Raw genomic sequence first — 71,821 nt, forward strand, 5'->3', positions numbered from 1 at the left:
CCTCTGTTTATCAAAAGGACACGCAGATAAAACTTAACTTATTTTGAAATAAAGACACCCTCCAAGTTTAATAAAGTTATCAGCACACATCAACAGTAATGAATTAACATTTTTATCTTTTGACTTTAATATAAATCTATTTAAATGTTAAAATGACCTTTTTAACCTCTATGCCTACCAACCCTTCCTTCTCCCACCTCTTTCGTCTTCCCTGTATAAGCCTGCACCGTCTCTCCTTATTGGTTGAGCAGGCAAGCATTTCTTATTATCTCCTGTACCCGCCGAGTAAGCATCCCAATTGGATAAACTACCTACCTATATTAACAAGCTATTCCATCCATTTCAAAGTCATGGCTGCTGATCTGTACACTTGCCCCCTGCACCTTATGATCATACTGAATGAAGGATGTCGGAATAGTTTCTTTCACCGTCGCCAACGGCCACCACTTTCGCACAGTGTGCAATTTTCTTTCTGGCAACGATTTCAAGTGCAAGCATAACGAACCCATAAACATCAGATTTCTGATCGGCAACCTCTATAACGACTCCACGAAGAGACAGTTCCCTTCGTCCTTCACCGTCCTCATCACTGCCGGACTCTTTGCATCGCCGTTCCTCAGCCGCGCGTGTAGCCCAGTCGCCGTCGGGATCCGGATCATCCAACAAGACGGCGCCGATTGCGCAGTCTTTTCCGGAGCACCTCCATCTGTAGTCCCTCCTCTCCGGCTGTCCAAGCTGCCGGCAACATCGGAACGTTGTCCCAGAATCCACCACCAACCCACCTTTACCTCCTCTATCAACCATTTTCATGCTCTCCGGCGTCAGAATCCGCCACTTCCCAAACCGTATAATATGTAAAACACCCAAATAAATTAAACCACCCAAAATTTATATCGCTAATGGTTGTTGAATAAACAAATTATGGACAATTTTTTCTTGAACTCTAGGTTCAGAATACAATAATTTGTTGGTCAAAGCCGTGAATAATTATTACTTAAAATATATATTTTTAATTGTATGTTTGGATATATGTGGAGTGCTGTATTTTATTTATCGGGGCAGAGTTGATGCATTTTGAATTTTTGGAGAACCGGCGCCTGCAACGACATGGGTATTAGGTTTGGAGGCAAGAGATGAAGGTGAAGGAGAGAACAGGGTGGGAGAGAGAACAGGGCAATTGCATCTTTTATTATATCTGATATTTTGTAATAAATTTGATTTTGATATCAATGGGTAATTTCGTCTTTTTAGAAGATTGAAGGCCTTGTTTGGATAGAATTTCTTACCTGGGGTGTCTTTATTCCAAAATAGGCTCAGTTTCATTTGTGTGTCCTTTTAGCAAATCTGAAGGAGTGTTGTTGTACTTTACCCTATGATTTATTTAAACAAAATTAAAATTAGAGGAGTGCTGTTGTCCAAAATATTATTATTACTCCTTTCATTCCAAATTAGTTGTTGTACAATAGATAGATAGATAAAATTATTACTATCGGAATAGGGGTGTTGTTGTACTTTATCTTATGATTTATCAGGAAATCTGAAGGGGTGTTGTTGTACTACTACTATCTATATCTATCTATTATTATTACTCATTCCATTCCAAATTAGTTGTCCAATTCGAAAATTTTCACTCAGTACTACTTTTTATTTTTGATTATTATTTTTAGTCATATTCTTTTTATATACTTATATTCCATATAAGATATCTACTTGAGTAACTTTAAGTCACAAAAATTGAGTCAAAGTTTTTAAAGTGGACAACTAATATGGGACGGTATTATTATTAAAAATACAAATGGGTCTAGGTGTTTCAAATTATTTATAAATAAAATAATAAAATAATTTATCAAATAATACAATATATTCTTCAAGATTAAAACAACTAAAACAAGTTACTAATTAAAATAAAATAAGTAATCGTTTAGTAAAATAATTTACTAAATAATAAAACAAGCCACTAATTCATATCTATACTATTATTAAAAAGAATTTCTAAAAAATTACAAAAGTTTCTATCTAATTTTGAATTTCTATATATAATTATTTATTTTTTTGAGCTAAGAAGCTCATGGTAAGTACTTTCTCAATATATAATTTTCGCAGGTATGTAATTAGCCTCTTTTATTTATTTATTTATTTTTTTTTAATTTTTTTTTTGCGCATGAATTGGTGTCCTTTGTCTTTTGAAAATAAAAAATAGAAAAGTAATAATGGCCTTTGTATTCATGAACAAATGTCCGTTTGGCTCGTACAACACCTTTTTCTTCATCTTTTGATTTTTACAAAACTTTTTCCAGTTAAAAGATCTTTTTTCAGATATATCCATACTTGTAATGTTGTTTCTTTAATTTTGTGCCTCGCAAGTACCTACTTCTTTAAGCTATAATGTTGTTTCTTTTATTTTGTGCCTTCTTGTTTCTAAGCTATAATGTTGTTTCTTTTAATTTATAGATGTGACTCTTCATATATATATATATATATATATACTTATTTATTTATTTATCATTACACCTTCATAGTTCATACACTGTTTTTAATCCCATGACTATAATAATACAAATCATAATTTTTATTCATATTTTTTTTTTTTTTTAAGTTTTGATTTAATAAGTTTGTTAAATTATCAATAAATTATTTTTATTGTGTATGCTTGTGACATGGACATCAAAGGACCAAGGAAACGAAATTATCAAAAGTATAAAGTACTATTACAATAATGTTCTTGATTTATTTTATTTTTAACAATGAACCACTATAATAATCTATTTCAAGAATCAAACGGAATTTATGTAACAATTTGTTTGAATTTAAAATTATTCTTTACGTAGTTTCTAATTTCATTTTACTATAATTTCATTTATTTTGTTTGAATTTAGGCATGTTTTAATTTAATTATTTTACTATAACAGATTTATTTATTTATTTTACCACTAGGTCACATCCTTTGGTTACAGTAATAAACATATTTTAATACTATATTTTTATTCTAATTTTATTTCTAAAATTTTAATTGAATTACTTATGTGCACGTGCATTTTTATTAGTATTATATATTATTAAAAATACAAAGTGTTTCAAATCATTAACTTATAAATAAAATACCAACTAGAGTAAAATATCAATTACTAATTTAGTTGGGTTCTAATAAAATAATAAAAATTTCATTGGAAAAAGAAAATGAAATCTAATTGGAGAAGGAAATATATTGGTATTAATTACAATATTAATATTAAAATTTTTAATTATAATAATACAATATTACTATGGGAGTAAAACTACAACAGCGGAAAATAAAATTCCTTAATTATAACATCAATATTAACCGAGTAGAACTGTAGAAGTTGTAGAACCCCTCATTTTACTTCACCCTATGATTTTCACTACAAAAAATAACTATGAAAATAAACGCATAAAATTTTGATTGAAAAAGAAAATCTATTTGGAGAAGGAAATATAGAGGTATTAACTATTAAAGATAATATATCTATCTATTTATCTGTACTATTATTAAAAGTTCAAGGATTTTCCAATTATTGACATATAAACAAAACAATAAAAATACAATACCAACTAAAATAAAATACCAATTACTGCTTTAATTGATTTCCAATTTAGATGAAATCATTGGCTTATAAATAAAATAATAAAAATTTGATTGAAAAAAGAAAATGAAATTTAATTGTAGAAGGAAATATATAGGTATTAAAAAAATGGGAATCCTATGGAGGCATCTACCTCCAATAATAACTGTTGATAAATAATATATTATTGTTTCTCCCACGCATTTCACATGTTAGGCAGTTTTATGTTTATAAGTTACTTAAAAAAATAAAGTGAAAGAAATAAAGATGACACAGGGTTTTCTTAATTTGGTGGAGTACAACATGACTTAGAGTCATATTTTGGCATGCATGCAGATTTTTTATAGTTCAATTCACCCATATTAAACAAGGATCCTAACCACTAAGACTTTGTTTTCCAAATTGTTTAGTCTAATTTTTCAAGAATGTATATATATTTAATACCTCAACAATGTATATTTAATACCAAACTTGATGAATGAATAAAGTTGTTCATAAAATAAATACCTCCTTTACAAAAGTGTGAGCATATAATATATACTATGCTTGTTATGTAGATAAAGTTCATTAAAATAATTCGTTGATGATAACTAAGCATGATGCATGGGCAATGCAGTACTAAAGCCTAAAATTCACATTTCTTCAATTTGCTTCATCCTAATTTCATGTGTACAGAGATTTTTATCCGAAGTATACATTAATTACTCAATTTCTAAACCGTATTAAAACATTCTCTGATCGGAGAGACTCATCATCACAGTGGCGAAGACAGAGATGTGGAAGTCGATGATTGGTAACCACGAAGAGATGCTTAATTCCATAATAAGTGCTGGAGGTACGAATTCTTCCACAAGTGCTCAATCTCGAGCTCAAAAGCCGCAAATGAGGATCCAAAAGGTTCCTCAGATATTGCGAGAGTCCAAAGATTCCGGTGGTAATTTTTATGCCCCGAGAGTTGTCTCAATTGGTCCATGCCACTTTGGTGAGCAGGAGGACGACAAGAAGGTCCAGCATCAAATGTACAATGTGAAGCTTAAAATGGCTAGTGCACTTGTCTCAAACGACAAGCACAAGCTTGATGAGTTGCACAAAGAGCTTTTGAAGAAGGTCAAACAAGTGAAGGACTGCTACGATGTTGAGATTATTAATTCAACAAACGGATATTTCAGCAATGAGGCGGCGTTCACTTGGATGATGCTTCTTGATGGCTGCTTTATATTGTATTACATCAAAAACTTCCAAGACGAAGCAGAGATGGCCCGGATGGGAATGAAAACTTACCACGTTGCATTCGTGCAACAGGACTTGTTCTTGCTCGAAAACCAGCTGCCTTTCCTTGTCCTTGAGGAGTTGATGATCAGCTCATCAACTATCTTAACCAAAACTGAATGGATGGGAAAGGTGACAGGGTTCATTGCCCACAATATTATGGTGCCACAAAACACGAGGCATATCTGCAATATTGGATGGATGGAAAAGGTGAGAAGTTTCATTGCACGCTGTAAAAAAACCAAGCATAGTAGCAATACTAAAGAATCACCGCCCGCGCATCTTCTTGAGCTTCTGCACAAAACAATAGTAGGCAACGAAAGTGGTCATGAGCAATGTACAGACAATTGGTACACCTTCCGCAATGTGAAGGAGCTGAAGGAAGTGGGCATCCACCTGAGGCCTGCAAAGACTTCCTTCTTGACGGACATTCATTATGAACATCAGGGCCTTTCTGGGCGCCTGAACCTTCCTCCAATAACTGTTGATGATGCAACAAATGCCAAGTTCATGAACTTAATAGCCTATGAAATGTGCCCAGATGCCTCGGATGAGATATGGGTGACTTCTTATGTATGCTTTCTCGATTCTCTCATTGATCATGCTGACGATGTTAAGGAGCTGCGATCAGCAGGAATACTCCACAACCACCTCGGCAGCGACGATGAAGTGGCTAAACTCTTCAACGAGATGGGCACAGACTTGGTGCCGCAGCCTTGTGCTTATAGCTTTGTCAAGCATGCCATTCAAAATCACTACAACAGCAAAAGGTTGAATTATATAGCTCAATTCAAGCACCAGCATTTGAAGAACCCATGGACTATGATTGCGCTCATTGGCGGGATTCTAGCTCTTTTCTTTTCTGGGGTTCAAACCTATTTCCAAGTTTGGTCTCGTCAAAGTGATTGTGACAAGCTTTGCAAACATATTAAAATACTGGAGCACATCTGAGAGACTTCTCCTCCAACTGAAAATCATTTCATTAATCTCTGGAAAATTTGCTTCAAACAAGGAGGTAGCTGAGTAGTTAATTCATCTATGTAATAATTGGGGTCAAGTACTTCTTCTCTCAGGTATATCTCATGCTACAGCATGCAGATTCATGTTGTCATTTCATTTTAGTTTACTTATATTGTTGTGTCTAAAATAACCAAGATTGAATTGTGTTGTATTTTAATTATTTTTAGTATGTGTGTCCTTTAATAGTTATGCGAGTGTTTGTGTAAAGTCCTGTTTGTCCGTGAATGCATACTTCTTGCCTAAGTGACTTGATGGAATTTACTTAAGAAATGTGAGAACGAATCCGTTAAGTCCTAGATAACATAATCCTTCTATATAGGTGTTACTTTTAAGCTTTGCACGCACTCCCGCTCTCGTGGTCTGTGCACACTCTTAGGTGTCACTTTTACGCTTTGCACGCACTCCTGCTCTCATGCTCTGTGCACACTCTAACTTCCGATCCCAACATGTGTGACTTAAATTTTTCTGCTTTTGCGCTCCCCTCTGTGTGATTTAGGATAGGTCCGTATGGTGCTTTTTTTTTTTTGCCCCCTTTCTTAGGTATGATGCAACATTATTGAAACAGAGGGCAATCGGAAATTATTACAATTTTTGAAATGTACATATCAAGATGTTGGCCAACTGTATGAGTTACTTTTATCAGTTGCGATTTCTTGCTTTCCAAAATCTTCTTCAATTTTGATTTTTCGGTTTATTCACCAATCCTTGAGCAGCCCCATCTGTTTCTTATGCGTTTTTGTTTGAGAGAGAGAGAGAGAGAGAGAGAACTGGCACATGTTTTAATTAACAATTATCATCTGAAACGCAACAGTTTAACCGAAAAAAAAAAAAGACTGTAGTGGCAGAGTGGTGACATGCTTGGGGGCATGTGGTTTGTTTGATGCTATTTAGGTAGCCGCGGAGAAGGTGAGTATGTGGCAATGAGTGTAGTCGTACTGTTGGTGGTGGCGATGGGGGCGGTGAGGGCAGCAACATATTGAAGATAACGCAGCAGTGAAATGAGACACACAGAACAACTGCCTTTCAAAGGTACAATTTGTTGCTTTCAACGACAAGAATGTCTGCATTCTCCAAAGAGGAAATTTGTACCATATAGTTAAAAGTTAGTAAAACTTTATCAGACTAATTAATTAACAAGAATGAAGGAGCAGATGAGTAGTCACAAAAGCTAGTAAAATTTTGGAACCATTTGATGAAATTAATGAAATATGATTCTTCATATATTTGAATGATTACATTTAATCTCAGATGCTTTTCACAAAAGGAGTGAAAGAAAGGGAAAGGTATGGATAGTTCCTAGTTTTTCCATCTCTCTGAATTTTTAAGCAGGGTTTGGGGGGAGGGGAAAATTCTGCTGATGTAGCTGAAGAAAGTGATATAAAAAGAATCATTGTATATGAGAAAGTAGTATTCCCTGCGATTGAAATACGGGAGTGGCTTCAATTCATAGTAGATGAGAGGGAGGAAAAAAGGGAGTTGCTCTAGAGCTCAGAGTGAAAGATGCAAGTGGTTCCTCAGAAGCTATTAGATACAAAGGATTTCAAGTAACACCAAGGACCCAGATGCCACAGTTGATCTTTAGCTAGGCATAACCTCAAACTTTTAACAGCACTATGGTCTCTTGTCCAGTAAATATTGAATTGAAGATCTCCACAATCTTTTTGCAGAGGGGATCAGAGGATTTAGAAGGCGTTACAGTAAAAGTACTCAATACGTATCATTCCAGATAATCCTTCCAGAATATGATGTTCCTGGCTGAGTGTTTCATCTTCATTTTGTTGACAGTCTATAATTAGGAAGTTGCATATCAGCTAAGCTATGGCATAACAGCTACACGATGGCATGAACAATAAGGCTCCATCTAGATTATAGGATGTAAAATGAATAGATTTAAGCTCAACTATTTAATGACTATAAGTTAAATTTGTACTTGATATTTACATTTAGGTTTCAACAAGATGAATAAACTGATTTAAAGAGCCTCATATGTGTGGATTTCCAAATATCAAGGTGAAGGTGTAATTTGAAAGAAAAATAAAATAAAAGTTGACGACAAAAAATCTAAGTATCAAATGATCCTAAACAATTATATCTCCCACGCCTCTAATCTAACATGTCATCGGACCTCCAAATGCAACTTCGACAGCCAATCCTTTTTTCTTTTTCCTTTTTAAAAACTCAAGTTCCTTCATTTCAAATCCATCAATACATCCAAATGTACCATAAAGTGTATATGCATTATCACACATATCGCTAAAACAAATAAAAGTTCCCATCACACTTTAACTCTTATCTCGCATCAGGTTGTACTACATTTCCATAAGGAATAAATGCAATCTAAGGAAATAGGCTATAGTAGTGATTCCATTGACTTTTCAGGGTAACAGAAACTGAGAAAACTACACATCCATTAAAATTTTTTGCTACCATCTCACAGATAATTAAGCACTTCAGTGCCTAAGGAATGAATTCATGCTCAACTAGTAATCTGAACATCAGTTTGATATTTATGTAAAAAGTACATGCAAAGAGGAAGAGACGTAATCACTTATAGAGTACGAGTAGAAATCCCGGATATCCTATTCCCTGTCCCGTACTAAGTTGTTGATCATGTTCACCAAAGGAAGAGTGCCCTTTGCCATAATCTCTATTCTAGAAGTATTAGAGGCGTGAGAGAAAAGAGAAAGCCCAAAAAGTATAAGCTTGGGAAGGAATAGCCAAGATGAGAAGAAGCCATGCCAATAACGAGGTTCTAGATCAAAAAAAGCATCAAAAAACCTTCTTGTGCCTTGTAAATCAAGATTCATCAGAATATCCATACCAAAACAAAAGAATTCCCTTTGCCGTCTTCTTTCTATGGGCCACAAATCTTTCTAAACTTCTGCAGATAATTCATTTCTAATTAATGAATGATGTTCCTGGTTGGGTGTTTCAATCAACATTTTGTTGACTGTCTATGGTTAGAAAATTGCATATCAGCTAAGCTATGGCATAAACACTAAAATTGCATAATAGCTATGCTACGGCACAAAAACTGAGGCTCCATCCGGATTGAAGGATGTAAAATAAATAGATTTAAACTTAAATTATTTAATGACTACAAGTTAAATTTAGACTTGATATTTAGATTTAGGTTTCAACAAGATGAATAAACTGATTTAAGAGCCTCATATGTGTGGATTTCCAACTATCAGGGTGAAGGTGTAACATGAAAGTCTAAAATTCAAGTATACAATGATCCTACAAGAATATATCTCCCACACCTCTAATCTAACATGTCATTGGACCTTCAAATGCACTCAATAGCCGAGCCCTTTTTTTAAAACTCAAATTCCATCATTTCAAATCCATCATCCATCTAAATGTAGCATAAAGTGTAGATGCATCATCACATATGGCTAAAACTAATATATAGTTCCCGTCACACTTAACTCTATCTTGTATCAGGTTGCACTTCATTCCCATAAGGACTAAATGCAAGCTAAGCAAATAGGTTATACAATAAATTATATAACAACTAATTAGTAGTGATTCCATTGACTTTTCATGGTACCAGAAACAGAGAAAACTACACATCTAGATTCAGGTGCAATGTCATGTACTATATACAGTAAATAGAGGTCCAGTCATCTAAGCCCGTTACTCCATTAAAATACTTGGCTACCATATCAATGATGATTAAGCACTTCATTTACCTAAGGAATGAATGCATGCTCAACAATTAATCTAAACATAGTTTGACATTTATGTAAAAAGTAAATACAAAGAGGAAAATTCATAATTACTTACAGAGTACAATGAGTAGAAATCCCAGATATCCTATTCCCTATCCTGTACTAAGTTGTTGATCATGTTCACCAAAGGAAGAGTGCCCTTTGCCATAATCTCTATTCTGGAAGTATTAGAGGCGTGAGAGAAAAGAGAAAGCCCAAAAAGTATAAGCTCAGGAAGAAATAGCCGAGATGATAAGAAGCCATGCCAATAATGAGGTTCTAGATCAAAAAATGCATCAAAAAACCTTATTGTGCCTTGTAAATCAAGCTTAAGCAGGATATCCATACCAAAACAAAAGAATTCCCTTTGCCGTCTTCTTTCAATGGGCCACAAATCTTTCCAAACTTCTGCAGATAATTCATTTCCCAAAAAGCTTCCGTCAGAACCAAGGTACCGAACTATTGCATTGGCAACAATTGGAGCTGCAGCTAAAGTCCTTGCCACCATATACCCAGTTGAAGGGTGCACCATCCCGGCTGTACCGCCAATTCCTACAACTCGTTGGGGGAGCACTGGAAGGGGGCCTCCCATTGGAATCACACAATGTTCATCCTCTTCAATGCTTTTCACTTTTATCCCTAAGTGATTTAATCGGGCCACCATTCTTTCCTGAATATCCTTCATAGGTACTCCAGGCCGAGCTACAAGGGAAGTTTCTTCAAGAAATATCCTTTCAGAAGAAAAGGGCATTGCATAAAGAAATGTGGGGATCCTGCTGTTTCTCTCTTTTAGTACCCTATTGTTGTTAAGATGGGAATCTCTCCAATCCATGAAAACCATCTTATCTACATCAAATGGATGTTCCTCTACTTCGGCCAAAATTCCATAAGCCACTTGGTATCCCGGGTTGTAGGGCTTATCATACTGAACAAGACATCTAGTAAAGCCGGTTGCATCAAGAACTACGGAAGCCTGAATAGTGACACCATCATTGCAAATCAATAGAGATTTGGACTCCTCGTGAATAACTTTTGATACTTTAGCTTGATGAAACTTAACACCATTTAATATGCATTTTTGCATCATTTTCGATTTCAGTTGCTTCCTGTTTACCCTCCCATAAGGTCTATCAAGATTTTTAGTTGACTGCTCATCAACGAAGACAGTAGCACCAGACCAGGTGGTGTCAAGACAATCTAGCAAATCCAAGGCCTCAAACTCATCGACCCAAACACCATAATTGTTGGGCCATATCAACTTGGGAGATGGGTCAATCGAGCAAACTGAAAGCCCTGCCTCTGAAACTTGTTGTGCAACTGCAAGTCCCGCGGGACCACCACCCACAACCGCCAAGTCCACCACAAGGCCCTTCGAGGGGTCATACATGGGAAGCTCAAAATCAAGATTTTCCTTCTTGGTTTCAGGAACAAGCTCAAGAAGGGCACCACTACTGGCCTTAACACAACCATTCCTAGACAATCTCGGATGAGATCTCTTGTGAACAAAGGTAAGCTCTCGGTTTTGGGGCTTTGAAGAGCTCAAATTACCCAATTTTTCTGCAAACCCATGAAGGGGGTGCAGAAACTCAAGCTTATTGTGGGTCTTGAGCATGGTATACATGAAATCTCAAATATGAATTTCAATTATTTGAAGGAAACTCCGACTGGGTCCCTAGAATTTTTAAAAATACAACCCGGATCTCAAGAATTTATTAACGTATAGCAGCAAAAGAAACCTTTTTTCAGCAATCACACAGAATCTAAACTGGGTCTTTAGAAGAAATCAACGTTCCACCACAAAGTTGCAAGGGCTATAGCAGCTTTAAGGAAACACTACAAAAACTGAAATGGAACAACGAATTTAACAATAGTAAGTGAAGTAACTATTGAATTAAAAGAAGATAAGACAGTTGAAGAAAAATCAGTAGTAAGTGAAGTAACTATTGAATTAAAAGAAAATAGACAGTTGAAGACTTACCATGAAGAAGATACATAGAGAATTGAAGATTCGGAAAGAACCATCTTTTGGGCTTCAGAAAGCAGAAGCTAACGAGGTGTTGACAAATCTGGTAAACAAAGGTAAAGCGTGTGTGGACAACTGCTCTCAGCGACAAACCCGAGTGCGTTTGTGGGTGTCTCTGAATGATACGGAGTATATCCCGAAATAATGAGAAAATAAAAATAAAAATAAAAAAATTATTATATACGTAGTACTCCGTTTCTGTTAAAAAATATAAGTGTCTCCTCACTCTTTCCTTTTTTTACATATTCCAAGAATAACATTTCCTTTTCAAAAAGTATCGGCGAACAAAATTTTAATTTCCGTAAATTATACTTAGTAAAAATCTGATTATAATTGTAGCCCGTTGTTCAATGGAACAAGGTAAGATTGAAGTAGAAATGGCTCTGCAAAAGAATTCAAGTAAAAAAAAATAATAATAAGTCACAAAATGCAGTAAATGGGGAAAATATAAAGTAAAAAGCATAACAAAAAATGTACCAGAAGAATTTATAATTTTTTAAAGAGTGTTTAAGTCACTTAATGTATCTAAATGAATGTGCCAATTTGACTTTGTTTGATTTGGCCATGTAGGGTCGATTTTGAGTCCTAATGAGTTCAAAAAGTTGAGTTTGAATTTGACTAGTTATTATTAATATTTTAAACTTGATTTGTTTAGTAACAGAAGTCCAATTGATTTGATTTGTATTGAAAATTATTCTGATTTTTTATAAAGTTATAAGAGCTTGCGTTAATTAATATTCATAAATTTATATTAGTCCTATATAAATTTATATTCACCAACAAACTATTTCAAATCAAATTGAGTCTTACTCTTGATGGCTTAAATTACATAAAGAATTACCATTATTATTATTATTATTATTATTATTTACTTTTCAAAATCCCTAAAAAGAAACTCAGAAAATGATTTCATCATAGATTTTGCCTAAACAAGATATTTGGGATTATTTTTAGTATTGTCAAGAATATTAGCTTTTCCATGTATGTATAAAGTACGCAAGCTTAAACGAGAAATCCTATCTCACCCAAAACCTATGATCATGCCCTAACGTTGCCACTCGAAGGGAGAGAGAAGCAAGAGAGAGACACGATGGCGAGTTCATCGTCGGACGATTTCTCGGTGTTGGTATTGGCGTCCGATCTGGGCATAGACGCTCGTCCCTTCTTGTCCCCATCAGAGCGAGAAACAGAGGCCCCTGAAGAGAACTGGCATGACTGTCCTTCGGATTTTATCTCCGACGAAGACTTCTCCGATCTCGACGTTTTGCAATTCTTTCGCCTCGAACGTGGCTCCGACAAATCCGGCAATCGCATCTTCCGCATCGTCGGAAAATACTTCCCTGGTAAAATCCCTCTCTGTCGTGTCTGTGTGTACTGTATAGGTTCATGTTTTGGATTTAGTAATTTTTTTTTATTTGATAAAAATGATGAATTTGCAAGTTCCCTTTTGGGTTTTGGCCTTTGGCTTTTGGCTTTCGGGTCTGAATTTGGGGGTTTTGTGTTATTTGCATCATCTGGGTGTTTCTTCGTGTTTTTGGAAAATTATGTAGAAAAATGGGTTTATTTCGTTAAGAGTTGTTTCTGAATGATTGTCTAGTTTTCATAAGGCTTGTTAGTAATTGTTTGGAAGATTTGATGAGGTGAAATCTAAGTCCAGTAGGTGTCAAAAGGAAAGAGGGCTATTTTTTATGGCTTTAAGTCGTTAAGAACTTCAACAGATTTGTTTAATCATGTGGTCAAAATTGGCACCATTTCTTGTAGGAACTTCTCAACATTGTACAATCTGTACTACTCAAGAATTAGTGTCATTTCTTGCAGAATATCCTGATGGATATTTTCAAGACATTATTTTGCTCTCCCTAGCTTAGCATTTTGATGAAACATCAACATTTTTGCATCTCCTTCAAACAAAAAAGGGATGAGAATCGGATCGGATCGAGACAAGATAATGAGTTTTAGTGAAAACCTTTCTGCGCATGTAGCAATAAGTAGGTCCTTTACGAATTTTTCACTTTTTGTTATCCCAGTTACCCCTGGGGCAAATTCAGCAGTGTTTGAGACACTGCATGTTATGAAAAGATGGAATATTTTTTATTTTGTATAGTTTAAATTGACTTTAGTGTAGTAGCAATGAGGTTTGGATTATATACTTTTCTTTGAGTTTCTAATTTCTATATTTTTTACTTGGGTTCCTTGTCTAGCTTGATTAGTTTTACAATAAGTTCCTTCTTTTGGGTTGGTTGCTGCCTCATGATGAACTTTTGTAATCCATGATACCCAGCTGTGGTTATAAGTGGGGAACGGTTGAAGAAGTATATCTTTCACAAAATATTCACTGAGATGCCAGAAGGGCCGTTCTGCATTATTTACATGCATAGTACTGTGCAGAAGGAGGATAACTCTCCTGGTGTGACCATCATGAGGTGGATCTATGAAGAGCTTCCCCCTGCTCATAAGGAGAGGCTTCAGATCGTGTACTTCATTCATCCTGGGCTCCGCTCAAGACTTGTCTTTGCCACTCTTGGCCGATTCTTTTTAAGCGGAGGGTGAGTTGTTTTATGACATATTGTGCATATATTACAAGTCTTGAATGTGGTAATGCTACTGCATAAAGTAGTTAGAAATTAGCTTCCTTTTTTAATAACTTCTGAATTTCCCTTGAAATTTTCCTTTGTTTTTTGTTTGGCAGGATTAAGTTGAGGCAACTAGTATCAAATTTTCTATTTGCATGATATCAGGTTGCGAGGGTTCCTGGGATGAGGCCTTATCATAGGCTTCTCCCTACCCTTCAAAAATATCCCTGCAAATAAAAGGATTATCCCATGGAAATACTTTGTTTTGTGGCTTATAAAAAATAAAGGAAATACTTTGTTTTATGGTTTTTGCAGCAGGCACTGCATTTTTGACAGTCACTCTTAGGGTTCGTAAAAAATACTAGCAGTCACAATGTAATATGCATCGACTTGTGATTAACTGTTTGAGGAATTGCAAAAGAAGTAACACAAGGATATGTGTCCCATGAGCCATTTGTTGTAATCATTCTAGAATATGTCAGATGCCATTCTTCCTTGAAGTCAATTTCAAACACACGTTAAGACCATGGACATGTATTCTTGTGTAAAATTTAAGGACTTAAAGTTATCCACATCTATAGTAAATTTTGTTGAATTATTCCCCAAATGCAGAAAGATTGATAAATCCAAAGAACTGTTGTGGCTACTTTACTAGTTTGCATCCCTTTCTCTACCCTTCTCCCTATCCCTCAACACTGCCCTTATTCCTTCTTTACCCTTGTTCACTCTACTTAAGTCAGTGTTGAATTTCCGCCAGTGTCACTTTATGTTATTCCTATTTAGATTTGTTTGAACTACTTTTTGTGAGCAACCATTTTGAGCAAGTCATAACTAGTTAAAAATTTCACAATTACATAAAGGGTGCCACCACTAACACTTCATTTTTTCCTTATCATTGTAGCTTATATTGGAAAATCAAGTACGTTAGCCGCCTGCAATACCTGTGGGAAGATATAAAGAAAGGAGAGGTTGATATCCCCGAATTTGTGCAAAATCATGATGATGTTCTAGAGCATAGACCATTGACAGATTATGGGATTGAACCAGATCCTCTCCACCTTACTGAGATTCCTTCCTCAGCCTACTCATATGGGAGGTATGAAGAGAGATGGACAAGTAGACAGTTTCTGTCTTAATGTTGCTGTTACAATAGACATGGGCCTTGTACAGAGAATTGGTGATATTGTGTACTATATTTGAAAACTTAAATCCTTCTTGCTTTGAACCTAAAACTCGAGTGTAGGTTACAATGTATTCATTGTAGTGAATGCCCATGATTAATAACCTTTTTATCTCCTGGGAAGTGTGTTCTGTACTTTTTTCATTGTCATTTATATTCTATGTCTATAATTTGTAGAGCTAAAACATTGACTTGAATTGTTGATTGCTTAAATAAGGTTTCAAGTTAACATCCTGCGTTGTCCTCCTATTTAGCATATTACATATATTGAGAAGAAAAGAAAAATATTCATATGTCTTTTTTATTAATATAGAGAAAGTCTAATATAGGATACCTACAACTCTAATACGAAGGGCTTTAGAAAACAAGGATATGTTGATATGATAAAGGACACACATAATGGAAGTGTTGGTAATAGTAATAGTAATAGTTAGAATGACCGGGGGAATAAAGTTGATTCAATTACTATAGGTTTACATCATACATGAAGTAAATATTAAGCCTACGGAAGTGGAAGTGTTTTTATAGTAGTGTTGTAGAATTTTGTTTTGGCTGTATTCTTGTGGAAGTGGCTAAAAGCTGTGGTAGTAACTGGTGGCATATTTTTTTTTTTTTAGTATTATTATCATTATTATTATTTATACAGAATTTATTTGTTGTGGTAAAAGTTCAAACCACCAAACTGATCCAACCCATTTGGATTGAGCGAGCTGGTTGAGTTGGATAAACGTACGAACCAAAAAAAAGGAACCAATTCAATCTGATCCTTGTGCACCTTTACCAATGATAATGGGAGATGATATTCAATCTCCACTATAATTTTAAGGTACTTCACTTTCTCTCTTTCTTAAATTAAAATTATAAAGTAACTCTCACTCCATACAAGGTTTATTTTTATAATTTTTAGTTTCATAATTGCCCTTTTCAAATAACTCTCTTGAATTAAAAACAGTCTCATAAACTATTGATTAGTTGCAATTAAGGATAAACTTATCGTAAAAGACTATTTTATCCTTTTTCATTGAAATTTTCATTTCTTATTATATTATATTTTTTATTATATTTTCTCTTATCTAAATATTAATTATACTATTTACATTAATTTTGTTATAAGCAACAATTTATCATAACAATGAAAAAATTAGTTAAATAGATTTATAACTATCATTCTATAAAATGACTTAACTTATTATTAAAATTTTATTATTTATAATAAAACTTATTATAACCAATATAACATTTTTTACCGTAAAAAAATATATTCTTTTTCATATAATATATTGATGAAAAATTAATAAATTATTTAAATAAAAAATACCTTGTTTTTCATGTAATTTGTTCATGAAAAATTAAATACTAATTTTTTTTTAAAAAAAAATAAATTATTCTAAAGATTTTTAGTTAAACAATTTACGAAGTATGGACACTTCTAGGAAGGAGTCGTACCCGTATTGTGTTAATGTCGAACACTCCTCGGACATGTGTCTGATACTTTTCCGATACTTTCGAACACTTCTTGGACATTTAGGTTTGAAATATTTCTAACACAATTTTAACCGGTAATTTTGAAAATATTATTAATACAGTATAAAGTGTTCAACTTTTTTCTTGAAGAAAAATTGACATATGATCAAAAACGAAGTATTAAATGATATTTGTTCATTTAAAATAAAAATATGATAAAAAAAATAAAAAATAAAAACACTATCATGACAAAGTAGTAAAATAACTATATATATGATATGAAAGTTATTAAAACTTTTAGTATAAAAATTAGAAATGAATTAAGTTTTATAATATTATTACTAATACATGTATATAAATAAAAATTCATATTTATATATAGCTATATCCAAGACATACTCGTGTCCTACTTTTTAAAAATTTGGCGTATCCGTGTTGTGTTGTATCTGTGCCCATGTCCATGCTACATAGTAAATAATTAATTAAAAAAATTAAACTTAAATTTATGTAAATTTAATGGAAAATATGTCATCAAATTAGTATGGAATTTTTTTCATAATTTTTTTCAATAAGAAAAATAAATTAAGTGTAATTCAATAAGAAAGGACATTATAATTTAATGAAATATAATATAAGCATTAGGGTATTTTGGAACAAAAGGTATCATGTACAAAAGGGTTATTTACAAATTCAAGTGAATTTTTTGAACTTTACCCTATTAATACTTTAATTGAGGATCTATTTCACATAATTTGTAGATAACCTATGGACTGGTATTATGGGGTTCCGGGGCATGACAAATAATTTACACCAAGTGATGAAGGGGGGAACACAAACATGGGCTGAATAAGGAAATTGAAGAGTAACAGCTACTGCTAGAAATGTTAAAAGCATGGAACTTTTGGCTACCATTTTTTTCTTTCGATGATGGTGGTGTGAACCTCTTAAAATGTTTTCTGATTTGTTATTGTTCACGTTTCGTCTTCCAATCCATATGTGCTGAACAATTATTGAAAATTTTTTGAGTAGCTGACCCCAAGGGAATTAATTATCAGTAAAAGGAATGCCCCTAATGTTGTTACTCTGAAGATGAAGGTAAAGTAGCGAGCATAAAGTTAAAAAATGGAAATGAAAAGAAAGACCACCAGCAAGGGTACGAGAGAGAGGCAAGATACTGAAATTATAGGCAACATCGACGAAACCAGAATGTTTTGTTTTGTGGCTAAAAAGTGAAAGAAAACAAAAAGGTGACATGAATTAATTTTGTAGGCGTTGGCTGACATGACAATGGCTGCTTCACTGAACTTGAGGAACTTTCTTCATTTCCAGATATCGCTTATTAGTGTGTCCTTCATGTCACTTGCATCTGTCAGTGTCTTGAATACAAAACACCACCGTTCAAATGTGCATCAATAATTTTTGTTGTATATATATAGTACGTAATTATCATTGCACTAAAGGGATGAAGATCATTGTCACCGAGCTTGCAATAACCATGCAGTTGGATCAGGAGGCTGGATTGTTAGCTTCTCCGCGCACATGGATTAGTTCTAATGAACAAATTAACAGATGGTAATCGGCTTTGTCAAATATTTTCACGCGGTAGTGAGATTTTGTCGCACATAGAATTTAGACGATTTTTTTTAAATGTTTATGAATCGTATGCAACAACAACCAACAATTTAAATTCAAGTGACATACAATTGCATGCATTCAATTTTTTTTTTTTAAGGCAGTTAAATCCAAACAAATATTAGTGGTCACTAGTGCAAAATTATTGAATTGAATGCAATTAAGCCTTATTACATAGCACTACAGTAATTAGTAACAAAAATGAATCAACCATTTATAAGATATTACACCATAAAATAATTAGAGAATTTTCGCGCTCACTTATCTCCAGTGGGTCACTGGTGTTGTGACAAGTCTGCCCATGGCACACACACTTCGAGCGTAAATGAGTTAAACCACAAGCACTTTGCAAATTGGCAACACCCAAGTAGTGTGATCCTCCAATACACGCTCGCTCTCCCTCTCTCTTTGAACAGTAGTCACTCACACTAATGTTAACACTACTGAATCTCAGGCGATCTCTCCGCCAAACCCTCCTCAATCACCACCATCACCAGACCCGAGTAGTGTGATCCAATACACGCTCGCTCTCCCCCCCTCTCTCTCTCTGAACAGTAGTCACTCACACTAAAATACACAAATGTTAAGAGCACTGAATCTCAGGCGATCTCTCCGCCAAACCCTCCTCAATCACCACCATCACCAAAACCCCACCAACCCGCATTCCCATCCCCTCCAAACCCGAACCTCCACCACCCAAAACCCTAACTTCAACCGCCGATTTTGCTCATCTTCTTCTTCATCACTGTCCTCCTCCTCATCATCTGAAGCCGAGCTCCGCAAATACATCGGCTACTCCGTCCTCCTCATCGGCTGCGGCATCGCCACGTACTACTCCTTTCCATTCCCCGAAAACGCCAAGCACAAGAAAGCCCAGCTCTTCCGGTATGCGCCGTTGCCGGATGACCTCCACACCGTGTCCAATTGGAGTGGCACTCACGTGGTCCAAGCTAGGGTTTTCTTGCAACCCGAAACACTGCAGGAATTGGAGGGCGTTGTGAAGGAGGCCAATGAGAAGAAACAGAAGATTCGGCCGGTGGGGTCGGGGCTGTCACCAAATGGTATCGGGTTGACGAGGTTTGGAATGGTGAATTTGGCGCTGATGGATAAGGTCTTGGAGGTTGATAAGGAAAAGAAGACTGTTCGGGTTCAGGCGGGGATTAGGGTTCAGCAGCTGGTTGATGAGATTAAGGATTATGGGATCACTTTGCAGAATTTCGCATCGATTAGGGAACAGCAGATTGGTGGCATTATTCAGGTTTATTTGTTTGAATTTTGCTTAACTTGGTTATATGTGAATTGATATAATTTTTCCACATTGACTTCTATTGCCTGGTGGGTTTTATTTATGTTTGTAGTTAAAATTAGTAGTTTCATATATTACTGATGATTCGTTTGTGTACCAAATGTTTAGCATATTTGCTGCTTCTACTACTACAAGGCTAACGCAAAGTGAATAGGTGTCTGTTTCAATTTGCTAAACTACTCCTATTGAACAAAGTCCACTCATGTATCACCCTATTTAGCTTTGGCATTTCTAATAAGCATTACTATTTCTAACTCTTGTGAAAGGTAGAAGATAGATTCATATGCCTTAAATTGTATTAGTATTTAAGATGTCATTCAGCGCGAGAGATTAGTATAATAGACAAGTATTTCGTAATTTTTTCTAGAAAAAATAGATTTAAGTGACCAATCCTAAACAAAATTACTCTAAAGTTGCCATAATTTTTTTTTTAAAAAAATAAAAATAAAAATAAAAATGAATAGTCACCAAATTTAAAACTTAATTGCATAGAAGTGACCATTGAGATTTATTTCCTAACATACCCTTATCACCTTCCCTTTCCACAAACCCCTCTGTCTCTAACCACCATCACCAACACCACCAAGATGAATGAAAGAAGTATGAAGTTGGAATATTTGACCTGTGAAGTAGTTGGTTAATGAATATTGTTGGACTGAGCCGTTACTCATTTGGCCAAGATGCAACTGGGTCTTTCCATTGGATAAGTTTCGTCAAGGTGGTTGTCTGGCACAAAATGGACCAACAAGAATTGTATTGACTTTTTTATTAACAGAATTTTACTCCTCTATAACTTAACCATTATTCCTGATTAGTTGTTCATAGAATGCCAATGCGTTCTCTAGTTAAAGTTTCTCATTTGTTCTGAGTTCTAGTGAAAGGATCTCCAAGGTGGGTTTGATTTTGTGTTGCTTCCTTATTTGTTCCACAGTTGCATTGTTTGGGTTGTAATGGTGAGGTGGTGGTGGTGGTGGTTAGAGAGAGAGAGAGGGGTTTGCGGATAAGGAAGGTGAGAAGGGTATTTTAGGGAATAAATTCCAATGGTCACTTCTCAGAAATTAAGTTTAAATTTGGTGACTATTCATCTTTTTCTTACTTTATGGTTACTTTAGAGCAATTTTGTTTAGGATTGATCATTTAAATTTAATTTTCCCTTTTTTCTATTTTTAGTTTGGTTGGAGATAGGCATTTTTTTATATTCTAGACAAGTATTTCTTAATTTTTTCTTTTGGGTGGCATATATTGTAAATTAGAAAAGATTTGCTTTAGCTAAATTGAACCCTTGGCTTCTCTGTTTCTTATCAGACAATAATCATTATAGCCAGTAAGCCTTACAATAAGTCAATCATGAAATGAATAACAATCTAATGTAGGGCTTATCATGACGAGAATAAATATGCTGCCATGATACCAACGGGCCAGTGTTCGAACCTCGGTGGAGGCATGTGTGTGTGAGTACCAATTAGGAAAAAAATATATATATATGCTGCTATGATTTACTAGAGGTAATGGATCTCAATAGAGCAGATTCTTCTCTTAATCCTCTCCAGGGATGTTGGAGCTATCAGTCTTGTTATGGTCTCTAGCCATTGTCATTCTCGAATACATTGACTCACGTTTGCTCACTTTAGGGCTCCAGAAGTATGTCCCCCTCCCTTCTGACTTTAAAAAGGGAAAAGGAAATAAAAAGACTGGGTTTAGTAAAATATGAACTTTGTTAACGTTTCGAGATTTATAATGCTATTTTATATGCCATAGTTTTAATGATGAAGTTTTGTTGGTTTGACCTAGAAGCTTAGTGGAGGCAGTGGTTTAGTGGTTAATGACGTGCAAAAAAGATGGCTACTAGAAGTTGGAACCTTCAGATGGAATTTAAATATTCTATCAGTGTTTGTACGTTTGGGCTTTCAAGCATAATGATGAAGATTTGAGTGATTGGCACTTCATGCAAATAAAGTTGGGCTGTACCCAATTGACCCCTTGAAGCACCTTAGGTTGATGGGACAAAACTAGCTAATATTCTCCAGTTTCTTATAATCCAATGAATATTTGTAGTTTCCATCATGCTTTTGTGTTTTCTGCAGGTTCACCTTGCATCAAGAACAATATATGTCAGAACTTTCCTAATCAGTTGACAAATAAGCACACTTCTTAACAACAAATAGAAAAAAGATGTTTCATTTATTTCCCACTGGTAATGCTTAGTTTTTATGCATGTTCACCATCATGGCAAATGAAGTATTATCTAAATTATTATTTCCCCCAAAAAAAAAAAAAAAAAAAAAAAAAAAAAATTCTTTGTTTTTTTACTGTTTTGTTCTTACGTAAGGTCAAATTTAAATGCGTTTTCTTTTGACTCAGTATTTTAGGTTGTGGGTTTCAAATTGTCTGTCAAGTTGGATGGGGCCTATTTTATTTTTTATTTTGTTATTATTAGTCACTCTTGCTTTCCAAGGTGATGTCTCTTGTAAAGGTTTTTTAAATTATATATATATATATATATATATATATATATATGCTTACCTTTTGAGGCCATATGTATTGATTTAATTTTGAGGTATGTTTTATTTCTTTTTAAGTGTTAAAACTCATAGCTTCTTGTTTGCACTAATGCATCTTTAGGTTGGTGCACATGGTACTGGTGCGAGGTTGCCTCCAATTGATGAGCAGGTCATCAGCATAAAACTGGTTACTCCTGCTAGGGGAACAATAGAGATTTCAAAAGAGAAAGATCCAGAGCTCTTTTATCTAGCTCGCTGTGGACTTGGGGGCCTTGGAGTGGTTGCAGAGGTCACTCTCCAATGTGTTGAGAGACAGGAGCTTGTAGAACACACAGTTGTATCAAATATCAAAGATATCAAGAAAAATCACAAGTACTGATTCTTTTCCTTTCCTTGAGAAACCAAATCATAAATTGTAATTGCTTTGTAAGTTTTACACATGGTATGCAGCTTGCAAGTACATTATCACGATATTGTAATCAAATACTCCGGCCAAAAGGACACAGGTAGTAGAAATGAGGACAATTTGATGATCTTTAGCAACCAATTTTACCCTGCTTCATTGGATAGGACATGTGGATTAGTGATGAGAAAATTTCAAAAGATGTGTCTGTTCTTGTTTTCTTCCTTTTATTTTTTCCCCCTCTTGCCATGAGTGTATGCATGTGTATTTTCTTTTGCGTGAGAATCTCAGAAAAAAATCAGGTCTAGTGGTGGTGCGTTTTCTTTCTTTTGTGCATCATGTGTGTACTTGTAGAATTTACATTAGGGATGAGGCTCAGATACAAGAACCTCCCATTGCTTTATCATTGCTGCCAAAACATTTGCGTTTTGGGCATATGTATGTTTGTAGGAGGGTGGGTGTGCACGGTTATATGTGTTTTTGTGTGAACTTTTATAATGCAAGATTCTTCGTCTCTTGGGACTTCGGAATTAAAAATCTTTCTTTATTTTCTTTCTTTCTTTATTTTTTTATTATTATTATTTTTTATTGCAGGAAATTGCTATCCGAGAACAAACATGTGAAGTACCTTTATATACCATATACTGATACTGTTGTGGTTGTGAGATGCAACCCTATTTCAAAATCGAAAGTTCCACCCAAGTTCAAACCAAAGTATAGTAAAGATGAAGCTATAAAGCATGTTCGGGACCTCTATCAGGAATCACTCAAGAAGTACCGGTAAAGCTGGTTGTCTGTTAATGTATCATTTTTCCATTTATATAATTTTTATCCATTAATATTACCTTGTTGAAATGTGGATGAAGGAGTGTTAGTTTTCGAGGCTATATAAAAAGACTGCAAAATCTATAGTCATCGTTCTTGTTTTCCGTGTTTCCTTTTGGTTTGATACTTATATTGAAAAATTAGCCCCCCAATAACCAAGGGTTGTAGCCTAATGGTATTTCCTCTACCTTTCAAAGTGGAAGGTAGGGTTCAAGTCCCATTAGAGGGACAAATGGGTGTGTGAGTTTCTTGCTCAGGAAAAAATAAAATAAAAATTAGCCCCAAAAGATCAGATTCAGAATGATTCTTCACCTATTCTGTCAGGGGGCTAGTTGAATGCTTAAGCATAGGTTTCTGTGCTCAGTGTGAATGGCAGGGGCAGAAAACCTGTAGGATTAAGAGGATCCATCTGTAAGCCTGAGCCTGACTTGAAATTGTTTGTTTGTAAACTAACAAACAAAAACAGCATAGGCTTTTAGTAGCGGCTTTTGAGCCTTGGATTCCCATTTTCTAGTGTCAATGGACGACTCGGATTCTTTTATGCTTCTTGATATAATGAAGAACTTAAAGGAAAAAATAATAATTTGGGCCGTGAACTGTGCATTTGCTAACTTTTTGAAGTTCTGTTCTCATAAAATTTCATCTCTGTTTTTGTTACTTCCAGTTTTCAATTATTGTTGTATGGTAATTAATATATATATATATATACACTATGCATTTGCTAACTTTTTGAAGTTCTGTTTTCAACAAAATTCATCTCTGTTTTTGTTACTATATATATTACCTAACCTTGGCAAGAAACTCACACACTTTGGCTCTATGGTGGTTGGAATCCTAACCTTCTACTTTGGAAAGTGGGGAAGTACTGTTACAGCCCTTAGTGGTGTATTTCTTCTCATAATTGACCATCAACATTTGTCAGCAAAATTCTTTTAGATGTTTTTTGCTGTTTGTTTCAGTTTGTTAACTGCTTTAATTAGTTACTTGCAGTGGCAAAGCAACTGCAACTGATTCTCCGGACAGCAATGAACCAGACATAAGCGAGCTTTCATTTACAGAGCTAAGAGATAAATTAATTGCCCTCGATCCTCTCAACAAAGACCATATCATAAAGGTCAATCAAGCTGAGGCTGAGTTCTGGAGGAAGTTGGAGGGATATAGAGTAGGCTGGAGTGATGAAATTTTGGGCTTTGATTGTGGTGGCCAACAGTGGGTTTCCGAGACCTGTTTTCCTGCTGGAACATTAGCAAAGCCAAGCATGAAAGACCTTGAATTTATAGAAGAGCTGTCAAAGCTCATAGAGAGGGAAGGGATACCTGCACCTGCTCCAATAGAGCAGAGATGGACAGCTTCCAGCAAGAGCCCCATGAGTCCAGCGTCAAGCTCAGCTGTGGATGATATATTCTCATGGGTAATTATGTCACAGCTCCTTTCAATTTTTATTCATTGTCATGGGTCTTTTATCACCATAAGCATCAATTTCAAGCGGATATGTGTAACAAGGGTCATTTGTCCCACATCGGAATCGGATGAGAAAGTGATTAGGTATAAATAGGTGGGTATGCAGCACTACCTAATAGTTCGAGCTTTTGGGTAAATGGACACACGCCCACCCGTTACAGAAGGTATCAGAGCCAGACCCAGTCCTTTATGGTCTTTCTAGTTTTGTTTTCTTCTGACTTGTCTCAACCAGGGACTAAAAATACTCCAAAACCTGAAGTTTAAAATGTCAAGATACATTTGACGATTTCTTTTGTGGAGTTTAACTGTTTAAGTATTGTTTTTGGAATTTGGACATTAGGATCCATTTATTACACAATATAGTTATATATCAAAATTCGAAAACAGTTTAACAGTTTATCTCAATCCATATTTTACTGGCGGACAATAATTTCCAAAACTTGCCAACCTTGGAGGCCACTTGTTGAGCCGAAAACTAGAACGTTTTCATTTCAACTGTGAAGTTATAGTTGTTACTGTTTAACTTATCACTGTTTTTCTGGATTGATCAAGTCTAAAGGAACCATTAGTTTGATGATGTGCTCCAGTTTTGGCAAGTAGATTGAGTTTGATTTTGCTTAGTGCTTGTGATATTTGCCAGTTTCTTAACTGGTTTCAATTCTGTGTATCAGGTTGGTATAATTATGTATCTTCCTACTATGGATGCCCGTCAGAGGAAACAAATAACGGAAGAGTTTTTCCACTTCCGCCGTTTGACCCAAATACAATTATGGGATCGGTATTCTGCCTATGAACATTGGGCTAAGATTGAGGTACTAACGAAATCTCACATATTCTCCCTTTACTTCAGTTTGTCAATTTTGAAATAAGAGAAGCATCTTTAAAGAAATTGATGAAAATGAAATGATGCGGAAAGCATGTTACACAGGTCCTGCATATGTGTAGAAAAATTCTGCAGTAGTGAACCTTTTTTTTGGGGAAAAAAAAAAAAAAAATTGCGTGGTGGTATTTTTGTTTTAAATTTTGTTCATTGTAAACTTCAATTTATGCATTTCTATTTTCTATAACCTAATGGCCTTCTCAATCTTCGTAATATATTGAATATTTTGCTCAAAATATGCATTTTGGAAGGTAAATTAGGAGGCCCTGGGATTCACTATTGAATCTTGGTTAAATCCATTTTTCTTTTCACATTCTGACCGAATTCAATGTAGAATTTCCAGTATATATGCAGAATTTTTTTGATTTCATAGTGGTTGATATTAATTCAGAACCTGAACATGAACTTCATCTCTTGTTAAGAAACACATCTGAAATGATATTTAACTTTGCTGCGACAGTCTGGTTAGATTAGTGGAAGGACTCTTTCCTTTCTGTCTTGAAGCCAGGTTCTTAACTTTGATTCTGGAATAATTCCACCAGTCCATTCTTTTGTGTAAAACTAGGTTTTGGATTATAAATTGGAAGAACGTCCTCCCTTTATATATGGTTCATATTTCATACACAGGTTCCGAAGGACAAGGAAGAACTTGCAGCTCTGCAATCAAGGCTAAGAAAGCGCTTCCCAGTGGATTCATACAATAAAGCACGAAAGGAATTGGATCCCAACCGAATTCTTTCTAATAGCAAGCTGGAGAAGCTGTTCCCAATATCAGATGATATTTGAAAAGCATCCCTCTTTTGGTTAGTTCTTTAGCATGTATTTTTGTAATGATCTTGTCCTGTTAATTTTGCTTTGAGAAATGTTCCTTTGGCAATAATAAATTCAACTGTACGTAGTGTATATTGATAGGAATGTTGGGATTCAATGATTGAATTCCGTCTTCCCAGGTAATTGCTGCCTTCAACTATGGAAACATTAATGTAGAAGTTGAAAGATAATAGAAAATCATGAGCCTCACTCACATTCAGGCCTTGTCAATCTCCTCCTCTTATATGTATTCATGTATTGTGAGTGGAGGATCAAAACTGAAATCTATGTAATGCTACCAAAAAGATGAATTAGATCACAGAAACATGGATGGTTTGACAACCTACGTAAGTTTTGGCTGAAGAAAATTGCAATTACTCAAAGAAACACTTGGAATTGTTATGAATTAGAAACTGCACCCATAATATTTATTTACTCTGTTACATCATAAAGAGGAATACTCCTAATAAAGAAAAGATATCGACATAATATTTATTTACTCTAGTACATCATAGATGAAATAAACATTAAAAATAGTCATACATAGTCAAAAGTATGTATGATCATGTAAATAACATTAATCAACTGATGCAGATGTCCGGCAATCCCATGTCATTGTTTTAGAAGCAAGCTTCGCAGAGCCAACAGCAGCATAGAGCAAAAAGGCTGCACGAAGAAGTTATGACATGAAGAAAAAACATGATTAAAATCCTCTTAAAAAAAATAAAAAGAAAAAGAAAAAAGAAAAAAAGAAACTGATTAGCACAGGATGTTTTGTTTCAATCTAAGATCACTGTTCTGATCTTATGAGAAAACCATTATTTTCTGAAGTTGCGTTTATGTGAAAGTTTTCTTATTAAGAAGATGTGTATGAGAAGACTTACCATCCCTCAATGAAGCCCCTGTCTCCTTTCTTCTTCGTTCCGTGGCAGCACTTCTTTCCAGTTTGAGGATTTTCTTGTGGATACCCTAAATTTTGTCAGGAATTTAGAAAGTTAATACATATATTCTAATGAAAAAGCATCTCCAAGTGTGTGTGTGAGTGAGAGAGAGAGAGAGAGAAACCTGGAGGTGGTTGGTTCTCTTGTTTCTCTGGCTTGGGCATTTTGGAACAGTTATGTATGAATTGTATCTATCGGAACTATATGAGAATGATACTGTAATTGGATCTCTGTAATTGTATATATACACACTACTACATATATATATATATATATATATATATATACACCTCCCATGCATACGGTGGTATTAAAGTCTATAACTCTAAAGGAAGCTTCATTTGTTGATAGGTCGGCACCAACGGATAAAGTCGGCCTTTTTCTAGGGGGTGCTATTGAACAGGTTCAAGTCGGGTTGGGTTAACTAACCCGGTAACTCTTTCAAAATCTGGCGGGTTTGTGATTGGCATTCCTCAAGATCCATACCCACTCGTTGACATATTCAGCTTGCTGTAAATAAGTTTGGCTTGACCCAAATGCATTCCTCATGACCCAAACCCGTTGGAAACTGGGCGGGTCAGGATCGGGTTAGCACCACCCCCTAGATTACTCCAGAAAGAAATGCTACTGTGATAAAAAGATAAAGAAGCATCTAAAGAGTGAGTGTCAAACAAGGGTTTGGCACGTCTTATGACTAGAAAACAAGCAAAAGCCCTATCAAAAGTGAAAATGATCTTTTTTTTAAAAAAAATAAAATAAAATAAAAATTTTACTAGTAAAGTTTCAATCTTTTAGGCTTCCAAGTTGGATTCTTTTCTTGAGGAGGAGGAGAGAATAAAAAGCATGGAGGAATTAGTGCAAAGATTGAGAGAATAGTCGGCTGGAAAGTTATTTATATTATCTTTCTACTTTGTTCCAAGAATATATGCTTTAGTTTTTCTTTTTATAAATGTGAAAGATACACACGGAACAAACACAATTTTGACTACTTTTTCAATTGATTCTTTACATGTTCATACTACGCACTAGGTTAACAATTAAAGTGCTTCGCATTATTGATAGTGACGTGGAAAATTCTTTCAAAATTATCTTCTAAATTTGCAAAGCTCTGCAAACTTGTTAATATAGATGTGAAAGATGATAGCTTACATCATGATAAACGTCATCTTAGAGTTGGATATGTCCAATTTATGAGGATATATCATTTTTCAAGTAAATATAAATATCGAATATCAAATCATTTTGATAACCAAATTACCTATTTAATCAAAAGAACAGCTCGAGGAAACAATGTTGGAAAATTAAGGAGGCACTACCAAATGTGCAGTAGTTTAGCTGGTATAAATTCACATTTTCATAGAGAATACTTAAGGTTCGAGTTCGGGGTGAACTCCAAAATTACTTAATTTGGTGTTAGAATACCAGCCTCTTGAATGTATCCCAACCATGGGATGCATTGGGCCCACCATTCACCAATTGGGTAGGCCCTGCACCCCGGCCCAAAATTTTGATTGGAATGGTGGGCTATATAGCATTTTTCTAGTAAAAAAATAAAAAACTAAAAAAATAGGTAGTCTGTCAGACGTGCCGTGTTGACCATCAGATTTCACAGCGAACCAGAACCATGGATGTCAAATGACCACAGAGCAATACCCAGGAAGTCACAGGACTTCAACATGGCCACTAATTACGCTCTAGTCACACAGCTTCCGTTCATCAACCAGACCGTTGTGGCTTTCTCTTCTAATCCTACCATATAAATATTGTTTAGACTTTTTATATTTTATCAGTATGGGATAATTTTTAAGGTTACATTCACCAGTTTTAAAGCTTATATAAGTCGGTAAAGTTGCCACATCTATATATACTCGCTTCGTTAATCTCATATCGTATTGTTATGTTTGGAACATCGAATCGGTGGCTTGAATTTAAAATTAGAAAAAAATTAATTTAAAATTTGTATTAAATTTCATCCAAGTTCAAATTCAAAGCATCCATTTGATGCTTTCAAACATTAATCATCCTTCTTAAATCATTATTAGCTGACTCGGTGATCCACTTAACTATTATTAGTTAAAAGTCCATATTAAGTATGGTTCAATATAGCTAAAAATTAATAGGGTATCAGGTTATGCAAAAGCATTATATTAAAAATATAATAAAATAATTGTTCATCAGACAAATATTGTCAAGCATTTTACCCCAAGTTTTTTAATCTATTGCTAAATTCATATTTTATATATATATACATACATATATAAAATGTGGATTAGTGCAAAAAAAAAAACTCTATTATATAATAAATGTACAAGAAACACCCCCCACTTTTTATAAAGGGCATGCAATTTCTTATATTTTAAAATTTTATAATAAATTGCCTCCTGATTGTCAATTTTAACAAAAAATTTGGTATTTATTTTTTTAATAAATAAAACAGTTTAAAATAATTTTTTTTAATGCCCTTATTCTTATTATATCGTTATTATTATATTTGTCTTAATATTAATTTCAGGAAGAATTGTCGTTATATACAGTATAAAGTATCAATAAAAACATATTTGCTTGGGCTGCTTGTATGGGCTTTGTCTCTACAAGGCTCTTTGGGCCGAAGGCCATATATCCCATTTATGGGTTTCTACAGTTTTTATACAATTAATCTTACCATTCAAAAAAAATAAAAATAAAATAAAATAAAAACATTACGCAATGTGCAAATGAGCCCTTTACCCAAAAAAAAAAAAAAAAAAAAAAAAAAAACACGAAAAAAAAAACTAAGCAAATAACAAGAACGCGCGTTTCAGAGTATGAAAATTAGTTAAAGACAAACTGTTATTGTAGAAGCAAGAACTTGATCATCTGATATTTCTGACATATAATATAACCTCTCTGTTCACCAGAAAGATAAGATTAATTCAGCTACAGCGAAGTCTTTTGAACTCTGGTCCCAACAAAAGGACCGACCCCACATGCATGTGATAATTAGGAGGGGAAAGAAAAATAAAATGATAGTAACATTTTTTTTTTTTTTTTGAATGCTAATAAAATGATAATATTAATTATGAAAAGAAAATGTTAATTATTTCTCAATTAATTAATGAGAAAAAATATTAACAACTCTTTATGGTGTTTGAAAATGTAAATATATATTTGTTGGAAATAAACTTGACTTTATAATTTTTGTAGTAATTAGTATTTTCAAGTATTTGGTATACATGATGCATGTGTGCATTTCATGTTAGCTAGTGGGGCAGTAAATGGTCTTGATGGAAAAGGTTAGTTATGTAAAACTAAGAGGTATGGGAATTAAGCCTCCTAAATATTATGTTAGTGGGAGTTATACTACTAATGGTTATGTTAGTGGAAGTAATGGGTGTTATAGACATTTAAAGGTTACATATGTCTAGAATCCTATATAAACTCATGTAATGGACCTATTTTATAGTGAGTAGAAGAATAAGATGAAATAGTAGAAATGAAAAATAATAAATTTTCAAGTATTCCTCCATATCCTCTCCTCTTCCTAAATATTGAGTGTTGTGTGTTTAACCCACTTATTTCTAGCAAAGTGGTATCAAAATAGCAAAGCTAACAAAGTGGTATCAGAAGAGCAAAGCTAACAAAGTGGTATCAGAGACAGGTTTCATGATCATATCCTAGACGATTCTAAAGGCCTGACGAAGTTGATCCTAGAAAGTTTAACATTTTGAGAAAAACATATTTCTCCTTGATGATAATGAAGGTGAGAAAATATATTTTCTTAGTGAGAAAATGATATTCTCTAATTACAAGAGAATGAGAATCATCATGACTTCATATCTCAAAGCATGTGATTTGTGAGATATTATTGGATTAGAGCCAAAGAATGACATGTCCGACAAAATTCGTGTGAAGAAAGAAGCGCAAGCATTGGTAGTATTACAAAAGGCAATACATCAAAAAATTTGGGAGTATTTTGGAGAGTTCAAAACTCCAAGTTGTGTTTGGAAGATGCTCGAGACCATCGTTTCCAATCATAGAGGTGAATCGCTACCCATAGAGTATTGGGTACAATGCTTTGAAGATGATAAGTTTACGAAGGCTGATCATAAAAGTTTGGAAGATAAAATTGTGGAGAATGAAGAGGCGTATAATACAAATCAAGTTGAAGAATTTGAAGCACAACTTGAAATGGTGAATGAGGACGAGATAAAGAAAGGTGTTGAGGAAGAGATTGAAAAAGTAGAGGAGAGTGACGTGAAAAGAGAAATTAAAGAAGAAAAACATACTAAAGAAGCAACAAAAGTTGATGAAGTTGGTGAATTAACATCTTCAGGTATGGTTACAAATTCCACCTTAAAAGAAATTATACTTGATGAATTAACTTGTGATTTCTTCATATTCATCCCAATTGAAAAAAAAAATCAAATATTATGATAATTGTGTTCATGTTGTGGAGAATGACAAACTTCTCTTGAAGAAAGTTGTTCCTATGAAGTATGAGATTAAAGCTCAGGATGATAAAAATTTCTCAAATTGTGTTTTGAAAAATGGTTTGGAGAATTTTGTTATTGACATAAATGAATATGAAGTTATTTTTTTATTCCAAAGTAAAAGCACATGTGAAGTTCAAAAAGTATCGAAATCTCAAGAAGAAAGAAAACAGATGGAGTGCTTGTGTGAAGAAGATAAATTTTGATCATGAGAAGACATTATTCAAGCATTGGCTAAGAAGATTGTTGCAGTTGAAGAGATGGAACTCAAGACCAACTAACAAACTTTTGATCAAGCCCACAAGATCAATAATATTACTTTCAAGTTACAAAAATCAAGTTTAAAGGGAAGTATTGGAAATAAACTTGATTTTAGAATTTTTGTAGTAATTAGTATTTTCAAGTATTTGGTATACATGATGCATGTATGCATTTCATGTTAGTGGGGTAGTAAATGGTTTTGATGAAAAATGATATATAAAACTAAGAGGTATGAGAATTAAGCCTCCTAAATACTATGCTAGTTGGAGTTATGCTATTAATGATTATGGTAGTTGGAGTAATGAGAGTTATAGACATTTAAAGGTTACACATGCTTAGAATCTTATATAAACTCATGTAATTGACCTATTTTATAGGTGAGCAGAAGAATAAGATGAATTAGTAAAAGTGAAAAATAATAATTTTCTAAGTATTCCTCCTTATGGTATCCTCTTCTCTTCCTTGGATATGAGTGTTGTGTGTTTAGGGCACTTATTTCCAACAAAAAGATATCAAAGGAGCAAAACCAACAAAGTGATATTGAAGAGCAGTATTAGAACAAAAGCCAACAAATTTATGACAAACAGATACTCATGATTTACTCACCCCAAAGCAATGGAAAGCACAACGTGTTCTTAAATTACTCTCTCTCTCTCTCTTTTCTTTATTTTTAAAATTTATATTCTTTTTTCTTTTTTTCAGTGTTTTAAATTATTTGAAGGGTAGGAAAATGGTAAATCCATCGTAAAGAACCGACAATGGATTAAGGAAATGTCAGTGTTGAGTCACTTCAAACATGCTGGCCACTTATCATATGTGCCCTATTACACAGATACTTCGACATGTCAGCATTTTATGAAGAATGAGTACAAGGAAAGCCCTACTGTGAGCTATAATTGAAATTAACTTTACACAAGAACCAAACATATACTTCATTCTCCTCTTCTTTTTCTACATCATTTTAGATCTACTCCTATTTTTCACTTTAGTTAAAAATGCATTTGATGGTGACTAGCTAACTAGGGAAAACAAGAAACCGTAAGGCAACAATTTAATTGACTAGCTAGGGTTGATAATGGTTGCATGTGGAGTGAGAACTAACATTTCAAAACATATATATATAGAAAATCCTCCATGAATTTTTCTTTCATGAGCTATCCTTTCTTCTATTCTTACATGATTATTCTTATAATTTGTAATAAATTTTCTTTATGCATTAAAGAGACATGTTTTAGATATATATATTTGGTAAAACACAGCATATTTGTCCTACTTATTAAAACTATAATGGTCAGACTAATATAAAGTATTATTGAAGAGAGGAGATAAATTAAGAAGATAAATCAAGATAGTTTATGGTAGAAAATAAAGAAGGGAACACATGAAGGAATGGAGCTGGAAAAATAAGGAAATATATCGAGTGCTACAAAAAAACTCAAAAAAAATTTAGTTTATTTATTTAATTTTTTATTTTCATATTTAGAGTTCTTTCCCTTATAACTGCCTTAATATATATATTTCTTATTGTGTGTAGTTTTTTTAGTTCCAGTCTGTCTGCAGTAGAAAAGATCTACAGTAAAACGCAAATCAATGTTTTAGTGTTCAGAGACTAATGGAAGGAAGTACACGACATTCTAACACCAACTAGTTGGAAGCCTCCAAACTGTCTTTATTTTCCTGTGATCCTCTCAGTGAAGAGCATTATTCCTCAAAACCACAAAAATTTAGTGTTGAGAGAAGACTGATATGTGCTACAATATTGACAAATTTATCAATCAGAATTTTATGGTAAGATGACAGCATGTACAAGAACATATATATCCACATCTAATATATATATATCAAGCTACTTTTCATAAATTATAGTGATTTTGTGTTTTTTAAAATCTTTGGAAAGAAGTATTTCTATACATACTTCTTCATCTGCCAAATATAATGCAAACCACCTTCAGTATATGTAATCTAAGTGCCTAACATGCATTATTAGATAAAAAAACACAAACAATAATGATAAATGAATCATGAAATTAAAATCGATAACATAAGAAATGCAGATTTTGTTGCAGCATATGTGTAGTGTATAAAGTTAAAAACTACACAAACATAAACTATAGCACTTACATAAGGTACCACTAGGAGCAAGGAGGAAAGATATTTACAATAATAGAGGTGTTGGGAGAACATGAAATGATATGGCCCAATGGAAGGCTAGGTCGACTTACAACTATATATATATATATATATATATATATATAGTTGTAGCAAAATGAGATTGACATGATCATGAGCTACAAATAAATTTTTTATTTATATATATATATATAAATGCCAAAAAAAATTAGAAGAATCCCTATATCCCTTTTCTATGAGCTCAAACCCCACTACTCCAAACTGTGTTAATAATGCCAGAAGGACTTTCGAATTCTAATCTCTAAATTGGTGCCTAGTAGTGTTATTCCCATACCACTTGAGCAGGTAATTGGTGAGCTAGATAGCTACAATATATATTAGTTTCTAGAATCCTAGAGATACATATTACACACCTTCATTAAATTTCTATCATCACATTACACTGGTTATGAGACTATATAATAAATTTATTTATATGATAATTGGTGAATCACATACCAACATATGCATTCAGTAGTTTCAAGTATCACTCATCACACATATCAGAAGATTGAACTAGAAGACTAGGAACTAATATTTAATTCTTGTATATATATGTGTGTGTATGTATTTCTAAGGATTGATTTGATTAGGATACAGCTTCAGTTTACAATGTGATCCACTTAATTAACCACTTCAACACTCTTAAGTACCTCTATACATATTTTGCCTCCACCAAGAATCGAACATTCAACCCCCAAGAGTTTCACAAGAAATTTTGGATTTCTTTTCCATTTCAAAATGACTTCTCCAGAAAGGATTTATTTATGACTATATATATTTCAAGGATATATGAGTTTTGAAGAACTGAGTTTACAGATTTTCATGCATGTAACACATGAGAGGAAGAAATATAAATTAGTTAAAACTATATGAACTCAAACAGGACAATTACCCAGTGGTTTTAATGAAAGAACACTAAAAAAAAACCCTAGGATACATAATGCAACTAATTCCTATCAAAAAAAAACTTTCTACAAAAGTATAAGAGAGCCCAAAAATGGAAAGGGGGGACAACAAAGAGGATTTACACGGATAGAATCCAGAATAAGATATTATCAATAAATCAAGCTGTCGTTTGGTTACGCTCAATGTTTCATTCATGCATGACAACAACCAATCATTTTGTCCATAGCCAAATGATTTTTCTTTATTCTTTTTTAAAATTATAAATTAGTCACCCAAACCTTATCATGTTTCTCCGAATCCATGAGAGGAAGAAACGAAATAAGTAAAAAGAGATGGGACAGCTCATTCCTCTCATTAGAATAATCCAAGTCCAAACAAAGCCTTAGAGAAGACCATGTATTATAGCCCCACTAGCATAAGAAAATCAAAACATCACTTCATTATATATGAAGTTCATGCATATGAACGAGTACAAAAATTCAACTATAATGTGTATGAAAGTGTAAATATAATTTTATATGACATAGGCATATATATATATATAATTTTGAATTATATATATAGATAGGTCTCATAAGTCATAAATAGACCATGAAATTAGATATACCAAATAAATACAAAAGCAGTACATGACAGGCCGGGTTGAAAAGATTGACCTGCGTCCCTCTCCTTCACTTCTTGGATCATCCCATGACAAAATTTCCAATCTCCAACACTGCGTACGATTAACAGTACTTGAAGCCCCTACAAAAATAAAAAGACACCCACTACAAAAAATCGAGAACTATATATATATATTGAGACGAGAGAGAAAGTGAGAAACAAAAATATGACAAATAAGAGATATAACCCAATATTAATAATCTCCATGATTTTTTTATATATCAACTTTTGCTCCTCCTGCCCAGGTCTTTGATATATATATAATTTATAATATGTAGAGTCCTTAATAGTCATGAGAGTGGTGGTGGTATATTGCGGGTTCACAGCCACCTTGATGTGGATGATTCATGGCTTCTCTCTGATTATTGTTCCCGTTATGATCGTGATCTCCTTCATCCATCTTACACCCAATTTGAGCTGCTCCGAGATTAAGATAAACCAACCTTGAATCAAGATGAAGGTTATTAGCCACATTGCCACTGCTGCTGCATCTAATACTATCATCACTACTCATAGAAGGATAAATGGTATTGGAAGATGCAACATTTCCATTTCCTTCTTCGCGCGAAATCACCAAAGCTGCGGATTGGACGAGCTCAAGGCAGAGCCTAAGCTTGTTAGGCTCAATGTGTGCTAGCCCCGGGACAGCCCCTTTGAAGAGAAAATCTGAGGTTAGGGTTCGGAGCACGTCGAGAGGGGTGATTCCATCTATGGTCCGGACGTTTGGGTCGGCGTGGTGGTCGAGGAGGACTGCCACCATGTCCGGTGACACCATTTCGGCTGCAATGTGAAGTGGGGTTTTCCCGCCTGGCCCCGCCGGGTAGTTGACGTCTGCCGCCCCTAGCTCAAGTAAGGCCTTGACGACTTCCCGGCTGCAATTCTCAACCGCGTAATGTAGGGCCAATGCCTCGTCAAGATTTAGGCCTTCACCCATGACCATGAGCTTGACAAGCTCCACATCGGATGAGTCAAGTGCCCGTCTCATTCGACGGATTTTTTGGTCTTCGAGGTCGGCTGCAGAGCCGACGTCGTGGTGGTGGTGGTGGTGGGGCATGAGGGATCGACGGGCAAGTGATGTTTTGAGGCGGAGCTCTTCGATTTTGGCAACGACGTCGATGGGGAGGTGTTTGGCTAGGACTTCTGGTGGGAGGCCAGACTTTGCTACCAAATGAGAACAAGTAGTCCATAGTTGGTGCATGTCTTGCTTTCTTGAAGCTATCAGAACCTTCATTACATCCTCAATTGAGGCCTTCTCTACCATGCTTGCCAATTGTTTCTGCAACACACCAATAAATAAAATAAAATTTGTGAATCTTTGTGTAATAAGTTTTGCATTTGTGAACCTTAATTGGTTGAACAGAATATATAATTAAAATTTACATTGAAATGGTATTAACATTTGTAACTATATAAATGGTGTGGTTGCTGAAAATTGTGGTTAGATGTTGCTGTGACAGTTCGTTTTTGTTTTGCAATCTGAAACCCAAATGAGGAAAGTAGATTGTCTGGGAAAGATTGGTGCAATCACTATGGAAGACAAGACTAGAGATCAATATCTAAATTTAGAAAGTTATTGGTGTGGAACATGAAGATACGAGTAACACAATTCAAGTAATGGTACATCAAATAATCAAAGACAAGAACTTCAAATCTGACAGTAACATAGAAGAACAACGATCTTCCATTAAAATGATAAGAAAATATCTGATTTTGATCTGTTGAGGGAGCTGTAGCTGGACCAAACGATGCAAAAAGAAACTGAAAAGTAAAAATCAATCGCGTTACAGAAACAAGATAGTAATACTCCGTAATAGATAAGATATGATCTGTGAGATCAAACCCTTGTACTTCAAAGAAGAAAAACGGATATTATTGGACAAAAACAAAACCCACCCACTCATGATCACAAAAATAATATATACAGTTAAAAAATAGAAAACCCACCTTACAAAACTCATCCACTTCCCAAAATTCAAACCCAGTAATTAATTGGGCAAATAACAAAAACTCGTATGATCACATACAAATAGTCTAGTCCAGAGAGAAAGAGAGAAACACAAATAAGTAGAAGTGGTGACGAAAAACATGAATGGGGAATTAACCTGAGTGAGCAGTGCAAGTTGTTCGACACCAAAAGATCTAGCGGCAGCGAGGGTATCAAGAGCAAGATCAACGGCAGAGGTGCAATGTGTGTGCCAACAGCCTCTCTCGCCACAATTAGGCCTTGGCTCATGTTTCTGGGGCACAATTGAGACTTGACCACTGTACAAGAATTGCAACATCAACAAGAACACCTCATAGCTCACTGAATTCACAGGTATCACCTGAGAATTGGATGCCCTCGGGGAAGACGCCGCCAACGCGCCCATCCTGGGGCCAGATGGGTCGCCTTGGGCTTCGGCCCCACAGAAGAACTTCCTGAAGAAGAGACTCCTGGCAGCTAGGATGCACCTGTGGGCATGGACTAGACGACCCTCTACACTGAAGGCTACATCACTGAAGGCTTGGCCGTTGATCAGAAGGTTCAGATAGTCTAAAGAGAGAGATCTTAAGGAGTCTTCAAGGCTCATGATCGATGATGTTGTTGTTGTATTATTGAGAGAGAGAGAGAGAGTGATTGTGTGTGTATATATATATATATATATCTATATCTATATATATATGGGTAGTTGATTAATAGGAGGAGGTGAAGGGTAAGAGATGGAAGGATGGGATGATAATTAGAGAAAAGCTTGGTGGTTTCATCTCTGATCTTCCTCTAGTCTGCGATGGATGTAGTACTACTACTGTTATTTCTTGTTAGATTCTCTTGATGGATGTATGGTGGTGCGAAGTTAGATATTTTTAGAGAGAGAAAGAAAGAGAGAGATCTAGGCAATTTGGGTGGCCATCGCGGGCGGCTGAGCTATTTTAAAAAGAGAATAAATAAATTTGATTGAAAAAATGGAGAGAGAAAGAGAGAGGGTCTAAAATGCAGGAATTAGAAATTCAATAATGTTAAGATGACGATGGACTTGGTGCTTGACTTACTTTCTAATTACACGAGTAAACTTCCCGTGGAAGATAAGTATATTTATAATGAGCGTACAAGAACTTTTAGACCCTAGCTAGCATATTAACTTGGTAAAACTTTTAAACTTTTTTTTTTTTTTTTTTTTGGTGTGTGCTGTTGTGATTGATCATCGTCTGCATTCTAAAGAAGCTTTACAATAATTCAGAGTACAGAATCTCAAAATTTCTCAGCATCAAAACATTCAAAGAGACCTATAATTCTCCGAATATTCTAAAATTTTCTTATACTCCGTTTGGTTTGAGGGATAAAAAATTTGATGAAAGGGAAAGGAGAAGGGATAGATGAGGCATCCATAGGGAAGGAAAGATGTCTCATTCAAATTTTGTTTGGTTGGATGGAATGGATAGTAAAAAGGATGGATGAGGTGACATATTATTTTTGTTTGGTTGGAAAGAAGAGAAAAAGGGTTTTTATATTTTTTTTACCAATATACCCTCATTATTTAAAATTATAAAATTTCTATATTTATTCCAAGTTTATAGGAAGATTAGAAATGGAAAATATATATATATATTTTTTTTGTTAATTGTTACTTCTTTCTCTCTCTTCTTCCTCCCAATTTTGGGCGGATAGAAAAATACAAAGAAAGGAGGGATGTTTCCCTCCTTGCTTCCTCTCTTTTCCCTTTCCTCCAACCAAACACGAAAAAATATTTTTATCCACCATCTCATCCATCCCTTCTCAATCCCTCCCTCCAACCAAACACAGCATTAGTCTCTCAAGTCAATTTTTCACACTGATTAATGTCTAAATTTGTTAAAAATTAAGTGTTTAAGGCTATCCTGATGTGCACCTCATGATTGTTACTGTGAACTCTATTTGAATTTAATATAAATATATATACACACACATAGCCAATTTTAACTTAGACACTAATATTATTTAATTTTAAAAGTGTAGTACATTTATCAAAATGGAGATTCCTCCCATATCTTTCCTAGTTTTAAAAAGTTCTAGATATCTAATTTATTAGTATTTTTTATTTTATAATTTTACTAATTTTCCTTAATGTTTATATTAGCTTATATATAATAAAAAAAATAGAATTTTAAACAATTATTTTGCTAGAGTAAACAACTTTGACGTTGACCAGCCGTAATGGAAAGAAAAAAGTGTTTGCAATACATAAACCTCAAGAGTAGCAGAGTGTATATTTTTTAGTATTATATGGGGAACACACTGTATTTTTACTCAAGTAGAAGAAGATCAGCGTATCTTACCATTGTTTATATGTATATAAAATCATTAATACATTAAAATTACAATTTTTATAATTTTATTTTTATGTTAATGCTTAGTAAAAATACCCCATAATTTTCTTTGTTCCTTAAGTTGTCTCACAAAACTTTCTACTACAAGTTATAGAAGCAAGCCTATGACCAATCCAATTAAGCAGCACTAATTAATATTTACGATTTTGACTGCTCTTTATTAACTCACGGCTACTATATGTACGGCTATCGCTTTTGCTTTGGTTTTTTTCCAACAAAATTTTCATCAGACTTATCTTGAGCCGCATGCACACCATCCTCATCCAACTGACCCAACATGGCGACAGAGACAAATATTTACTTCAGGGGGAGCAGTCTTTAATTTAAATAATAAATGCAAAAATTAAATTATAAATTGATAATATCAAAAGAATGGTTATAGTTCTCTTATGAATTTAGAGTTAAGAAGATTTTCTTTAGAATATTGTTGAGTTTTTTTTTGAGACTTTAATGAGTTTATCTTGAAATATTTTTAATAGTACAAAATAATTCTACATATAAAATCAAAATACTAAGCTGCCCCAACTAAACCTCGTGTGGTCCACCACTGCCAAGGACAAACTAGTGTGAGGCTTAGTGGGGGCATATGTCCCCTATATATATAATTTAAATTTATCCCTTCTAAATTTCCATAACCTCTTTTTTCTTTGGATGACTAAAGTCTTTTGGGCTATATTAGAAAAGAAGAAAAAAAAAAATCTATTATAATTTATATAGAAGATGGAGTATGATGAAATTTGAGAAGATATGGAGATTGATAAATTATTTCTTAATTTTATCGTAGTGTTTGGTTTGAGGTAAAGAGATTTTCAGTTGATATGAAGTTATAAAGAGATCATTGTTTAAGGTAGAGTTATAGAGGAACACGTATAGATCAAATTCAAGCCAATGTGGAGATTATTGGGTTTTGTGACTAAAAAATGTGAAGATTGTTGGGTTTTGTGACTCAAATTCAGTGAGCGAGAAGCGTTCTTACAAAAGTAAACATGTTCAAGTTATTTGCAATTAGTTCAACTGGGTTGAATGAAGATGGTACATGTTCAAGTTGTTCGGATTCAATTTAATTGGGGTTCTTAATTAGTTTTGGAAGTCAAAAGATTGGGGAAAAGATGCTAAAGATTTGAGAAAGAAATTGTGACATATTGGGTTGTTATTTTAGAATTGAATACTAATATGATATAAGGGTGAATATTATGAGAAGAAAGGAGAGTACATGTAATTCTCAAGTATAAAGATGTAGTCTCAAGAGTGTTATGGAAGAGTAAGAGAGGTTTTGACATCTTGTTGTATAGTTTCTTCTTTGACTCATAATAGTGAAATCTTTTTTTTCATAAACGTGATGATGGTGCATCCATTGTGTGTAATAAAGAAGGAATTTAACTAGATCTTAACAAAAAATGGACCAAACCGACACCAAATGAGTTGGAGGGAGTTAACATCTTTAACAACCTCGTCTTTTTGTTCAATCCAAAAACTTTGTTGAATTTGATACAAGGCCTAAAATAATTTAATAACATTTCATCCAAGTATCTACTAATGACTTTTATTCACACACACACACACACACACACAGAGATATAAACAACTCAATTCTCAACATCAATTGTACAACATTAACTTGGATTATTGTTATTACTCAATTAAAATGTTCTAAAATCTTGAAAAAACTTAAACCAACTTTTTTAACGTTGAAAGTAGAAAATGGTCATATTTGACTTTAAATTCTATCAAATAGTGATAGACAATTCATCATTAATATTTCTAGCTCTATCTCATAAATTGGATGGTGCTCAATATGTTTAAATTATTTGCATATATACAAACTTTTCCACAATAATTACGAAACTAAATTTATAATATGCGAAGGAGACAAGTTTAGGGAGAGGAGGTAAAAGATAACTTAAATTTACCCCTCCTAAAATTGTTTCTTGGTCCTTATATAGTACAGTAGCAAAATAATGAAAAGGAGTGGAGGGGTGCAGAGCAGAATTTAGAGCATAAGAAAAGGTGTCGGGCCGTGTCTTGGGAGTAAGTCATTCATACGGGGACTCGTGCCATCTACAAGTAAATTTCAATTTTTTTTTTTTATTTAAAAAATATACCATCCTGATAATTATAATATGTCACCCAAATAAACTGGTCAATTTTATTTTGCATAACAAATAACAAGTTGTGACTACAGAGATCATGTAATGCCTATCATATAATAATGGATAAAGTGTAATAAACTCCATTAAACTATTAACCTTTTTATAAATAATTATCCTGAACTAAAAAATACTTTCTTGAACTATTAATTTGTTATAATTAGGGACAAATTTATCGTAAAAAATTATTTTATCCTTTTTTATTAAAATTTTCATTTCTTATTAAATATTTTTTATTATCTCTTCTCTTATCTAAATATTAGTCATACTATGTACCTTAATTTTATTATTAGTATCAATTTATCATTAAAAAAAAAAAAAAAAAGATTTGTAAATATCATTTTCTAAAATGATGATTAACCTATTATTAAATTTTATTATTTATAATAAAACTTATTATATCAACCTTAAACTTTTTATTGCCAGATTTGCAACAAGCCTAATCACTCTGCACTCCGATGTTGGCACCGCTTTAATCAAACATATCAGTCCGATGACATTCCCAAAGCCTTAGCAGCTATGTCAATTGAAGAAAATCAGGACCAAGCCTGGTTCCCAGATACGGGTGCGAGCACACATATGACAGATGATATTGGTAAAGCTTCAAACTTCTACATTGATGAAAAATTAATAAACTACTTAAATAAAATAAAATAAAAAATCTTATTTTTCATGTAATATATTCATGAAAAATTAAGAAATTAATTAAATTATTTTAATAAGATTTTTATTTAAACAGTTAATTAAAAAATTAAAGGTAAATTTATATAAATTTAATGGAGAATATATTATTAAATTAATATGAATTTTTTTATATAAATTTTTTCAATAAAAAAAATAGATTAAATATAATTCAATAAGAAAAGATATTACGTTCATTTAATGAAATATAATCTAAATATTGTCATATTTTGTAACAAAATATGATAATTTAGAGGATATTACGTGCAAAATATAATTCAGATGAATTATCTACAAATTCAAAGATATGGTTAAGGAGGATTTTTTTTAAGCTTTACCTCATAATAATTAATGATAAATTTTGGGTTTAAACACTGTGATGCCACGTGGGATAAGACTTAGCACGTGCATGGAGAGAAATAACAGTTGGAAAAAAACAAATAGTGGTATTTGAGAGTAGAAAAGTGGATGTAGTAAGAAGCTGTTGTTTTATCCCCGAAACCTCCTTTAGAGAAACAAAATCCCATTGATTGACAACACGTCACTCACTGTCTTATGATTTGAACACCTCAGATTTGACGTTTGACAACTCATTTCACCCAACCCCCTGCCAATTCCAGCCACACTCTCTCTAATCTCCTTCTCTTCTCTACCAAATTTTGTACATTACTTTACTGTGTCAGATTCTCTAGTATATACTAACATTTCGTACATTATTTTGCTTTTCATTTATTTATCGCTATTGTATTCTTGAAATATACTCGTTGTTTTTTTTTCAAAAATTAAAGTCACTGATATATATAAAATAAATAAATATAAAAAGCAATGAAATATACTCTTTGCATGGTTGTATTTTGATATAATATATTGCATGAGAGTTGGTTGCTTCCTCAAATTTAATATGTTGTACAAGTGTTAATTTTTATATATATATATATATATATGTTACATTCTTGATGTAATTATGTTGCACGCACCAAAAAGTATCGTGCTAGGAAGTACCAATACTGTCACTTTCTGGATAATTGTTTTTTTTGATACTTTGTAGATAATTTGACCACATGTTTAATATTTTTCACATACTTTGGAATATATTTTTAACAAGTTTTTTTAAAAATTAAAATGTAACTTTTTCTGCAATAATATTATAATATGATTGTTAAAAAAAGTTCAATTTTTTTTTTTCTAAAAGCATTGAATTAATTTTTTACAGTGTACAATTCAAAAAATCTCTCTCTCATCAACTTTAATATTATGAGTCACAGTTTTTAAAAATAACAATTAAAATGGGACAAAGGTAATATATATTTACCACATCAACTTTAATAAAAAAAAATAACTCACGCCCTCTTGTTCTTTCTCGGATCAATCATTAAATAAACGTACTTTCTCGGATCAACCATTAAATAAACGTGAGTTATTTTTTTATTAAAGTTGATATGGTAAATTATTATTGAAACACGTAAAGAGTGAATAAGGTAAAACTACTCGCAAGTGAGTAGCTAAGTATTATCCTACATTATATTATTCGATATGTAATAGCCCTCTCTTAAACAATGCGTTTTCAATGGGACCTTCGGAAGAGGATACGCAGTGTCAATGTGACGTGTCCATTAATAATTGATTGATTTTGGGATTGAAGTTCGCCCCTTTTTTAGCATTAAGTTTGGTGAAATTCGAAACTGAATTTGATGTCTAACTATAAATAGCACAAAGTCAATTTGAATTCGGCAAGAAATATAGACCATTTGAATGAATTATATACATATATATATATATATTCTAAAATTTTGGTAAATTTTGAAAATTCTTGCTCGTCACTTCTCCTTCCTCACTACCACCAACTCCTTGGTTACTCCTATATGCACCGCTCCCTTTAATTTTTCATAGGTGTTTGACTTTTGATTAAAGAAATTCAAAGGGGGGAAAGAAAAAGAAAAATGATGGTAAAAGAATTTTAATAATAGGTCAATATTGTATATTATAGCATTAAGTAATATATTTATACGATATTATATACAATACATTATATTAAATTAAGCCGACTATTATCGAATCGATTCAATTCATATTGATTAATTTATATAATAAATTATCAGATTTAAATTACTAACAAATTATCAAATTAAATATTTCAACCTATATACAAATTATAAATTTAAATTTAAATCAAAATTCGATCTATGGACTGATCTATCCTGTACGTATTGACGATGTTACAAAATCATTCCTTCCAAATTTGACCACCGATAAAAGATGGATCTGTTGACATACGAAATCAAAATTTTGAATATGTTCATTTTGCCCTGTGCACTCATACTACTCTTATGTCATAGTATCCAACATCTAAGTTCAAGTACTCCTAAACTTTGAAATAATATAAATTTTCATTTGGCCTTTTTCTTGACTTAATCTTGTCATTCGTTTGAGAATTGTAACAATAAGTAGTTCTCTAATTTACTAGTAACTTCCGTCTAGTTACTAGAAAGTTACAAATAATCTAAGTTATATATAACGAGAGTGGAATCTGATAAAATTTAAATCACACAAAGTGAGAAAATAAGTGAAAGCATGCATGGAAGATGAGTACAAAAATATCCAGTTTCGAGCCCCAACACCCTTATTATGATTCCTGATTTAACGGTATTATTGTTGTGGGGCCAGTTACAACACCCTTGGTTTGTAACTTGGGATGGGTCCAAAGGACATTGCACAGAGGAGATCCGAGTTCAAAAAAAAAAAAAAGATGATCGCAAAAATACGCACATAGCATGAAAGTGACAATCATTTAGAATAATTATATGACTTAACTAGTAAGTATGTGAAAGATGTTAGGACAATGCCTCAAATTCTATTGTACTATTTACGTATCTATACTAGATCTATATTTTATGGTGTAATTTTTATGATAACCACATATAATTGTAACCCTTGTTGAACAAAGAGTTGGGGTTCGAGCTCTATAAATGTATAAATACGTTATTGTTAAGAGGTATGAGTGGAGAGATGAGTAGTCCCGTAAGGGCAATCTCATGATAGTGTAAATATAATGAGTGGAGAGGGTTTATGTAACCACCGTCACCCTGTCCAGATACAAAATTATTTGCTTTTGGCTCCCGCGAATCAGAGAATTCCGTTGTGTCATAGAAGGGTGTTGAATTTATATATAGTATTTGCCCCATCCTCACATGTGGGATTGTGCACCTGTACCTCGCCCAGTTGGTAGTCTACTGGTACAACCTGCACACGCTTACACACACCCGCCCACAGGGTCGCCACAATCACCACCCTTTTTCCGTTGGCTACATTTCCAGCTAGGTCAGGCTTTGATACCATTTGTAATGGCCCTCACCCAATCCAGACACAAAATTGTCCGCTTTTGGCTACCCCGAACCGAAAACTTCCCAGGGGTCACTTATCCTGGTACTACTCCAGGTTAAACGCGCATAACTCCGGAGTTCTGGTACGTTTACAGTTTTAAAACGCGTTGTGTCATAGAAGAGTGTTGAATTTGCATATACCACTTGCCTCATCCTCACCCAAGCGATATGAGATTGTGTACATGTACCTCGCCCAGTGTGGTAGTCAACCGGTGCAACCTACACACGCTCACATACACCCGTTCACGAGATCGTCACAGTTTACGAGTTTGTAATATCTCTACAAGACTACGTGGGTGTCACAAAAAAAATAAAAAATAAAAAATCACCCTGCAGACTATAATAAATCTACTCATCTATGAATGTAGTAGTTCTGAATTTGAATAAACAGTGTAAATCTTATATTGTGATTTAGAATTAGCTTTAATTTAGCTTTAGTTCTGCCCAACAAAAGACAACCATTTTGTATCATACAACAAAAGTCAAACTTTTCATTAGGGATTACAAATATCATAAATGTTAAGCAGTAGCTCTGCCACGACCATAAGGATACCTTTTTCCTTGTGTCTTGAAAATGGTTAGGTGTAACAGGTGAGGAAATTGCTAAATTAAGCACCTTGAAGACTGCTTTATTTTTCTCCTTGAAGACTAGTTGAACTTTGTCTTTGATATTGACATAAGAGGAATTCTTAGAATCCATGTTGTTGGAATATTTTAGTACTTGTTTACTATTAGAATGTGGCAATACATGTGGTCTTTTAGATCATTGGCTAACATCTAACCAATGTGAAGAACCTAGAAAGGCTTATTATACTGTTCAGAGTTCCCTCTGGAGAGAGACTTCAAAGTTGAAGGAAATGAATTCACTTGAACCTAATGATCTAGTACATTCTAGAGATCATGAGAGCGAGGACTAAAAAATCAATGGGCTCCACTTAGAGCCCCAAATCAAATGTCAAATAGCATCCAACATTGTAATCATTCAATTTAGTTGGACTATTTACCCGTGTGTGTGATTTGATGTTGGTGAGGTTGTGATTAGGTATTATGTTATTGGGAAAGGATGAGGGTTCCATAGATGGCAAGTGGGTGAGAGAATCACATAATAGGTCATATTTGTGGTGGAGGAAATAGGGTCAAAATGATACAATTGGTTTCCATTTGTAGTGGTGGACTAGAGTCAGCTCCAGCTCAAGAGAACAAACTTCCCATTCACTTGGGATTCATCAATCAAAAAATAAAAATGTGTATCCCACCAATTAAGTCTCTTCAACCCTCCTCCTCCTCCTCCTCCTCCTCCTCTCAACCTTTAGGGTTTTGGAGGAGGCAAGTTGTATTTCAAATTGGAAGGTCGGCCAGTGTTTGACTTGGTGAAATGATAGACCAAAAAGGTGACAAATAAATAAAACCAAGGGTTTGACAAATTTTGGAAAATGCATATACTACATCTACTAGTGCCATGTGTGCTCTTGGTCTTGCCAAAAATCATTAGTCTTTAGACTCTTACTATATGTCTTAACTTTTCTAGAAACGTGTTAGCATATATGCATATGTCTCTTTAAATGCCTCACACAAACTATTTATATTATAAAGGATTTGAGTAAATTACATTGCATCATGAGCTCATTAGTAAGTAAGTAAAATAATAAAAGTAATTAATGCAAGTAGAGATTAGCCCTTTATTGTGATCACCTTTTATTTATTTTATTGACAAAGACAATTTACTTGTTAAATTAAACGTTACACTTTGTAGGCTATCTATCACATTTTAATATGTGTATATATATATATATATATATAGATATTATTTGCATAATATAATAAAAAATAGTGAGAAAAGGGGACAAGAGATGTTGTTAATCAGCGACATGAATCATGGAGTGCATGGTCGGACACCTCATGTGAGCCAAGTGGACGAATGGTTGGTATGTTTTATGATCATGTAACCAATAATCTTAAGGTGATTAATAATTAATTGAAATTGTAATATTGAATGTTTCTTTCTTAAGTCGTGCAATATCACCAAAGTTGCAGCAAGCAAGTGGGGACATGAGCCATTGAGGCAGATATGTTTGGTAGCAATCAAAATGATTCCAATGACTAATTTTTTAGTGAGCCTCTTCAACTTGCTCCATCCTGGTTTCCTAAAGAGGGGAAAGTGGAAAATAAGGTACAAATATTTTATTCTCTTGATCTAATAGTAATTCTAATAAAGGTTGGTAAAGCACATCAAATGGATGCAGTAATATCATTTAAAATTCATCAATTGCAGCTGTCAACATGTTATTTCTTTGCTCTTTTAGGGGATAATATTCTTCAAGTTGATACAGAGGACCAAAGGATTGAGTGTGACCCCAAATATATAATTTGGTGAATAGGAGAGACTATTGTTTCAAGGTATGAGCCTTGAAAAAGTGGCTTTAAAACATAGACAATGGTTTTAAATATTTTCCAAATTTGGCAAGGATTAGTGCTTTAGGATTCATGTTTCAGTACTCATTAGTTCTTGCCTTCCTTTATATATATATAGATTTTAAAAACAAATTCGTCTTAATACTATAAGAAAGAAACCTCTAAGGGTAGCAAAGTTCTAGAGGTAATATTTAGCACATAATTATTGAGCCTTTGATTAGCATGAACTGCATGTATATATGTGTGTATATATATATTGTGTGTCTAGCACTTTTAGGTCTTAAAATAATGTTGGTGTTAGACTTCTTAGAGTAACTCATAATTCACATCCGGATACTATTCCAAGCACTGTACAGTCCCTCTATCCTATGTGTGCACCGGGAAGTTATCAATATGTGAGGTGAGAATTTTTACCAGAATAAATTTATAGGATAGCTCCAAAGAGATTAGAACACACAACCTTTAATATGTAAAATGCCATTTGGGGTTGCCAAATCTATATTTTGAGAGAAATTACAATGTCAAAATGCTATATTTTAGCAATTCTCAGCCTTCATTGAACCAAGCCCGACCCACTTCTAGTTTCCCCAATCTTACCGTTGATTTCGAAATTACCTTCCCATCTTAACCATTCATTGCATTCCGTCCCACATAATCTTTTTAGGGCAAATCATTTCAGCCTCCCTAATCACCTCCATCTTTATTCTCGTTCTCAACTCTGAACTTGCCCTCTCTCTCTCTCTGTAACTGCAAACTACAAAATCTACAAGAATCAGAAGTGCAAAACCCATATATTTCAGTTTATCTATCTGTTTGCAAGAATCAAAAGTTCAAAACCCATATCGGCATATCATTTCAGATTGTTCAAAAAATCAAAACCCATATCTTTTAGTTTCAATTGCCTGCTGTTCCAGTTCGGGTTCGCCGTTCGCAAGCTTCAGCCGCTGTCTCTCAACTCTCAAGCTTGCCCCCCTCTCTCTTTGCAACTGTTAACTTGTATGTATGGGTTTTTAATTTTGAGGTAATCACCGTAATCTACATTTTATTTCTTAGAAGGAAAAGGGGTGGCCGGAGATTTGCGAGGATGAACTCGGCCTCGGCTGAGAGGGAGAGAGAGACGACAGCAAACAAAGATAGAAAGCAACGGGACAGAAATAGAAGGCAATTAAAAGACATGCCAAAAAAAAAACGGCGTCGTTTTGGGCAATTAAAGACTTGCCAAAAATAATTGGCAGCTCCTAAATCTGAGAGCAGATTTGAGATTCTCAATTTTTGAGAGTTCAAATGAGAGTCCATTGGAGAGCCTACTTTTTGCACACCTCTCAAATTTTGGGTTTGAGAGCCCAAATGAAAGAGTATTGGAATTGCTCTAAGATAAGAGTCTTTGTCATTACTCTATTTATTTGGAGTTCATAGACATGAGTTTATTAATCATATATATATATATATATATATATATATATATTGACATATCATGTGTAGTAGTGATATGATATGCATAACATGTAGTAGTTTTGATCGTTTATGCATATTAGTAGCTTATAAATTAGAATGGTCAAAGGGCATCCAAGAGAATGTTGTATTGGGTTATGATAGAAATGAGATAGGACATGAGTGACCATGCATGTTTTTTTGGAGAACATAATATGTATATAAAAATGCAAAGAGAAGCTAGACCCCAGCAATATCCACTTTCCATCCCCCCTTTGACCACCACCAATTTAGGCAACCTCGCCATCATGAGATGGCCACAACAACTTAATTTGAGTGGAAATGAGATGTGCAGCATCTCTCTCTCTCTCTCTCTCTCTCTCAACCAACTCATTTTGGAGCCCTTCTTTCATTTGAACCAGAAACTAGCTAACCCTAGCTAGGGAGACCAAAACATGAGTTGGTTGTCATAGGTGCCATTAATTAGCTAGCCCAAAAAGACCCCACTAAATCAAATGCCTTTAGATCATGTTTGTGGCAATTCCAAGAGAGCCTCTAAAATGATCCTAGTGCCAGTATGACTAATAATTAGCGTCTACTTCCATCAGTATATGTAAAAGAAGCCATTATATAGTGTGAGAAATTTGTGCACTGCCTCAACACGTGATCAATCCAAATAAAAATCTTGTTTTGAAAGCTGTCTCCAACTTTCAAAAGCCATATCTTCCAACCCCTAGCTTTTGCACCAATGAACTCATCACTTGGATTTTATACAAGATTCTTAGCATAATACAGTAGCTTTCTGTTAGCCTCTTTTACCTTGTTCTTCTGTTTAATATGATGATCACCAAGGGTCTGCATCTACTTATATCTTAATTAGTTAATTTAAGTACAAGGATTATACATGAGATATCATAATAGAAGAGAGTACAAATTACTAATCGAGTCCTCTTAAAATTTATTCTTCTTGCACTCATATATGGATTCAACTTTTGAACAAGGTTAATTAGACTAATGAACAGGAAAGATGGGTTCACCAAATTTCTTATCATAGAGCATGCAAAAGTCCACTTAATTAGATATTTATCTGAGTTTGAACATCAAGTCAATTCTAACCAAAGTTGCATAAGTTTTTATGTACTACTTATTATAATTGCAACTAAATCCATCAACTAAGAACTGTCCCCATAAATTTAGTCAATGGAGCAGCACCATTAAAATTTGCATAACCAATGACTAATTAAGCAGGTGCAAAACTTTGCAAGGTAGTTGATGAATCTTTATGGAGGTCAAAATAAATCACTAAGAGCCACTTGGTTTATTTCACATCCATTATAGCATCACATTTATTTTGATGTGTAGATATTTTTGGTAAAATTTAAAGTATAAAATAGTGACCTTTAACAAAACAGGGACGTGGCATTTTTTGATTGGCAAACCATGTAAATACCCTACTAATACTAAATAAAAATAGTCCTAATTATATGGTGGTGGTATGCACAATAAGACAAATAGAGGCTACCCTAATATGTCTGTGATGGTCACTTGATTCCACATGACATGACAATACAATGAGTGCATGTAAAAGGATATGATGTAGACTAATGATCTGACCTTTCCTTGTCAGCAATTCATCGCCCCATACACCAGCAATTGTACTATCAATGCAAGTATAAAAACGGTCCCCATGACCTAAACAATCAATCAACTCGAAACGTGTATCATCTATATATATATATCTGTATATGTGTATACACTATACATATATGTGTGTATATATATATGAAGATGAACAGTACATACTTACATGGCATTGTACTGTACTGAGGTTTGGTAGTGTAAGATTGCAGTTGTATGTATATACAGGAGGGGCACTGACTCCAATGTGGAGTTTTATAAACCAAACAACCTGACACAGTCTAACCTCTTCTGACCCTTCATTGAAGAAAAAACAATGATCCACACGTCTCTTCTTCCCACTCTGCTCTCATTCCTTTTGCCTCTTTTTTCCCCCATTTAATCTAAATAATCAAATTTCTCTCTCAGGTCTGACTAAAAAAATTCTGCTGTGACTACAGTTGGTACAGTCTAGTAGACTTTGGGTTAAAGGATTGGTAGTGGGTCGGCCCATATTGAAGTCCAAGCCCTACCATTATTGTGTCCAGATGCTTTTATTTATTTTCAGAAGCCCAAATCTAGCTTGCACGTGGGTGGTTTGGTGGGCCTCAAATCAATAATTGTAACTAGACTTTGTGGCTGGCTTCAAAAGTCAACCTTCCCATACTTCGGCCAAAAACTGAAAAGATTTTCCTTGCATTTGGAGATCATCATGCGGAGAAATTGTATAATGCTCCAAGGATATTTTGCACTCACTTGATACACGATTATATATATATATTTTTAAATTATATATTTTTCGTGTATCAAGACAAATTAAAAGTCATCACAACTATATGTTAGGCGGATACCACACGTATATTTTGTGGATGGAGTGGTGTTGACTTTTCTATTCATTTGGATGCATTTGCGCGAACTCCATAAAACTACCCGAGGTATCATGAATATAGTCCTCCACCCGAGGAGAAATTCTAATTTCCTAATGAGTGAGATTTTGTCTACTTTGTGTTTGAAATTGTTGGGTAATAGTCCTTATTTTCCAAGATGAGATCAAAATTTAGGTGATCAACCTTTTAAATGGCTGGTGTGAGTGAAAGAATGAGAAAAAGAAAGGGTCACATGGGGACATAGATTGATTATAGAAAAAAGGTCACATGGGGACTTAAATTGATCTTCAAAATTAAGGGAAAGAAGTAAACCTTAAAAACCAGAAAGAAGAGAAGAAGCCAAGAGTTGGAAGCAGTGGTGCAAATGGAGGGCCACATGCCAAGTGATATAATGGCAGTAGGGTTGGGCAGAGTGGGTCAATGCCGACAAGAGTATGGTTGTATTGTCATGTCAATTGCTTCTCTCTCTCTCTCTCTCTCTCTCTCTCTCTTTTTGACCTTTTGGACTTATTCTCTTCAGCTTCCTCATTCATGTTGCTTTTATTTTACCACTACCGCATTTCTCCTCCATTTCCATGTATGCATATGCTTTATGGTTGTGTCCATTAAACCCTCAGTAATGAAAATCTCATCAGCTTGATTTGTCCTTTTTTTAATTTTAAGTTAGCCAAATAACAATTGGGACAAGTCCTATTTTTAACCCATCAATAAGTCCAACCACCATATTTGGCTTAACCTGAAACCTTATTAATGTTGTTAGGCATATTGAATGAACTATTCTTAAACATGGCTTTTAACTAATAGCTCAGGGGTCAGCTAATGATTTAATAAGTATATATACTAGGTACCGGATGTAAGAAGCGAGTATATATTTACCGTGGTAAATTAAGTTTTAAACCCAGTGGAATATACAGGGCAACCCTGCAGTGTGTGACAACTGTCTAACTCTTAATAGCTGTTGTTATCCCACATCGGTAAAGTACTCAAAGAAGAAATGGTATTTATGACGTAGCATCAGTTTTAGCTGGCACGACCTTACTTGAACAGGATCTGTCCTACGGGCTAGTAGTACCCTTGTATTCTTGAGATCTATGGAGGCAAGAACCTAAGTCTGGTGGATGAACCATGACCGCGTGATTAGCGGCTCTCTGGTCCATGTGACCTCTAGGGCTGTGGAGGATAGTTCCAAGCTCTGGGCTTTGTCCTCTGTCCTCTGCCCTTACGGTCTGGTGGACGACCATGACCGCGTGATTAGCGGCTCGCTGGTCCATGTGAGCTCCAGGGCTGTGCAGGATAGTTCCAAGCTCTGGGCTTTGTCCTCTGCCCTTACGGAATCAGAGCAGTATTGTAGTTGCTTTGCTTCATGATTTCATCCACATTTGCATATTTTGTTTCAACATTTTTTTTTTTTTTTGGAATTTTGAGCAACTGATATATTTTGCTTCAACGTGAGAACAAAGGAGTAATATGAGACAACAGTAACTGAGAAAGAAGAACAAATTCAACTCCATTCCGAGAAGGTGATAAAATTTTATCACCACAATACATATCCTTAAATCTCTCACCTTCGGTGGCCTCTTTAAAGCACCCATTCCAAATGAACCTGGCATCATAGGACTACAGGTCATATTGTTTGTACAAGGGACTTCTCTGAACAATTGAGCCAATGTCATCAAATACCCAGACTCCGCATAAGAATCGAACAAAAGAAGTTACGAAAGTATTTTCACTAAGTGCACTTTGTGTAGCAAGACAATGCATCTGTTTTACCTTGAAAAAGATTTCCACTCACTGCAATCACAGAAATGAGTAAGATTAGTGCCTCAAATCAACTGAAAAAGGAGTTAAATTTCATAAATGTATCAATCAGAAACATTTTTTATTACATGACCATGAAGTAAAAGAACACAACTGAAACATGATCTGGAACAATTAAAAGCACCAACATAACTCCTCAACAAGTACTACCAAGAATTATCCTTTGCCCAAAGAAACCAAATCTTCTGTAGGCATTCATCGTTTCCCATAGACCACAATAATTGTTTTGCAAAAATACATTGAGTCAATAGTCCATTTGAAATGCTAAACAAATGATCACTGCTCCTAAATGAAGACCATTTTGATGCATACAAAAGCTAAAACTATCATGCGCAATACAGTTCTCGTATCCAACAATAAACACAAAATACCCAATCAACATTCGAGTGATGATCGAATCTGAATCGGTTCTTTAACGGCTTCATATACATAGACAGTCATGTGAAGGTCAGTGTAGGATATTAACTTTGAAGAAACTGGAAAGTGTTTATACCCAATTGAAACAATGAATGAAGCATGGATTTGTTCTAAAGTTGAAGGTCCCAACAGGAATGTAATAGAGACGGAAGAGAGAAAACAAGAAACAATGAATATACCAAAGAAAATATAACGATTATTGATGGCAAAGTAGAGAGTTTGTGAGCCAGTAACCTTTTCATGCAGTGAGGATGAGTTGTGAGTGTTTTTTAGTCACATTCCGAGAGGATGAATTGTGAGAGTTTTTGAAGTTATGGTCTCTGAGCACTGTTTAGGATCTTAAGGAACTTTTGTAACTCAAACAAGGGGCCGGTTTGCTAGTTGAAATTAGGCGTGGCAACAGGTTACAGTTTGCTGGTTCAGTGGTTGACAAGCGAGTTTAGTGACAAATAATAATAATAAATAAATAAATAAAATAAATCTCAGATTTCTAGCACAATTACCAAGGGAGTTAGAGCAAGAACCAGCACAAAGAGAAAACTTAGTCTTCTTTTAATATTAATCAACACACAAAGAAAGAACGCATTACCAAGGATCAAGTAAACTTACTACAATCCATATCTTTATATATTAATAAATACTGCACTTTGCAGATGAATCAGCTGATGTAACAAGCACTCCAACTTTCAGAATCTTCAAGAAATGAAAAAGAAAATCCCAACCCTAAACGCAGATCAAGTAACATCCAATATGGCTATATTAATAAAAGATCGGTAAAATTCAAATATCCGTATAATTAACTTCATTTTCAGTATTACAATCAAAACAAGCAAACAAAATATTAGCATTTCAACAACAATCAGGTGATTTAGTACACATCATATCCAGAATGATGAAGAAGAAATTGGCAGTCATCAAAAGTACCCTCACCTAAAGTAAGGCTTTGTTGACAGGGAAAAAACGACGCTAATAACAGCAGAGCATCAAGATTTAAAAGGAGGGTTGAAAGCCCTCTCAAATCAAATTTGTATTTGAGACTGCTACAAACAGAGCCACTGTGATCCAATTGCACCTGAACACCAAATGTTCCGCAGATTCTGTATATTTGCAAATAGTGTATAGAACATTAACGCTTTTGTAGATTACCTGTGGTGGGAATGTCTGAGCAAGCATGAGAGACAAATTCTGTTTTCGAGGAGGATGTAGGGGCAAAATACAATGCAGTACCTCTGCTAGGAAAGAACTCAATCTTCCAAAAATGAGCTGTACAGCCTTGACAGAACAATTTCCGGATGCCTTGTTGTGCCATGCCAACCTGTCCCTCTGCTGCTACTACTGGAACTGCAGAAATGGCCTTCAGTTTGTTCTCCATCACAAGAATTGTAAACATATCAACCTTCCATTCCACCACATTCATCCACAGCTCCAAGGGTTCAGAAAAATAGAACAGAACATCCATCATATTATATCTTCACTGATCACACCACCACAAAAGACCACCCCTACCCCCACACCCACTCAGAGCACATGCACGCAACTACTGGCTTTAGGTTTATCAATTCCTGGTTAGATTCTCAATGTTATCACTCTTAATAACTTTTGAATGAGAATTCATTATTCATATAATAGGGTACTTGCTCAACTCCATTCAACTAGTATGGCATGCTCAAATTGTTTGTTACCTGTGAAGGCCTCCGCCACTGTTAGTAAACTTACCTAACAAAAAGATTATACAAATAAATTACCCAGTGTCATTTTCTTTCTGTATGTCCCAAGGGAATTTGGCCTTAAACCTCCTCCTTTGGTGTGGTAAGTGATACAACTAAAGCTATCCGCTGGAGGTCAATTTCCCAGTTTCATTTGAGTAAAAAAAAGTTATACAACAATTGATTTACCTCAGCTTCAAATAATCAGCAACCTTTTGAATCTCAGTCTCAGGAGAACAATAGGCACCATTTAGTCCACATCCATAAATGAAGTGCAATCAATGTCTTGAAGAGTAAGGGTACCCATGTACAAATCACTTATATGATCGGCACATAGAGGGAGACACTTCCTATTCAAACTTTCATGAATTACACCCATCCCTAAAACCCACCTCTTTTCATCCAAAGGGTCCACATTCAAGTGGCTTTGTAGTAACCGGATCCTATAAACAATAGTATCTGTTTTGTTACAGAAATGAGCAACGCATCGGTAAGCAGGCTCGTTAGTTGCCAATCTGATCAAAGCCGTAGTCAAGGCACCATCCACAGGTTTCGGATCCGAAAGATTACTGTCTCCCATCATCTTGATCTCTTTTTCCGTGGGGAAGTATACTTCTTCGGCTCCATTCATAGCAGAAACTTTCAGATCCTTACTGTAATGCCTAATTGCTTCCCGTTTAGTAGACTCATGCTTTTCAGCTAAGGTCAAGAGACAAGAGAACCTCAAGTGATATGTTACAACAGTTTTCACTGATTTGAAGTTGTGGCAGCAGCAGAAGAAATCAAGCCATCTTCTCCCTACACCTGCATACCACTTGATAATATCAGTATCTTCAAGAGCCATGAGTGAGTTGATCGGCCTAGGACGACCCATATGATTTGTAAATCCAGCCATCTTAACTGCCTTCCTAACAAGTTCTATGGGAGCATCAACTTTCATGCACAGCTTTGTCAGATCCTCAACCGTTCTTTCAGCATATCGTCGTTCCTCTTCTTCTTCAATTCTCCTCTCTTCTTCCGCCAATTCCTTTCTAGCTTTCACTGGCTTCAAATGCTTGTCAACTTGCTCTTGAAAGTTATCATAAGCATCCACGAGCTCTTGGGGCAGTTGATCTCTAATCCTTCTCAAAGAGAGAAAATCACCTGCAGAAAGGTGTCGATGCCAGTTCCAACACTCTTCTAGAGAACCAAGAAACTCTTGGACTGCTTCATCAGCCCAAGTTCTAAAAATTTCTCTAACCTCTTTCTCAATCTGGAGGTCAAATTTGAACCCATCACCCCGTTTCAACTTTTTGAAAACATTACTCATTACCTTCATCCCCAGCTTCTTCCTATTAGTTTCCCTAGCATTTCGCAGTTCTATAGCTCTAACTTCTTTCTGTCTGAGGTATTTTTTTCTTGCCCTAATTGCTTTCTGCGACATAGGCGGATGCAGAACTGAAGGTGTAACAGCCCGGAGTTCCATCCCTAAAAAATCAATCTTCTCTGAAACTGCACTGTGAATAGCTGTTCTCACTCTATCTACCTTCAACTCCAAATCTGTTACCAAAATTTTCAAAACCCGTTTCTTCAAATCCATGGTCAACATTTTCGAGCCAGATGTGATCACTAGTATCTCATCGAAGTAACGGACTGCATACATCTTCAAGGGCTTATAAAAGGCATTGCCCGATGATGAAACAATCTCACTAGAATCGAATTTGGGATTTTCTCGATTCATTTGAAGACGTAATTCTTGAATTTCTTTATCAAACCTATTTAAGTAAATATTAATCAAAATTGAGCTCAAACTACTCTCTTGAGGAAACCCCCTTCCCAAATAACATCCACCCAATTGAATTCTTACGGCCTGGGATTTAAACAACCTCTTTATGATATTAATCAATAGTTCATCTTTAATTTTATCCTCAACAATTAAACATAACTTATCAACATGCTTAAAATCAAACAATTCAGGATCAAATGAAACAGTAAACCACCAACTGGGGTTCTCTACGGAGTTCTTTAGGTACCGAATGGCAGTGTGGCGGCCCATACCAACACGACCACCATAAGCAAACGTGGCTAATCGATCATCATATACAACCTCTAAAACCATTCTAATAGCTTCAATCACAACTTTGAGCTTCAAATTGGGAAGAACAAAAGACTCACCTTTCTTCCTCGGAGGCGGCGGCACCGAGACGCAACACGACTCCACATCAAACCGGTTTTTGCGGAGTTCATCTGCCAATTCTTGGATAGAGAAGAAATGGGTCGACACAGAAGAGAGAGTGAGTGACTCAAGCGAGTTGGGGGCATTGCTGTGAGGAGCGGTAGTAAGGTTCTGGCAGGCAGTGAGAAGAACGGAGGGTGAAGCGATGACGTTTTGTACGAGGTTATAGAACTTGCCTTGGCGGTATTGGGTGAAGATTAGAGCTTTGAGTTCTGGGTTGGTGAGTGGTTTGATAAGGGGGTTTGGGTCTAAGGTTGTGTCGTCTGGTGAAGAAGAGAGAGAAAGAGGGAGGGTTGAGAGAAGTCTGGTAGGAGGATAGAGAATCGGAACCCTAAGATGAAATGTGGCCAGTCGTCTGAGGTTTAAGAGCATCGAAACGAAGGGCCAAATTACAAATGCTGGGAACTGTTTGATGCTGAACGTTTCTGAACCCAATTTATCTTATTTGGGCGTGACACGCTCGCATTATTATATATGTACCTTAAAAAATTATATATATATATATATATATATATATAATATTTTTAACTCTTATTATTTTACTGAAAATGTCTATTAATATATTAATATTTATCATTAATAATCTAAAAGGTAGACCAATTTATTTATAAGCCCAATTTGATCCAGTTGGTTTTTATTTTATTTTTTTTAACTAAATAATATTTTTAAGATCAATTTGAGCAGGTTGAGCTTTGTTTTTTTTTTTTTATTAACTAAATAATAATAGTGGCATAACTTGTCTCAATCCGCCTCCATCCCACAAATAAATGAAATACGCGGTGCAAGGTTTGTATTTTGTTTGTCGAAATAGTCGATTATGGTGTATCATTTACAAAATTGCAGAACGGAATTGATATGACAAATTTTTTAATAGAGTGAAGTGGAATTTAGCCAAACTCGCCGGTTGCCATCCCACTATTGCTTGTTCCAATCATAATAATTATTTGTTGTACATAGATGTTTGTACTAGAAGATCTTGGTGGACTAGCTTCGTCAATATTGAATGTCCGAAACTCAAACTATTAAAAAATTGTTTTAAATTTATACTAATTCAAATTCGGGATAAATCTCTCTTTTTAAAAAAAAAAAAAAAAAAAAAAATTGAGTTCAAATTTTTGAATTCAAATTACTTAAAATCAAGAAAATTTGAATCAATCTTATTTCATTTCAAGCCTTAATCGGTAGTTTTACGCTATATATGTGCACTCCTCGCCCGTTGAGACTTGTATTTACCTATATTTATAAACTACTTATAAAAGTTTTAGGTTTTTTCTTATTTTTCTATAACTTTATATTTTTAAAAAATAAAAAAATAAAGTTTTTTTGGTCTTTCATTAAAAGTGTTTTTATTAATTGTGTTATTTTTTTTATCTATTATTAATGTGCAAAGATTCCAGTTGAGGCCTAAAACTTCATGATAATCCGGCCTGTTGCATTTTTAGTTCTTTTGTCCTAAATAGATAGTGTGGAGGGAAAAAAACTCCCTCCAATAAAAAACGCACACGTCACCACTACCCATATCTACAGGCCAAGGACATATAAGACCCATCATGCTCAAGCCCAAGTTGAGGGTATTTACAGCCCAAAACCATTCCATCAAGGCCGAATCAAGAAGCCATCAGCCCAGCTTGTCGTCAGCCCAGATATGAGTATTTAACATCCGGCCTGTTACCCAAGCCCAGCCGGATCAAAATATATTCAGCCCAAGAATGCACAAATCCTACCATTTGAAGAATTTATCGTAGAAGGAAAATTCGGATAGGAAGTTCTGTACAAGGCAAGTTCTATGTATGGAAAATTCAACAATGGAAAGAACTCTATTAGAAAAGAATGGTTATATAGAAAGAATTGGAGGGCAAGCAACGCGAGTCCTACCATAATTTTGCAATCTTTTGTATATAAATAGAGGCTAAGACCTCCAATAAAGGATCAAGCAATTCCACACTTCTCTACACATTGTTCTTATTTATTTTTATTGTTTTTGAGTGAGTTGTTTTATTTTTCTCAGTCATTATTGGTTGAGCGAAATTTTACACCTACACTTTGGCGCCGTCTGTGGGAACCGTATAGAAATATACTCCCACTTGTTCTTCAAATTAAATCCTTTAATCGTGTCTGAAATGTCAAACGGAGAGTCAGTAATGAATCAATAGATAGAATTGATGCAAAAGATGCGAGAAGAGTTCTTGCACCAATTTGAGACACTCCGGCAAGCAAACGATACGAGTGTCGCCCAGATAGCTGCGCTTCAGCAGCAGACTCATACGCTGCACACGGCCATGGCCAGGCTAACGCCACAACCACCACCAGGCGATGCTGCGGCACCACCTCCTACCCGGAATTTACCTCCGGTTCACGAGCCTCCAGCCAACGAGACACCACCCAACGGGGCTCGACCTAGTGAGGTTCAGCAAAAGCAAGGGACGAGATCCGAGGCGGTTGCTTTGGATAATCTCCCGCATCGCACTCAGGACGAACAGGCCGAGTCCAGCCGTAGGCTTACGGTATGGTCCAATGGCGTTCCGGATGGCGCACGTGTACAAGATGCCTTCGACGAAAAGAAGCTCTTGAGAGTCCAGACACCAGCCGAGATGGCTAGAGAGCACAAGAATTCCTTGGTCAAGACCCCCTTTACTGACGAGGTGTACCTTGTGGAGAGGCCGAAGAAGTTCACTATGCCATCCTTCACCCAGTTCGATGGGGCAGGAGACCCCTCTCGGCATCTTGATCATTATGCGCAAAAGATGGCACTGGACGATCATAACGATCCGTGGATGTGTAAGGTTTTTCCTACCAGTTTAACCGGAGCAGCGTTAGAATGGTTCAGGAATAGGCCACACAAGTCTATCCCTGACTATGAGACCTTGTGCACCATGTTCTTAGCCCAGTATTGCGGAAATAAGAAGAAGAAGAAAAGTATCGCCAGCCTTTTCACCATAAAGCAAAGGAAGGGAGAAACTTTGCAAGATTTTTTATCCAGGTTTAACATGGAGGCCTCGGAGATAGCAGATTGCCATCCTGCCACGGCAATCGAAACGTTTAAGTTGGCGATGATCCAGGGAACCAAGTTTCACACATCCTTAGTCAAATATTCCCCCCCGGATATGCAGACTTTGAACGCTAGGGCACAAATCTACATCCGGTTGGAGGAAAACGTAGCCCACCGTGCGCAGCACGCTACCCTCGTCACGGTGGAAAACAAGTCTCGAGAGAAAGCTGCGAGCACAAGGATGCAGAAGGTCCCTCATACCGCCACACAAGTCACCCAAGCGTCTGAGAAAAGGCGAAGGACAGAGGACAGGCTTACCCCTCTCCGTACTACCTTGGCGCGCCTATTACAAGAGAATAAAACGAGGTTCGCAACTCCTCAGCCCATGAAGCAACCCTTAGAGCAGAGGGACAAAAGCAAACATTGTGCCTACCATAGAGATTATGGGCATACCACCAATGACTGCAGGTCCCTACAGCGACAAGTAGAAAGCATGATAGCGAGAGGAGAATTGGTGGAGTATCTCGCCACAAAGGAGCACGTAAGACCTCGGGAGGTTAACCCTCGACGGGTAGAGAGTGGTCAGGTAAAGGTTATCCATGCTATACACGGAAGGTCAGAGGATGATGAAGAATCTGAAGAGTTGTACAGATCCAGGCTGCGAGAGGCTCATAAGTTACGCAGGTTGTCTTCGGTAAACACAGTTGCCCCAGGCAGCATCAACATTGGATTCGGTAACAATGACCTTTCTAGAGTCCAGCGCCCGCATGAGGACCCCTTGGTCATCAGCCTCCTGGTAGCGAATTACATGATCAGGAGAGTGCTGGTAGATCCGGGAAGTAGCGCCAACATCATTACAAAAACAGCTTTTGATCAGTTGGGGATTTCACCATCATCCATCAGGCCAACTTCCGGCCCCCTAATGGGATTTGATGGTACTAAGGTGAATCCGCTTGGGGTGGTCGATCTATCCGTTACTGCAGCAAAGAGAACTCTAAAGGAAAACTTCATCATGACAGAGATTCATCCATCTTATAACCTCATTATGGGAAGAGGTTGGATCCATCGTATGAATGGAGTCCCTTCTACACTTCATCAAGTAATGAGGTGTTTATCCCCGGATGGCAGGGAGGTCATCGACCTCTGGGGAGACCAGGTTGCTGCCAAAGAATGTTACATGCTAACGCTACACGAAGCAAAGAAAGCGTCGAAATCACCTCAGTCAGAGGCGAATCCCAAAGACGCAATCAAATAGCAGCTACAGTATCCTCTGCCCAAGTATCTCAAGGCAGAGGAAGAAGCCGAAGCTGAAGCACCTACCGAGGAGTCCCTCGAAGCTGTAGAGGTAGTCCTCGGAGACCCTCAAAAGATCACCTACATTGGCTCATCTTGCACCGCCGAAGAGAAGGAAGCATTGATCAGGGTTATTCGGTGCAATTCGGATGTCTTTGCCTGGGATCACTCAGATATGGTGGGGATCAATCCTACAGTCTCATGCCATAGTCTGAGGGTTAACCCAGAATTCAGGCCAGTCAAACAGAGGCACCGACGGTTCGCACCTGAACGCAATCGCATAATAGCCGAGGAAGTGAATAAACTGTTACAAGCAGGATTCATTCGAGAGGTGCAATACCCACAATGGCTCTCTAATGTAGTAGTCGTTCAAAAGAAGAATGGGAAATGGAGGGTGTGCGTAGATTATACCAACCTTAACAAAGCTTGCCCAAAAGATAGCTTTCCTCTGCCCAAGATTGATCAAATGGTGGATGCTACGACGGGTTATGAAAGGCTCACATTCCTCGACGCATACTCTGGCTATAATCAGATTCCCATGAATCCTGAAGATGAGGAGAAAACTGCTTTCATCACAGAAACGGGCACTTACTGCTACAGAGTGATGCCCTTCGGTCTAAAGAATGCCGGAGCCACCTACCAGCGACTTGTCAATAAAATTTTCAGTAATCTGCCGGGCAATACAGTTGAAGCCTGTATCAATGATATGGTGGTTAAAAGTATACGGAAAGAGGACCACCCGAAGCACCTCCAGGAGGTCTTTGATACTCTCAAGAGATACAATATGAAGCTGAACCCCACCAAGTGCTCCTTCGCCGTTTCGTCAGGACAGTTCCTTGGGCACGTCGTAAATAAAAGAGGAATAGAAGTAAGCCCAGCTCAGGCAAAGGCACTCATACAGAACCAGGAACCGAAAACTCGCAGGGAAATGCAAGTTCTAACCAGCCGAATTGCGGCTCTCAGCCGGTTCATATCCCGATTATCTGATAAGTATAAACCTTTCTTTGATGCTATTCGATCCAAAAATAAAGATATGTGGGGACCTCAGCAGCAGGAAGCTCTCAATCAATTGAAAAGTTACATGGCAAAACCCCCAATCCTTTCTGCTCCAACGCCCGGAGACACTCTCATCCTGTACCTGGCAGTATCAGTTGTAGCAACAAGTGCAGTGTTGATCAAAGAAGAAGACAAGGTTCAGCACCCAATCTTTTACACAAGCAAAACTATGACGGATGCCGAGACACGGTACAGCAAGACAGAAAAGGTAATCCTGGCGTTAATTTATGCCAAGAGGAAACTTCGACATTACTTCGAGTCTCACAGCATAGTGGTACTTACAAATTACCCTATATGGGCTATCCTAGCTAAACCAGACATGTCTGGTCGAATTACAAAATGGGCTATTGAACTTAGCTCTTTTGACATCACCTATGCACCGAAGGCATCTCACAAGGGGCAGTCGGTAGCGGATTTCCTACTAGAGTACGAAGATCAACCTGAGGAACCGACACTTCCAGAGCCATACTGGGAGTTACGAGTTGATGGCTCGTCCAACCGGAAGAGGGCAGGGGCTGGTATTGACATCACAACACCCGAGGGTACCAAGCTGCAGCAGTCAATTCTGCTAGATTTCCCATCTACTAATAACGAGGCCGAGTATAAGGCAATGCTCGCCGGACTTCGGCTAGCTAAACAGCTACAGGTACGATGTTTAAAAGTTTTTAGTGATTTACAGCTTGTGATCAATCAAGTGATAGGGCAATATTCTCCCAAGGAGGAACGTATGAAGTCATACAAAGATGCTGTAGAGAGTGCTATCCGAGAGTTCGATCAAATCGAGTTCCATCAGGTACCACGAGATGAAAATGCCGAAGCAGATCGATTGGCCGCAGCCGCATCGTCTTCAGATGAAGAATTGGTTCGGCTTGTTCCAATCGATGTTCTCGAAGGACCTAGCATTAATCCCCAGCAAGAGATGATGGTGATCCCGGAAGTACCACGCGAGCCCTGCTGGATTGATCCAATCGAAGCCTACCTCAAGGAAGGGGTTCTCCCGAATCAGAAAGCTGAGGCAAGGAAGCTTAGGCTTACCGCGGCTAAGTATGCCATCATCAATAACCAGTTGTACCGAAGGTCATTCTCCGGTCCCTATCTCAAGTGTGTAACCCCTACTGAGGCTCTCACAATTCTAAAACAAGTTCATGAAGGAGATTGTGGAAACCACTCCGGAGGAAGATCCCTTGCACACAAAATTCTGACCCAAGGTTATTTCTGGCCATACTTGGCTCGGAATGCCGAGGAGTACTCAAGACGATGTGACAAGTGTCAGCATCATGGTCCAATAAAGCACCAACCTGCCGAGGGTTTGCACGCCATGGCTAATCCATGGCCGTTCGCCCAATGGGGGATTGATATAGTAGGACCATTGCCCAAAACCATGGACAAAAAGGAGCATGTGCTTCTGGCTACGGATTACTTCACCAAGTGGGTGGAAGCTGAAGCCTTCTCTAGCATCACCCACGAAGAAGTAAAGCATTTCATTTGGAGCAACATTATTTGCCGGTTTGGGGTACCAAAAGTCATCGTAATGGACAATGGTAAGAACCTCGATAACAGAAGTACAAGGAAATTCTTTAGCGAACATGGAATCTTGCAAAAGTTGGCTGCAGTTAGTCATCCACAAGGCAATGGGCAAGCTGAAATAACTAATCGCACGATATTCGGGTGCTTAAAGAAAAAATTGGAGAAATTGAAGACAAAGTGGTACGAGAATCTCCCTCAAGTGCTTTGGGCCTATCGAACCACTCCAAGACGACCCACGGGAGAAAGCCCATTTGCTATGGCATATGGGTCCGAAGCTGTCATTCCTACCGAGTCCATAATCCCAACCCTTCGGACATCCTTGGTGCTGGAGGGGAACAATGAGCAACAACTCGAACATAGCCTTGATTTGGTGGACGAAAGGAGAGATGCAGCAGCAATTCGACTCGTGGCCTACCAACAACAGGTGTGTAACAGTTATAACAAACGCGTCAGGATCAGGAGTTTTGTGGTAGGCGATTGGGTGTTGAAGCAGGAGACAGCTCATGTAAAGAAACTGGAACCTCATTGGACCGGACCCTACAGAGTTACCGAAGTAGTGGGGAAAGGAGCGTATCGTTTGGCCGAAGCTGGCGGACGCCCCATTGCGCGTCCTTGGAACGCAATACACCTGAAAAGGTATTTCCATTAGTTAAGTTTGTCAATTTTGCTATAAGTTCTTCACAAATAAGGCTGAATATGTCCGCAGTTAGCCAAACTTTTCTTTATTTTGCTTCTCTATTCAATATCACTCTCCTCTGTTTTTGTTTCTTTTTATAAAAATGGGGAGTCATACGAACTCTATGATTACGCAATTTTTATGCGCATGCCAAGTCGCACAAAACAATGATTTTTACAAAACAAAAACAAAAACGAACAAAACACAAACACAAAAACCAACAAGCACACAAGACACAAAACACATGAATTATGGCCTGTGCTTAAAACTTTCTATCCCATATCGATAAAACAGTATGTGCTACATTCTGTTATATATGGGAATATTCAAATAGTTAATTACGGTGTAAGGAGGGCCCACTGGTATTTAAAGCTGTCAAGCTCAATACCAAAGGCATTCCTTACACCGACTTTTTTGACAAAATTTAGTCTATGTCCCACATCGGATAGAAATAGAGAATAAATGCGGTTCATATATGCGCGGTCCACAACATTTGGCTGCCAAAAAGGGAGTATCAGTGGAGGCAGGTCTCTAAAGTCGACAAATGGAGAACTTCACAGCCACTGTTACTCGCTTTCTTGGCCTCCTATCATTTTTGAGTCTTCAGCCTCATAATAAGTGATTTGAGGAAAAAATATGAAATAAACCTCCCCTCAGGCTCAGCGCCGGGGAATAATTCATTCGCCTCGGACCTCAAGTGTCCGGTTCGGTACAACCTCCCCTCAGGCTCAGCGCCGGGGAGTAGTTCTCTCGCCTCGGACCCTAAGTGTCCGGCTCGGCAAAACCTCCCCTCTGGCTCAGCGCCGGGGAGTGATTCATTTAAACCTCCCCTCGGGCTCAGCGCCGGAGAATAGGTCATTCGCCTCGGACCCTAAGTGTTCGGCTCAGCGAAAATCTCGCCTCGGACCCTAAGTGTCCGGCTCGGCAAAACCTCCCCTCTGGCTCAGCGCCGAGGAGTGATTCATTTAAACCTCCCCTCGGGCTCAGCGCCGGAGAATAGGTCATTCGCCTCGGACCCTAAGTGTTCGGCTCGGCGAAAATCTCGCCTTGGACCCTACGTGTTCGGTTCGGCAAAACCCCCCTCCGGCTCCACGCCAGGGAATGTATAATTCGCCTCGGATCCTGAGTATCCGAGGCAGCTTCGGACCCTACGTGTCCTATTCAGATCAGAACTCTTTCCTCCGGACTCCAAGTGTTTAATACCTTGTGTATGCGGATATGTCATAAGTTCATCATATTCCACCCCACATCAGGAACACATGAGAAGGAAAGAGTATGTATACTGAAGGCAAGTAGAAAGCGAGGAAGGTTCATTTAACAGTTAAATCATTGTCCATACGACTCATCATGCGATATCAACTAAACTGTTAAAAGGATCTCCTTCTTCCCACAATCCTTGCATTTTCACGGATAGCATAAATCCGAAGTATAAAGACAATGTTTAGTGTTTAAACACATTACCAGTCAGAGAAATATATCAAGAGCATACAGCAAAAACAAGTCAGGCAAGCCTAAAACGAAAAGTTATATTCATTATCCCAAAACAGGCTGTTCATAAAAACAAAATACATAGTTCTACTTCCTCTTCGGATCGAAGGGAGTAGATTCAAAAGCATCCACTACATTAGGACTTGAGGTAGCCGCAGGAGCAGGGGAGCTAGGAGTACCCTTCAGGTGTGCCTTCACCATCTCGGCAAAGCGAATTTCAGCTTCCAAAGCCTCTAGCCCTTCATCATATGGGAAGTGCACCCCCACTTGCTTGTCAAAGGCGTCCGGATCCATCGTCTTAGGGCCTGAGCCCTGATTATAGCCAGACCGGAACGCCTTAGCACTAGCCAGGTGCGCTAGACAGGAGTAGCGCCCCTGCATTTGCTTCCCCGCCTTGAAGCAAGTAGTAAGAGCCTCGGTCAGGCGTTGAACCTCGGCCTGAAGAGAATCCACCTTAGCCTCAGAGGCTGACAACTGCCTCTTATACGCATCCTTGGCTTCAGAAGCTATCTTCAGATTGGTAGAGGCAGTAGTGGCTCTCTTCTCTGCATTGTCAAGATCCTTTTCCAACTTCTTGATGGAGAGGGATTGAGCTTCAGCAGTGGCGCAGAGGGCCATGGTGTGGTATAGACTCTGTTTAACAGGGAAGCAAATATAAGCATAAATAGAAACACAAGCAGGCAAGAGTAACATAATTCTGAAGGTGCAATGCGAACCTCTGTGGCCCGGACTGGGGCAGAGGGGAGTAGTTGCTCCAACCCCATTTGGCTGATGGCTTCCTCGTCCTTTGGGAGCCACATTCCTCGAGCCACCGCCAGTGCAGCTGAAGGGTCTATAACCACAGAATCCCCTGAGTGTAGGACTGACCTGTCAGCCCTGGTGAAGGAAGGAGTCCAAGGAGCTCCAGTCTCAGCAAGAACAAAGGCCCTGACTTCATCTTCAGGTTCAGCCTCCCCAGCTTTTTTCCCTCTGCTTTTAGAGGGGACTTTGCCCTTGCCAGAGGAAGAGGGGTTGAGGCGAGATTTCTTCAATGGTGGTTCCTCAACCTCCACCTCATCCTCAGTTGATCCAATGACGACCAAGGGTTGGGCATCTCCGGCTTTCTTTTTTAAAGCCTCAGCCCGCCGTATCTCCTCCTCGGTCATAGGGAAACTGTCAAAGGATGGTAAAGCCAGGTCCATGAGGTCTGCAGCAACGGCACTGGAAGCAATGTCCTTGAGGTTGGAGGAAGTTAGCAGGTCCTCGATAGGCGAGGGGTTACTCCAGACTCGTTCCTCAAGAAAAGAAAGTCTGTTCCTTGCTGCGGAGGCCGGGAATGTAGCTGAAAAAACACCAAGAAATTCATAAATACGGCGAATTATTAAGACTTGGCAAGGAAAACAGCCAGAACACTTGGTATGAAGGGAGGTTAAATATTCTATACCTAATTTCCCGAATTTGCGCGGAATGGGAAGCACAATTGATTGGGACACGAACCATTTCCCTTTAACTACAACCATCCTTTCTTTCCATTTCTTTTCGGATGAAGGAAGGTTCGTGCATATCCTTTGATGAAGGGGAGAGGTAAAAAAGAAGCGACCAGGCTCGGTCCCATGCTTAGATATATTGCAAGTAAGCAGAAGGTCGGCAAGGGTCAAATCTAGAGCCTCTAATTTCCGGCGCACCAACAACGCCGAAAGGATGCGAAAGAAATTGGGATTTACTTGAAGGGGGGCAAGACCTAGCTTATTGAAAACTAAACGATAGAAGGGATGAAGAGGGAATCGGAGGGCGTTAAGGTGCCCTACAGAAAGAAGCAACTCATCCTTCTCAATTCCCTCGCCGGAGGTGAAATCGGCACCCTCTGGATATTCTGCAATGTCTACTCCTTCAGGAACATCAAATTCTTCCATTACCGAAGCAATAGAGAATTTGATGCGGCGAATAGAGATGATTACTTTCTTCTCTTCATGGGTAAGAACGTAATCAGAGCCTGAGGTGGATGTTTCGGTTGGAAGAGGGGAAGTACCTGATGGATTCAATGAAGGGCGATCTGTAGAAACCCTAGGAGGGGGAGCCCTAATGCGAATGGGGGAAGATGAAGGTGTGGATTCAAAATCCCCAAGGTCTACACGTTCGGGAGTAGATGAAGTACTCATAATGAAAGATTGAAGAGAAAGATGCGAGACTAACCTGACAAAGCGAAGGAAGCGATGAAATGAAGGATGCAGAAGTGCAGCAAAGGCAAATGTAACTCTTGCAAAATCTTGTGCGACGGAAGTAATAACGAAAGGCCACGAACCGTTTCTGAAGCAAAGTGAAAACCGGTTTCAATTCCCTCTTTAATAGGAGCCGTCACTTAATTAAAAATGGAATTTGGGGCAAAGTGTGGAGGGAAAAAAACTCCCTCCAATAAAAAACGCACACGTCACCACTACCCATATCTACAGGCCAAGGACATATAAGACCCATCATGCTCAAGCCCAAGTTGAGGGTATTTACAGCCCAAGACCATTCCATCAAGGCCGAATCAAGAAGCCATCAGCCCAGCTTGTCGTCAGCCCAGATATGAGTATTTAACATCCGGCCTGTTACCCAAGCCCAGCCGGATCAAAATATATTCAGCCCAAGAATGCACAAATCCTACCATTTGAAGAATTTACCGTAGAAGGAAAATTCGGATAGGAAGTTCTGTACAAGGCAAGTTCTATGTATGGAAAATTCAACAATGGAAAGAACTCTATTAGAAAAGAATGGTTATATAGAAAGAATTGGAGGGCAAGCAACGCGAGTCCTACCATAATTTTGCAATCTTTTGTTTATAAATAGAGGCTAAGACCTCCAATAAAGGATCAAGCAATTCCACACTTCTCTACACATTGTTCTTATTTATTTTTATTGTTTTTGAGTGAGTTGTTTTATTTTTCTAAGTCATTATTGGTTGAGCGAAATTTTGCACCTACAGATAGGATTCCAAACTTTTGGTTTAACCCATAAAAAGGGGTAATGCCCATTTTTTAATAATTTTAATTTTAAACAAGTGTCTAAATTTTGTTGGGCCACATCAGTTTGGAGGACAAATCAGACCCAATTATTGTCCATAAGAAATTTTTTTAATTTTTTAAAATAAATTTTTGTTACCAAATATAATTCTGATTTCTACTCAAAACACTCATATAACAAAATGGTTGTTTTGATATTAACCAAAAACATAAGGCTAAAACATATTGTGCAGAGTTTAACTTCTCAAAACTATACTTTGTATTAAAAAAAAATGGATATCAAAACTATACTATGTATTAAAAAGTGGATATCTTCATTTTCTATGAAGAAAATTGATCCATGATTCCTAAAATATTAAAATTCAACACTTAGGCATGATAAGTTAGCATATTTCATATTATAGAAAATTTGTGATATGTGCCATTAGGCAGATCATGATGATGGGCATCTTGTTTTAATTGAAGAATCTTGTAACAAACAACAACAATAAACCAATAAAAGAGTATTTATATGAGTTAATTGTTCTTCAATGATCCAAATAAACCAAACTACGGACATAACTAATATCTCTGAAAATAGAAATAAAAAATAGTAAGGGAAGAACAACCAAGAGTTTTGTATTGAAGAAAGACTCCATGCCAAAATCCTGCACCAAATAATAAGCAAAATTATATTAGATATTATACAAAAAGAAGTACTCCG

The 71,821-nt window shown here is 36.2% G+C and overlaps 6 protein-coding genes and 1 non-coding gene across 13 annotated transcripts; 4 read left to right on the top strand and 3 right to left on the bottom strand.

The window, feature by feature from the left end:
- Positions 1–4,171: 4,171 nt before the first annotated feature.
- On the top strand, positions 4,172–6,057 carry LOC132313549 (UPF0481 protein At3g47200-like). The gene has a single exon (XM_059812363.1). The coding sequence runs from the start codon at positions 4,356–4,358 to the stop codon at positions 5,799–5,801; it is 1,446 nt and encodes a 481-aa protein (XP_059668346.1). The 5' UTR covers positions 4,172–4,355; the 3' UTR covers positions 5,802–6,057.
- A 571-nt stretch (positions 6,058–6,628) lies between these two features.
- LOC132313548 (lycopene beta cyclase, chloroplastic/chromoplastic) lies at positions 6,629–11,723 on the bottom strand. Of its 3 annotated transcripts, none has more exons than XM_059812361.1 (3): positions 11,562–11,723; positions 9,660–11,425; positions 6,629–6,931 (listed from the first exon to the last, which is right to left on the bottom strand). In XM_059812361.1, exon 2 carries the CDS (start codon positions 11,202–11,204, stop codon positions 9,690–9,692), a length of 1,515 nt encoding a protein of 504 aa, XP_059668344.1. In that variant the 5' UTR covers positions 11,205–11,425; positions 11,562–11,723; the 3' UTR covers positions 6,629–6,931; positions 9,660–9,689. The 3 variants fall into 3 exon arrangements, with proteins under 3 accessions (XP_059668344.1, XP_059668345.1, XP_059668343.1); XM_059812362.1 differs by having other exon boundaries at positions 6,629–6,938; XM_059812360.1 differs by lacking the exon at positions 6,629–6,931 and having other exon boundaries at positions 9,592–11,425.
- An 842-nt stretch (positions 11,724–12,565) lies between these two features.
- LOC132313550 (uncharacterized) lies at positions 12,566–15,588 on the top strand. The gene is made up of 3 exons (XM_059812364.1): positions 12,566–12,949; positions 13,888–14,152; positions 15,081–15,588. The coding sequence occupies exons 1-3, from the start codon at positions 12,697–12,699 to the stop codon at positions 15,313–15,315; spliced, it is 753 nt and encodes a 250-aa protein (XP_059668347.1). The 5' UTR covers positions 12,566–12,696; the 3' UTR covers positions 15,316–15,588.
- A 3,212-nt stretch (positions 15,589–18,800) lies between these two features.
- On the top strand, positions 18,801–27,562 carry LOC132313552 (L-galactono-1,4-lactone dehydrogenase, mitochondrial). Of its 2 annotated transcripts, XM_059812366.1 has the most exons (7): positions 18,801–18,950; positions 19,085–19,713; positions 22,384–22,634; positions 23,260–23,445; positions 24,481–24,901; positions 25,623–25,763; positions 26,459–27,562. In XM_059812366.1, exons 1-7 carry the CDS (start codon positions 18,887–18,889, stop codon positions 26,615–26,617), a joined length of 1,851 nt encoding a protein of 616 aa, XP_059668349.1. In that variant the 5' UTR covers positions 18,801–18,886; the 3' UTR covers positions 26,618–27,562. The 2 variants fall into 2 exon arrangements, with proteins under 2 accessions (XP_059668349.1, XP_059668348.1); XM_059812365.1 differs by having other exon boundaries at positions 18,801–19,713.
- Positions 27,563–35,964: 8,402 nt separating this feature from the next.
- On the bottom strand, positions 35,965–39,348 carry LOC132313553 (BTB/POZ domain and ankyrin repeat-containing protein COCH). Its single transcript, XM_059812367.1, has 2 exons — positions 38,156–39,348; positions 35,965–37,329 (listed from the first exon to the last, which is right to left on the bottom strand). Exons 1-2 carry the CDS (start codon positions 38,621–38,623, stop codon positions 36,337–36,339), a joined length of 1,461 nt encoding a protein of 486 aa, XP_059668350.1. The 5' UTR covers positions 38,624–39,348; the 3' UTR covers positions 35,965–36,336.
- A 14,633-nt stretch (positions 39,349–53,981) lies between these two features.
- Positions 53,982–54,188, top strand: LOC132315538 (small nucleolar RNA U3). Its single transcript, XR_009483720.1, has one exon. It is a non-coding gene; the product is annotated as a small nucleolar RNA U3 (small nucleolar RNA).
- Positions 54,189–54,431: 243 nt separating this feature from the next.
- LOC132313554 (nuclear intron maturase 3, mitochondrial) lies at positions 54,432–59,529 on the bottom strand. 4 transcript variants are annotated; one of them, XM_059812372.1, is made up of 3 exons: positions 56,334–59,529; positions 56,118–56,259; positions 54,432–54,743 (listed from the first exon to the last, which is right to left on the bottom strand). In XM_059812372.1, exon 1 carries the CDS (start codon positions 59,478–59,480, stop codon positions 57,144–57,146), a length of 2,337 nt encoding a protein of 778 aa, XP_059668355.1. In that variant the 5' UTR covers positions 59,481–59,529; the 3' UTR covers positions 54,432–54,743; positions 56,118–56,259; positions 56,334–57,143. The 4 variants fall into 4 exon arrangements, with proteins under 4 accessions (XP_059668355.1, XP_059668354.1, XP_059668353.1 ...); XM_059812371.1 differs by adding an exon at positions 55,797–55,910 and having other exon boundaries at positions 56,118–59,529; XM_059812370.1 differs by lacking the exon at positions 56,118–56,259.
- Positions 59,530–71,821: the final 12,292 nt, after the last annotated feature.

The sequence above is a fragment of the Cornus florida genome, unplaced genomic scaffold (assembly GCF_030987335.1).
Source record: "Cornus florida cultivar Cherokee Brave unplaced genomic scaffold, ASM3098733v1 CherokeeBrave_3.0.0_Hap2_Chr06, whole genome shotgun sequence".
Lineage (NCBI taxonomy): Eukaryota > Viridiplantae > Streptophyta > Magnoliopsida > Cornales > Cornaceae > Cornus > Cornus florida.

Bases quoted from the DNA above. Each gene is read 5' to 3' on its own strand.
- LOC132313549 (XM_059812363.1), top strand. From the start codon at position 4,356: ATGTGGAAGTCGATGATTGGTAACCACGAAGAGATGCTTAATTCCATA.
- LOC132313552 (XM_059812366.1), top strand. From the start codon at position 18,887: ATGTTAACACTACTGAATCTCAGGCGATCTCTCCGCCAAACCCTCCTC. The intron at 24,902-25,622 runs GTAATTATGTCA...TCTGTGTATCAG, and splicing joins TGGATGATATATTCTCATGG to GTTGGTATAATTATGTATCT. The intron at 25,764-26,458 runs GTACTAACGAAA...TTTCATACACAG, and splicing joins AACATTGGGCTAAGATTGAG to GTTCCGAAGGACAAGGAAGA.
- LOC132313550 (XM_059812364.1), top strand. From the start codon at position 12,697: ATGGCGAGTTCATCGTCGGACGATTTCTCGGTGTTGGTATTGGCGTCC. The intron at 12,950-13,887 runs GTAAAATCCCTC...CATGATACCCAG, and splicing joins CGTCGGAAAATACTTCCCTG to CTGTGGTTATAAGTGGGGAA. The intron at 14,153-15,080 runs GTGAGTTGTTTT...TTATCATTGTAG, and splicing joins CGATTCTTTTTAAGCGGAGG to CTTATATTGGAAAATCAAGT.
- LOC132313553 (XM_059812367.1), bottom strand. From the start codon at position 38,623: ATGAGCCTTGAAGACTCCTTAAGATCTCTCTCTTTAGACTATCTGAAC. The intron at 37,330-38,155 runs GTTAATTCCCCA...GGTGTGTTGCAG, and splicing joins AACTTGCACTGCTCACTCAG to AAACAATTGGCAAGCATGGT.
- LOC132313554 (XM_059812370.1), bottom strand. From the start codon at position 59,480: ATGCTCTTAAACCTCAGACGACTGGCCACATTTCATCTTAGGGTTCCG.
- LOC132313548 (XM_059812361.1), bottom strand. From the start codon at position 11,204: ATGTATACCATGCTCAAGACCCACAATAAGCTTGAGTTTCTGCACCCC.